This window comes from Culicoides brevitarsis, chromosome 3 (assembly GCF_036172545.1).
Source record: "Culicoides brevitarsis isolate CSIRO-B50_1 chromosome 3, AGI_CSIRO_Cbre_v1, whole genome shotgun sequence".
NCBI lineage: Eukaryota > Metazoa > Arthropoda > Insecta > Diptera > Ceratopogonidae > Culicoides > Culicoides brevitarsis.
Window position 1 is genome coordinate 20,215,915 of NC_087087.1, and position 64,742 is coordinate 20,280,656.

General features: G+C 31.3%; 17 protein-coding genes across 29 annotated transcripts; 7 read left to right on the top strand and 10 right to left on the bottom strand.

The window, feature by feature from the left end:
• Positions 1-403: 403 nt before the first annotated feature.
• LOC134833062 (inositol polyphosphate-5-phosphatase A) lies at positions 404-5,828 on the bottom strand. 3 transcript variants are annotated; one of them, XM_063847237.1, is made up of 9 exons: positions 5,459-5,828; positions 4,715-4,942; positions 4,115-4,282; positions 3,365-3,537; positions 3,202-3,289; positions 2,981-3,136; positions 2,672-2,920; positions 2,559-2,595; positions 404-749 (listed from the first exon to the last, which is right to left on the bottom strand). In XM_063847237.1, the coding sequence occupies exons 1-9, from the start codon at positions 5,519-5,521 to the stop codon at positions 526-528; spliced, it is 1,386 nt and encodes a 461-aa protein (XP_063703307.1). In that variant the 5' UTR covers positions 5,522-5,828; the 3' UTR covers positions 404-525. The 3 variants fall into 3 exon arrangements, with proteins under 3 accessions (XP_063703307.1, XP_063703305.1, XP_063703306.1); XM_063847235.1 differs by lacking the exon at positions 404-749 and having other exon boundaries at positions 1,078-2,595; XM_063847236.1 differs by lacking the exon at positions 404-749 and having other exon boundaries at positions 1,078-2,595; positions 4,715-4,956.
• A 509-nt stretch (positions 5,829-6,337) lies between these two features.
• Positions 6,338-11,034, top strand: LOC134836134 (glycerol-3-phosphate dehydrogenase [NAD(+)], cytoplasmic). Of its 3 annotated transcripts, XR_010162256.1 has the most exons (6): positions 6,338-6,476; positions 6,840-7,017; positions 8,141-8,874; positions 8,937-9,029; positions 10,521-10,855; positions 10,924-11,034. XR_010162256.1 is itself a non-coding variant. In XM_063851357.1 (5 exons), the coding sequence occupies exons 1-5, from the start codon at positions 6,436-6,438 to the stop codon at positions 10,934-10,936; spliced, it is 1,059 nt and encodes a 352-aa protein (XP_063707427.1). In that variant the 5' UTR covers positions 6,338-6,435; the 3' UTR covers positions 10,937-11,034. The 3 variants fall into 3 exon arrangements, 2 of the variants coding, with proteins under 2 accessions (XP_063707427.1, XP_063707426.1); XM_063851357.1 differs by lacking the exon at positions 10,521-10,855; XM_063851356.1 differs by lacking the exons at positions 10,521-10,855; positions 10,924-11,034 and adding an exon at positions 9,620-9,925.
• Positions 11,035-11,348: 314 nt separating this feature from the next.
• Positions 11,349-13,136, top strand: LOC134834138 (caspase-like). The gene is made up of 2 exons (XM_063848701.1): positions 11,349-11,604; positions 11,895-13,136. Exons 1-2 carry the CDS (start codon positions 11,501-11,503, stop codon positions 12,691-12,693), a joined length of 903 nt encoding a protein of 300 aa, XP_063704771.1. The 5' UTR covers positions 11,349-11,500; the 3' UTR covers positions 12,694-13,136.
• LOC134834137 (methionyl-tRNA formyltransferase, mitochondrial) lies at positions 13,024-14,354 on the bottom strand. Its single transcript, XM_063848700.1, has 3 exons — positions 14,152-14,354; positions 13,882-14,091; positions 13,024-13,815 (listed from the first exon to the last, which is right to left on the bottom strand). Exons 1-3 carry the CDS (start codon positions 14,328-14,330, stop codon positions 13,161-13,163), a joined length of 1,044 nt encoding a protein of 347 aa, XP_063704770.1. The 5' UTR covers positions 14,331-14,354; the 3' UTR covers positions 13,024-13,160.
• A 72-nt stretch (positions 14,355-14,426) lies between these two features.
• Positions 14,427-15,774, top strand: LOC134834502 (protein spindle-F). Its single transcript, XM_063849207.1, has 2 exons — positions 14,427-14,757; positions 14,821-15,774. The coding sequence occupies exons 1-2, from the start codon at positions 14,672-14,674 to the stop codon at positions 15,686-15,688; spliced, it is 954 nt and encodes a 317-aa protein (XP_063705277.1). The 5' UTR covers positions 14,427-14,671; the 3' UTR covers positions 15,689-15,774.
• Positions 15,715-16,539, bottom strand: LOC134834503 (large ribosomal subunit protein bL32m). Its single transcript, XM_063849208.1, has 2 exons — positions 16,380-16,539; positions 15,715-16,321 (listed from the first exon to the last, which is right to left on the bottom strand). The coding sequence occupies exons 1-2, from the start codon at positions 16,462-16,464 to the stop codon at positions 15,813-15,815; spliced, it is 594 nt and encodes a 197-aa protein (XP_063705278.1). The 5' UTR covers positions 16,465-16,539; the 3' UTR covers positions 15,715-15,812.
• A 169-nt stretch (positions 16,540-16,708) lies between these two features.
• LOC134834152 (J domain-containing protein CG6693-like) lies at positions 16,709-17,731 on the bottom strand. The gene has a single exon (XM_063848720.1). It carries the CDS (start codon positions 17,628-17,630, stop codon positions 16,806-16,808), a length of 825 nt encoding a protein of 274 aa, XP_063704790.1. The 5' UTR covers positions 17,631-17,731; the 3' UTR covers positions 16,709-16,805.
• A 296-nt stretch (positions 17,732-18,027) lies between these two features.
• LOC134833599 (protein aubergine-like) lies at positions 18,028-21,279 on the top strand. Of its 2 annotated transcripts, none has more exons than XM_063847965.1 (6): positions 18,028-18,143; positions 18,247-18,603; positions 18,681-19,165; positions 19,228-19,548; positions 19,620-21,026; positions 21,090-21,279. In XM_063847965.1, the coding sequence occupies exons 2-6, from the start codon at positions 18,276-18,278 to the stop codon at positions 21,231-21,233; spliced, it is 2,685 nt and encodes an 894-aa protein (XP_063704035.1). In that variant the 5' UTR covers positions 18,028-18,143; positions 18,247-18,275; the 3' UTR covers positions 21,234-21,279. The 2 variants fall into 2 exon arrangements, with proteins under 2 accessions (XP_063704035.1, XP_063704037.1); XM_063847967.1 differs by having other exon boundaries at positions 18,029-18,078.
• Positions 21,280-21,281: 2 nt separating this feature from the next.
• Positions 21,282-22,964, bottom strand: LOC134833601 (pre-mRNA-splicing factor SPF27). 3 transcript variants are annotated; one of them, XM_063847972.1, is made up of 5 exons: positions 22,868-22,964; positions 22,152-22,244; positions 21,962-22,091; positions 21,772-21,899; positions 21,282-21,712 (listed from the first exon to the last, which is right to left on the bottom strand). In XM_063847972.1, exons 2-5 carry the CDS (start codon positions 22,224-22,226, stop codon positions 21,329-21,331), a joined length of 717 nt encoding a protein of 238 aa, XP_063704042.1. In that variant the 5' UTR covers positions 22,227-22,244; positions 22,868-22,964; the 3' UTR covers positions 21,282-21,328. The 3 variants fall into 3 exon arrangements, with proteins under 3 accessions (XP_063704042.1, XP_063704043.1, XP_063704040.1); XM_063847973.1 differs by lacking the exon at positions 22,868-22,964 and adding an exon at positions 22,319-22,337; XM_063847970.1 differs by lacking the exon at positions 22,868-22,964 and having other exon boundaries at positions 22,152-22,305.
• LOC134833600 (glycerol-3-phosphate acyltransferase 1, mitochondrial) lies at positions 22,574-28,862 on the top strand. 2 transcript variants are annotated; one of them, XM_063847969.1, is made up of 5 exons: positions 22,574-22,714; positions 24,990-25,257; positions 25,956-27,557; positions 27,625-27,786; positions 27,855-28,861. In XM_063847969.1, the coding sequence occupies exons 2-5, from the start codon at positions 25,000-25,002 to the stop codon at positions 28,368-28,370; spliced, it is 2,538 nt and encodes an 845-aa protein (XP_063704039.1). In that variant the 5' UTR covers positions 22,574-22,714; positions 24,990-24,999; the 3' UTR covers positions 28,371-28,861. The 2 variants fall into 2 exon arrangements, with proteins under 2 accessions (XP_063704039.1, XP_063704038.1); XM_063847968.1 differs by lacking the exon at positions 22,574-22,714 and adding an exon at positions 23,080-23,607 and having other exon boundaries at positions 27,855-28,862.
• LOC134833598 (protein aubergine-like) lies at positions 28,827-32,174 on the bottom strand. Of its 2 annotated transcripts, none has more exons than XM_063847963.1 (6): positions 32,059-32,174; positions 31,599-31,955; positions 31,037-31,521; positions 30,654-30,974; positions 29,176-30,582; positions 28,827-29,112 (listed from the first exon to the last, which is right to left on the bottom strand). In XM_063847963.1, the coding sequence occupies exons 2-6, from the start codon at positions 31,924-31,926 to the stop codon at positions 28,969-28,971; spliced, it is 2,685 nt and encodes an 894-aa protein (XP_063704033.1). In that variant the 5' UTR covers positions 31,927-31,955; positions 32,059-32,174; the 3' UTR covers positions 28,827-28,968. The 2 variants fall into 2 exon arrangements, with proteins under 2 accessions (XP_063704033.1, XP_063704034.1); XM_063847964.1 differs by having other exon boundaries at positions 32,124-32,173.
• A 296-nt stretch (positions 32,175-32,470) lies between these two features.
• LOC134835888 (J domain-containing protein CG6693-like) lies at positions 32,471-33,508 on the top strand. Its single transcript, XM_063850885.1, has one exon. It carries the CDS (start codon positions 32,572-32,574, stop codon positions 33,394-33,396), a length of 825 nt encoding a protein of 274 aa, XP_063706955.1. The 5' UTR covers positions 32,471-32,571; the 3' UTR covers positions 33,397-33,508.
• LOC134835296 (probable cytochrome P450 304a1) lies at positions 33,418-40,684 on the bottom strand. Its single transcript, XM_063850167.1, has 12 exons — positions 40,339-40,684; positions 39,617-39,789; positions 39,432-39,556; positions 39,220-39,370; positions 39,052-39,166; positions 38,677-38,975; positions 37,694-38,041; positions 37,330-37,640; positions 37,003-37,274; positions 35,346-35,526; positions 33,917-34,035; positions 33,418-33,845 (listed from the first exon to the last, which is right to left on the bottom strand). The coding sequence occupies exons 1-12, from the start codon at positions 40,682-40,684 to the stop codon at positions 33,517-33,519; spliced, it is 2,769 nt and encodes a 922-aa protein (XP_063706237.1). The 3' UTR covers positions 33,418-33,516.
• Positions 35,647-36,804, bottom strand: LOC134835887 (ubiquitin carboxyl-terminal hydrolase isozyme L5). The gene is made up of 2 exons (XM_063850884.1): positions 36,656-36,804; positions 35,647-36,595 (listed from the first exon to the last, which is right to left on the bottom strand). The coding sequence occupies exons 1-2, from the start codon at positions 36,729-36,731 to the stop codon at positions 35,715-35,717; spliced, it is 957 nt and encodes a 318-aa protein (XP_063706954.1). The 5' UTR covers positions 36,732-36,804; the 3' UTR covers positions 35,647-35,714.
• LOC134835884 (uncharacterized) lies at positions 36,813-53,947 on the top strand. Of its 4 annotated transcripts, XM_063850878.1 has the most exons (8): positions 36,878-36,953; positions 37,857-37,960; positions 43,133-43,355; positions 43,433-44,344; positions 44,401-44,544; positions 44,596-45,030; positions 45,105-45,351; positions 52,960-53,051. In XM_063850878.1, the coding sequence occupies exons 3-6, from the start codon at positions 43,155-43,157 to the stop codon at positions 44,758-44,760; spliced, it is 1,422 nt and encodes a 473-aa protein (XP_063706948.1). In that variant the 5' UTR covers positions 36,878-36,953; positions 37,857-37,960; positions 43,133-43,154; the 3' UTR covers positions 44,761-45,030; positions 45,105-45,351; positions 52,960-53,051. The 4 variants fall into 4 exon arrangements, with proteins under 4 accessions (XP_063706949.1, XP_063706947.1, XP_063706948.1 ...); XM_063850877.1 differs by lacking the exon at positions 37,857-37,960 and having other exon boundaries at positions 36,816-36,953; XM_063850879.1 differs by lacking the exons at positions 37,857-37,960; positions 45,105-45,351; positions 52,960-53,051 and having other exon boundaries at positions 36,813-36,953; positions 44,615-44,753.
• On the bottom strand, positions 41,035-42,935 carry LOC134835297 (probable cytochrome P450 304a1). Its single transcript, XM_063850168.1, has 6 exons — positions 42,932-42,935; positions 42,508-42,708; positions 42,272-42,444; positions 42,060-42,184; positions 41,726-41,991; positions 41,035-41,663 (listed from the first exon to the last, which is right to left on the bottom strand). Exons 1-6 carry the CDS (start codon positions 42,933-42,935, stop codon positions 41,035-41,037), a joined length of 1,398 nt encoding a protein of 465 aa, XP_063706238.1.
• Positions 53,948-55,207: 1,260 nt separating the features above from the next.
• LOC134834108 (acireductone dioxygenase) lies at positions 55,208-56,068 on the bottom strand. The gene is made up of 2 exons (XM_063848657.1): positions 55,546-56,068; positions 55,208-55,482 (listed from the first exon to the last, which is right to left on the bottom strand). The coding sequence occupies exons 1-2, from the start codon at positions 55,955-55,957 to the stop codon at positions 55,340-55,342; spliced, it is 555 nt and encodes a 184-aa protein (XP_063704727.1). The 5' UTR covers positions 55,958-56,068; the 3' UTR covers positions 55,208-55,339.
• Between the last annotated feature and the right edge of the window lie 8,674 nt (positions 56,069-64,742).

Sequence of the window (64,742 nt, forward strand, 5' to 3'; positions counted from 1 at the left end):
AAATAACAAGATTACTTGAATATTTAAGCAACTGAAACAATTATAAAATATGTTTAAAGACATTTAATTTATAGCTAATCTTTGGGAGATGCTCGTGTTTTTTTTGTTTCAAAGACTTTATGTTATTGTAAGACAAATTGTATGCATATATTTTGACACTAGGTTATGAAATTAAATATCATTTATTTGCATTTATTTAAATTTCGGATTTAAAACATAACGATTTTTGTCATAACGGCAAGATTGTTTTAAATTTAACTATCAACAATGGATTAAACAAGAGGTAGTATCTTTAACTATTTTTATAAAATAGTTTTATATGCATGTTTAATACAAAATGGAATATCACAGAATAAAATTCAAACATAATTATGTAAAAAAATATTAAGGACGAAATTGCATCGATCCAATTTATAATATCTTAGTTATTAAAAAAAAAAATTATTTTAAATATAATAAATTATCTTGTAAAATTCCTGATTGAAACACAACAAAAAAATGTAACTGTTTAAAAAAAAATTTGTTTTATACTGTAGTTTCTCTAAACACTACGGGAGTATTGTCCTCAGCCTTGCAAGTATTTATTGCGTCAGATTCTGATGGTATCATTTGGACATAATGTGTTCTATTGTATCCTCCACTATGAACATCATCCTTAGCTTTACGTTGAATCCACAGTGTATTTTCATTCATTAATTTCTCGATGTTCTTAATAAGCTCGGGATCTGCTGACTCTTTTATCTCTGCACCTACCACATTTTAAACAATAGTTATTACTTACATGAAGAGAAATAAAAAAAACATGTAACGTGTCGAAATGTTTATTTTAAACTTCTTAGTGTGCTGCAAAACGTTGATTAGTCAAAAACGAAATAATAATTGACAGATATATGTATGTGTATTCGAAATATTTATTTAAGCCGAATTATTGCAACAAACAACAAATAAAAGATAAGTAATATACAATTAATCTTCAATTTTTCTTAAAATAATACTTAAAACAATGTAAATATACTAATTAGGATATTTAATATTATTTATTTAAAATAACAACAACAAAAAACTAAAATTCGAGGGTCAAACATATGTGCGAAATAGTTTATTTAATTATTATTATTATTATTGTAATAGTTAACATAAAAATATATAATTTAGTATACAGTGCGTAAAACTTATGCTTAAATGATTTTAACAAAAAAGGATTTAACATGCATTTAAATAAAACTAATAAAATTATACTATCAAAAAGAAAAACAATAACAACAACGTTAGCTGATGAGGCCATTAAATTTAATTATTTCACTTTATGTCGCATGAAGATTTTGATAAGTGGTTCGATAATATAGAATAGGATTACAGAAGTATTATAATATTTGTTAAGACTAGGATTGATTGTGGTTATAAATTCTTGAAAGTTCACAAAATACTACAATTTTTCCCCGTACAACAAGGCGTGTCAGTTATTTCTTTTTTTCTAATGTTTTTCTTCCTACAAATTTCATCATTAATAGTCAAGACATGGTCTAGCTTAGTCTTTGAGTCGGCATTGTTTATCAGATCTCCTGGCACTTTCCTTGTTTCATCTGAACATTCTGGAGAAAGTTGCTGTAGTTGTTCCAAGCGCGATTTTAACTGAGTCGGCGAAACACCTCCGCTTGTCCGACTCAGGTTACTGTTATTTAATAAATTATTAATATTACTCGATATTTTCACAGCCAAATTATTAGGATTTGATTCTGGATTTGTGTGTGTCTCACCGTCATTTATTTGTAATCTTTGTTCACCCGAGGAGTCATTATCACGATTTGTATCGCTAGAATCAGACTCTAGATATGGGGAGTCAAAGTCCGGTGACTCGGGCGTGTATGGATCTTGTTTGAGATTTATGCCAGAAAATGTATTGAGATAATGCGAGTCTATGCGGTTAACTATGATATCATTAGCTAGAAGAAGGCGTTTGGAAATTAGTGTTCGACGTTCAATGGGTTGTTTTTTTATTATATTACGACAAATAGGACATATGTTATTTGTCTCTTCAGTCTGTAAAGTTGATGCGGCATCTAAGAAATGGCTGAGACGATTTGGACTATCTTTGGCTCGTAATAAATTATCGTCAGAATTGTTTCGACTGTTGTACAGAGAACACATGCAAACACTCAAATTTTCTGCGTCGATAACGTGAATACTTATTGGGGATCGAACCGTGCTACTATTATTACTACATTTTATTTGGCCACTATTCGCATTAATTGCGGGACAGCGATTTGACTCTATATTGTTTTGGCGATAAAGGTGTGCAAGATTTTTCATGAATTGATGCCTGCACAAGATACACACACCGTTTTCATAAATAGGAGAAGATTGTTGTTGTTGTTGTTCTTTTACATCAACTACTGTACTAATATAATTGCTATGCAATTTTGCAATGGAAGGCATGTGATTATTATTTTTGTTGTTATCAAAAACTTTATTAATTAAATTATTATTACTAGCAACAAGTAGTGTATCGCTTGCATTTTTTACTGAATTTTCATGCTCACCATAACAACTAACTATACCTTGTTCTATTTTTATCCTTATGCTGAGGTAGACAGGCTAAGAAAACAATCAATATGCAACAACAGTCAAAATTAGTTCTAAAAATCTAGAGAATTCTGAAAAAGAATCTCACCTTGTGATCACCCATACAAATACTCTCCCCAATTATTCCATAAATTGGTGGGTCCTCTTCCTCATCAATAATAAGCTGCTTCGCTGCCGGACTAATTAAGACACGATCACACCACGAAGGACATCTCGTGGACATGTAATTATTCGGAAGCTCACTGTTTTCCTCGTATGGGTACGATGGAGCGAATGTGATTGGGTATTCATATAAGAAGTCTTTGATTGGTTCAAGTTCCAGGTCGAATTTCCTAAGCTAAAGTTATAGAATTTCCATGAGTTAAATAATGCCTTTCTTGATAAATCATCGACTTACCCATTCTTCTTTAAATTTAGTTTGATGCTCTGAATGACTAAATTCCTTTTTGCCTACTGTCAAAATGTTATCACCATCCGAATTACGATAATGTACTTTTGTATTATCGCTTTTTGCATTTTGCACTCTATGCATTGTTAAGTTCTCCGTCAATTCCTGAAACAAGAGTATAGTTGTAAATTATATTTACAAATTATAAATTATTATATTAAAGGACATACTTTGATGACACCTTCTGTATCGCAACGAAAATTAAAATCACCAAATATAAAGTAAGGAACAACGACATTCAAGTCATCTTGATGGAATCTTAAAAAAAAAATAATAGCAAACATTATCGGTGTAACATCTCACAATGTTATCAAAGAGAAAAGCTTCAAGTACCGTTCTAGTGTATGAAGGAGAGCTCGCCTTCGACTTTTACAATAAACAGATGGATACTCTTGGCAAGCCGCCAAATTTGATGCATCGTGAAATAAATGTATATTAACAAGGTCAAATATTGAACCGTTTACAGACCATCGCGTACGCAAAAATCCTTTTCTAGACCATTTGCACTGTAGAAAGTTTTTTAAAAAATTATTTAAAAAAAAATAAGGCCGCTCCAAACGAAAATCAAAAATAAAGTCCGATGCCCCATTTTAAAAGTCAAAAATCCAATGGGGCAAAATAAAAAAAAAAGTTAAAAATTTCATCAAAATTGATCGTTTTTTGTTGTATTTTCATAATTTTTCAAGACATTTTCAAAAAAATTTATAAAAAAATTTCAATTATTTTAATTTTTGTTTTGAAAATCATATTTAAACTTGAATTTTCTTCTCTAAAAAAAGTTTTTCATAAAATTACTGAATTTTTTTTCAAATTTTTTTGACAGTTTTTTTTTATGAAATTTTAATTTTTCAATTTTCAACTTAAAATGATCTTAAATCAATTTTTAATTTGAAAGTTTCAAAAAAGATTATTAACAAACAACAAACATCAACGATCAAAAATTGCTAAAATTTTGTCATTTTGTATGAAATAAGTATTTCAAAAATTTTTTTTTTATTTTTTATTTTATTTTTAAAAATTTTGGACTTTATTTTTGATTTTCATTTGGAGCGGCCTGATTGAATATTTTAATAGATGTATTACCTCCGGGAAAAAATTTTGCGGAAACTTGGATTTTTCTTTTGTCGGTACAGTTTCAATGTTACCCGTATGTATATTTTTTCCACTGACTGGCTCCCACTCATGCGTTAGAAAATTCCACGTTTTCAGAGACGTTATTGATTTAGATATAAAATAAAGATTTCCAAGAGCCTGTAATTATACGAGAAAAAAAAAATTGCATAAAAATGTATTTTAATTGTGCTTTGAAAAATATTTGAATGAACAAAAAAAAAACAAAGATAATGAAGACAACGATAAATCATAGTAAAAATTTACCGCAAAATTTACCTAATCAACATGAATACTTTACATTATACACATGTATGACACAAATCTAACTTTAGATGAAATGTCAGCGTAAGAATAATTATACTTTATATTACTACTACTATCTGTATGTATTCTATCCATCGCGTTTTGCCGAACATTTATATGAGTTGGTTCAAGGTTTCAATTTGCGTCACAAAAAAAAAAGAACAATAATAATAAAAGACATTCCTCTTCCTTCTTCATTACCTATATGTTTTCTTAAATCAAAACAGAAAAAAAATACCGATGGAAAAATGACTTTGGTGTACTTACCGTAAAATGCTCTGCCGAATTGTAATCCTCGTCAAGGAAAACTCGAATCCGATCAAATTCTTGGAAATCTTTTGCTTCACATAACATCTGTATGAATTTTTGCACATAGTCCATTGATTTTTCATAGGTCTTTCCACCGACCTCTTGCAAATGCAGTCCAATGAAATCGGGTTGCATCTTCTTTACGTGTGAAACAAACTCTTCGATCCATCTTTCCAGTAAGTTTGGCTAGAAAAGTGATTCTTATGAGAAAATATTTTTTTGCTCTTATTGGTCAACTGATGGAACGTATTCTAAAAAGTTAATCCTCTTCATACATAGTACCTATTTTTTATTGAAAAAATACACACGATATTTTTCAACTCATTCACACTATCGTATGTATGTAGTTTATTTATATTTTTATGTCTTGTTGCTTCGTAAATTGAACGCATGTAGATCTATATACCTAATATTTACACGCAAAATAGGTACATATTGAAACGTGTAATAAAAGTAGGGCACAGACTAAGGCGTCCAGACTTTTTGTATCCTTCGGTTGATCGTTTAACCGCAAAGTTGATTCCGTACTCTTGCTTAAATTTTCACTTCGAACACAGTGAAGTTTACTTCGAAAAAAAAAAAAAATATGTATCTCCAGTCATAGAGTGGTCGCCTTAGTTTGACCAGAAAGCTTATCAGACTTTAAATTTTACTTAGTGTGATTGGCAAGGGCCACAACTCTCGCCACATCGAAGGACTTACTTCTTCGAAAACACTTCCGCAGTTTGCCGTGACTAGAAGGGTTTTGACACAGTTTTCTTCCATGACTTTCTTCGTCCCGTCGTTCAGAAATATTGATAAATCACTTTTTTTTTCTTTTTCAACACTCTTGCTACATTTGCTAAATATGACACAGACACACACACAGAGACGTAAATTGAATTGAACTTTAATTGTTTTGATTCTAACTTGTTACTTTCATTATTCACACATAAATTGGAATCACTGTTGTACCAAACACCACGTCAAGAATTGGCACATTGATTTTGTGTATTTTTCCGCGGGTCATTCGAATTTTTACATGATTTTTTAGTTGATTTTTGATTTTTAAGTAAACATCAAATTCTTGTGATGAGCAGTGAACGAGGTGGAAATCACGAGGAAATCATGCGGAAATCCATAAAAGTGATAAAAGTCGCCATCTGCTAATTCAGTTTTGATACATTTGAGACGAATGAAAGTGAACTGTTCAATTTCAGCCGACTCAAAGTTACTCATGCCACTCACGGGTCACTCATGCCACTCACGGCACTCAACCCCACTTGCAAAAAATAATTTCCGACAAATCCCAGTGCAAAAAAAAAAGAAACATGCCCCAGGTGACAAACAACAACTTCTGACCGGCCCCAGGTGACAATCAAATGTCGGTACGTGACCCAGCTCACAGAAAATGGTTTTGTACATTTCCCAGCTCACAGAAAAAAATTCTGTACAAACACTATGCTCACATACGGGTTTCTGTAGAGACGTACAGACATCATCGTACCGTGTACGTGTATAGAAACAGACATCCAGCCTGGAATAATGGAAGCGATATTGGAATAATGGAAGCGATATTGGAAGTAATGGAAGACAGCTGGTGATGTTTTTAGTTTGTCAGTCAGTCTGTTCAGGACACTTGCCGAAATCAATCGCTTTTAGCCAGCAAGTCTGAAGTAACGTGTGAAATTACTGATAAAATGTCGAAAACTAAGGTCTGCATCGTCGGCAGTGGCAACTGGTAAGTCCTTGTGTTGTGGAAACCAAAATTTCTTTGGGCAAAATCACGGCAACCTTGAAAAGTGCAGTCCTTATGTAATCGATGCAATTGCATTTCAGAAAAATGCACTTGCGCGAAATTCATAGTTTCAAAATGTAAAATTCACATTTCCAAATGTTATTTGTTCTTTCGAATTTCGGTCTGAATTCCAAAGCCTACTAAATTTCACCTTGTTATGTGCAATGTTGCAGCAAATTATCTATTCAGACAATTATATAATTAAGAGGAATTAGGTACAAAGTAGTATTTGTAATTTTGTGTTGTGTTAAAGGTTTAACAACATGGTCAGATGACAGTAAATAATTAAGTATTATTTCGTTGCAGGGGATCAGCGATCGCCAAGATTGTCGGTGCTAATGCAAAACGCTTACCTCAATTCGAAGATCGGGTAACGATGTACGTGTATGAGGAAATGATCGATGGCAAGAAATTGACCGAAATCATTAATGAAACTCACGAGAATGTCAAGTACTTGAAGGGGCACAAGTTGCCCGAGAATGTGGTAAGTATGTATTTCATTTTCGCACCAAGTAGAAGTAGATGTCATAACAAAAGAAATAATTGAACGAGACTCAATATTATTATACATACATGCATATTTAGTACATATGTATATCTGTTTGACCAAGTGTGGCTTTGATGAACTTTGTATGGCTATAAACACACACATTTTGGCTTGCTAAATTTTTATAACTGTCTGATAACAAGATACATATTTGTACATATCAACCGGTTTGCTTTGGTTTTAAACATATTATCATCATCTTTGTTTCATTGCCGCTCTTTATTTAACACTTGGACTATTGTACTGTGATTAGGTTAGTCGGACCAAAGTGCATCAACGTCTTTGTTATCTCATTTTTTAACAGTTCCACTGAGAAACTGACTTATATAATATAACAATGAGTACATCGTAATTGTATTCAACTATACAAAAATATTATCAATTTGAACTTGCTTCTAAAGGTTATTTTTGAATAAAAATACCAGATTTGCTTTTGTTTCTGGTAATTGCTTAACAGAACAAAGACAAACAGACCAGCTTTGATTAGAAAGGTCTGACCTTTATGATTTCAAAAATGGAAAAATCGAGTTCTTTTTAGAAAGTTAAAATCAAAATATTTAAAAAGTGATTGCTACAAAAACCTAAACTACCCATATTCCTACTTAGAAAATATGTAGGTATATTTTTGTTTTTCAAAAACAATTTTAATTTTTTCTCATCATGAAACAAGTTTAAAAATAGAATTTGCGATTTTTATCTAACTTAAAAAAAAAAAATTGGCATTTATTTATCATCATTATCATTTTTGTCATTCTTGTATTTTTAATTATGTGTACACGTGTTGTTTGTTTTTCCTTCACATTGATATTTAATTTAAATGTACTATCTCGAAAATATCTAATAGATATAGCTATTAGGTAATTATGTGCATTTGTAAAGTACAAGGTCAAATAGCGTGTTTGCTATTTTTTCTTTATTTACAAATATTGTTGGATGCGCTCCACTAATAACCGTTACAGTAAAAAAAAATATTTACCTAAAAACCAACATGTAGATTTGTGCTTTTTAAATTGAAGATGGATTTGATAATCAAATTTTTGCTTTGTTTTTGTTACCGTAGGTTGCAGTTCCAGATGTTGGTGATGCCGCAGACGGAGCTGATATCCTCATTTTCGTAGTGCCACACGCTTTCATCAAAGGATTGAGCACTAGTCTTAAAGGCCGCATGAAGCCAACTGCTGTCGGCCTTTCTTTAATTAAAGGTTTTGACAAAGCCGAAGGAGGCGGTATCGCTCTAATTTCTCATTTAATTACTCAACATTTGGGAATACCTTGCAATGTCCTGATGGGCGCAAATTTGGCAAACGAAGTAGCGGAGGAACATTTCTGCGAGACTACAATTGGATTACGTGACATGAAAATGGCTGGAATTTTCCGTGACCTCTTCCAAACACCGAATTTCCGTGTTGTGATTGTCGATGATGTGGACACTGTCGAAATTTGCGGAGCGTTAAAGAACATTGTTGCCTGCGGTGCTGGCTTTGTCGATGGCATGAAACTCGGAGATAATACAAAAGCAGCTGTGATTCGTCTAGGTCTCATGGAGATGATTAAATTTGTCGATGTTTTTTATCCTGGCAGCAAACTCTCGACATTTTTTGAAAGTTGTGGTGTTGCAGATCTTATTACAACATGTTATGGTGGACGCAATCGAAAGGTTTCAGAAGCTTTTGTCACTTCTGGAAAAACTATCAAAGAGTTAGAGACAGAAATGTTGAATGGCATGAAATTGCAAGGTCCCGAGACTGCAGAGGAAGTTAACTATATGTTGAAAAATAAGAACATGGAAGACAAGTAAGCAGTTAAATACTCTTTATTATTTGTTATGTGATTTTCATGATTATTTGCAATTTTAGATTCCCGCTTTTTACGGCGATTCACAAAATTTGTACAAGTGTTATCAAGCCGACCGAGCTTATTGAATGCATTCGTAATCATCCAGAACACATGTAAGTTTTTTTTTCCTGGTGATGACGGTGAATGGAATTTAGATTTTCTCATAAATATGTACTTGAATTTATTATTCTTATTACCTATGTAAGACTACACCAACATTATAATGCTTCTCTTCCTGATCTCTTATGTTCTATTAACAATTCCCTATTTTCCCAAGTTTAAACACAATTATCATTCTACACACATTCCATGCTCATTTCAGTAATCATTGAAATTGGCAAAAAATTATTATTGTTTTTTTCGCTTTTTATTATTTTTTATTTTTTTTCCTGTAGTGCAAAATAGTAAACATAGATAAATTTAAGAATATATAGAAAATCCTAGGTGATGGTGATATGCATGTAAATATCTATAGTTTTTTTCTTATAAAATAATTCTTTATTTTCTAAAAACTTTTGAATTATATAAGCATGTCCTTATTTTCAATATTAATTTGCTTTAGCTAAAGTTTGAAATATTAGACTGACAATTATGGTGGTTGATTAAACCTTTTACTATCAAACTTATTTCGTTTTACAATTGGAATTTTTTATACGAAATCTAAATTCAAATGTTTTTTTTTAAATCATTACAATTATTACAGAAACACTTACGTTGGTCACCCTATGGAAATGAAATAATTATAAGCTAATACATAAATATCTGGCTTAATTTTTTTTTTTTATTAAATTTCACAACTGAATGTAGCAAAATTACAATGTTGTATCTAAAATTATTATTTGTTGTATTGTTTTATTAAGTATTTTGTTTTTGCCTAACAGAGAATATTAAATTAATAGAGTGCCTTAATTAAAGTAGCTGGTTTCAAGCCAATGAAAAGTTGTACCTAATCGACTATTTAATACGCTTCTTTTGTTTACACAAAATACATACGCTTTTTTAAGAAAAATATTAAATGCAATGCAATTTTTGTTTTTATAATTGAAAAAAAATATTTATATTTTTATAGCATTTTCATCTCATGAGTGTAACTAGACATTTTTTTCTTCTCATTGATACTATAGGAATATATCGTTTAAATTATAATTCAAAAGGCCAAAATTTAAGTGATACAAAAGAATTTATCAAATACGTACAAAATAGTTTTTAAAAAACTATAAGTATAGCACATAAGAATTAAAAAATTAATATTAATATATGTATGTACATTTTACAATATTGCGTTAAATTCCAAAGAATTGTTATAGCTATTTTATTATTGTAAAGTTTAAAATTGGTTTAAAATATGTATCTGTGTGCTGTACTAAGAAGCTGCTGAGAAAAAAAAACTAAACTAGGAGAAAATATATTGGAGGCGGTTATTACACATACAAATCATCCTCAGTTCATTTTTAGCTGAAGAACTACAGCGGAATTGGCAGAAAATTGGCTACATCGTATCATCATACAAAACAAAAATAAATTAATTCATATTGACACAAACGTTCATTTAAAAAGAGAAAACTAAATTTTTTTTTTTACAAATTGTCCTGTCATTTTTCTAGGTAATAAAAATACTGTTCTCATTTAGTCGTAATGTTGTCTTCATAAAAATTCGCAATTGTTACTTAAACGTTAAACTTTCTACACGCCCTTTATAAGAAAAAGTTATCACTTGCACCGATTCCTCCAAATATATAAAAAATATTGTAAGTAATTAACAACAAGAAAACTAAAAGACCGAGTGGAAGTACATTCAGAGTCGATCATTAACAATATGTGTAAAGTTTTATTTTAATATAAAAAGAAAATATTTTGTGAATAAATGAAAACAAAACATCTACTCCTCTGTTTATTCATATTGTACATTCGTCCATAATATTACCATAAATGTTTGACTGTAAGTACCTATTTAACAACGTATGTAAATGCTTAAAAAGATTCTGAGAACCCGTTTTTTCATTGCAGGCAAAAATTCTAAGACATCAAAGGACGTAATAGGAATCCGTATCATTTTTGGGATTCGTTAGTTTCTTAACAAGAAAAATATATCAATAAATATTTCTTTCAATTAACGTTCTTCATTTATTTTTATTTTTTATGTCTGAAGTTTTCAACGGTGCAATTTTTTTCGATTTTGTATTTCAAAACCAAGGATTATAAACGCTAAAGAACGACCAATGCCTTTTAAAGAATCATTTTGGGAGAAGTTGGGGAAAATTTCTTGATAAAATTACTCATATATTGCTTTACATATTTTTACCTGTTTGGATCCTCAAAAAACCCTTCAAAGGCGTTGTGCAGTTCATGTATAAATTTAACGAAGATATTTTTTAAAGAATGGTGTACCAGCGCACATAATTGATGCTTATGTCATTCCAACTACCCTGTTGATTACTTATAGTTAATGTTAATAAGGATCCTCTTTGTTTTGTTCAAAAGTTAAAATTATAAACATCGGGTGTTGTAAAATTCTTTAAGGTTTACAGCTTAACTAGAGTGTGATAAAAAAATACTTGGTAAAAGAAGACTGAAAACGAGAAATATGGAAGATCACAATAATGAGACAACTGTTGATGCACATGAAGCTCCAGAAAACAACAAAAAACAAAATGGAAATGATGTTGGTGACGCTTGGGGTACAGGAAGGTTAGTAATAGCGCGCATGAATGAAGCAAAGTAATTCGTTGTCACGAAGGATATCAAGGAAATCCTTGAGTTTCTTTGTTGCATATGATTTGAAATAGTGGCATGTTAAACAAAGAAAAGTCAAATGATGCATTGTGTTGCAGACAGTGCTTTACGTTCAGTAGTTTTTAAACGGATTATGGATACAACTACCGAATTCAATAATACTATAATAAATTCTAAGATATTCTTTAAGTTTGTAATCAACTAGAGAAAATTGTAAGAAATATCTTTATATTTTTCATTTATAGGACATCAAATAGTCACCAAATAGCAAGGATGCCTGTTGAAAGATTTGGGTCAGAGTACAATATGAATCACAAAAATCGCGGTTATGCTCTCATCTTCAATCATGAATATTTTGATGTACCATCATTGAAAGCCCGATCGGGTACGGCTGCCGATTGTGATAATCTGGTCAACACACTGCAAAACCTCCATTTTAATGTTCGAGTTTTTAAGGACTTGAAATACCGTGATATGCTCAAAGAAGTCGAGGCAGTTGCTGGAATGGACCATTCAGACAACGATTGTATATGTATTGCAATTTTGAGTCACGGAGAGCTGGGATATATTTACGCCAGAGAAGGACAATATAAGCTCGATAGTATATGGAGTTATTTTACCGCAAATCGATGTCCTTCACTCGCTGGCAAGCCGAAACTCTTTTTTGTTCAAGCATGCCAAGGTGACCAGTTGGATGGAGGAATAACAATGATGCCAGATCGCACTGAAACAGACAGTGGAAGTACTGGTCTCAGCTACAAAATTCCCATACATGCAGATTTCCTGATTGCGTACTCAACAATCCCCGGGTTTTATTCATGGCGAAATACAACCAAGGGATCTTGGTTTATGCAATCTTTGTGTTATGAGCTCAACCAGCATGGTAAGAAATATGACCTCTTGACTCTATTAACGTTTGTTTGCCGTCGTGTAGCTATTGACTTTGAGAGTAATACGCCAGACACTCCATCAATGCATCAACAAAAGCAAATTCCATGCATAACCACTATGATGACCCGACTATTGCGCTTCAATGACAAATAAAACAACAACTCATTTCAATTCATTCTCAAATTATTTTAGGCTGCTCCTGAAACTTTTTTTTTATTATTGCTCCACTCACTTTTATATTTAATTGGAGCGATTATTCGTTTTTTCTTTTGTATTCATTTTTATACTACTTACTCATAAAATCTTTTTATATGTAATTGTTCCGAAAAATACACAGTTGCATTTCGGAAACCGCGATTTTTTTTTTATTGTATGTTCACCGTGATTTTAGCAGTACTGCAAAATATTTCATATAGTGTAAAACGATTTGAACTTTATGTATATCATCATTATTGAAAAATTATCGAAAGCGACTTTAAAAAAATAAGATGAAACAATGTGAGTAAAATAACGTAAAGCTATAAATCTAAGAAACTAAATTTAAGTATCTGAAAGAGTTCCAGTAATAAATATTACCACAATTTATTATATGATCAAATAAAAAACATTTGTTTTTTTTTCTATGTAAATACCCTCTCTGATTCTGGTCGTTTACTTAAGAACCCATTGTTAAAATCAGCTGCACTCATTTTGTTTTTTCTATTGTTTCCTAAGATGTAAACATTTACGGCATTACCATCTGCACAAAAAACTTTCAAGCATTTTGATTTGTAAGAGTACTTTATAAATCCTGGTTTATTTTGTTCCGTTTGGGGTGTTACATCGAGAGAAATTTCTTTCAGCTTGATCAACTCATCTCTCCAATATGTTGTAATAAATTTAAACGAATAAACTGACCTATATAAGTTATACACATCTTTTGCAGTCATTGTATCCCATTTTACTTGTGTAAATGTTTCGTCAATTTTCGGTGCGTATGAAGCCTCCTTTTCATTCTGGATTTTGGCATTACGTAGACATTCTGAAAGATTATTCATGCATTCAATCAATAGCTTTGCGCCTTCTGATGCTAGATCATCGTGTATTTTAGGCATTAGATCAGTCTCACTGAGAGGAAACTCCCTTTGCAGTAATATTTCGCCAATGTCAAAGTGTTTCGGAGCAATTCGCATGATTGAGACACCCGTACTTTTGTCTCCATTTCGAATGGCATGCATTATTGGAGCTGCTCCACGATATTTAGGAAGCAGTGAACCATGTACATTTAACATTCCTCTAAAAAAATAGAAAAACTAATCAAGATGTCTAACAGAATTGATAACCCGGTACTCAGATATTTACAATGGAAACTTGCTAATCAGTTTCTCTGGTATCATATGTCCAAAGCTGACTACAAGACCTAAATGGTAGTCAAGAGAATCTTGATTTTTGATCTCTTTAAAGCTAAACAGCTTAAGTCCTTTTTCTTTTGCAAATTCTTTTACTGGATTATTTAGAGCACGAAAAGATGTTACTACGTCCAGAGTTCCGATATTTCTGCTAGTGTTCTTCCTATCAATGAAATAAGATACGTTTTCATCGAATATGTAAGACCGGTGTGTAAATAATTACCATTCTTCAAGTGATTTTAAAGAGGCAAGCGAGAATTTATCCGTCCCAAAAAAAAGTATTTTTAGTGATTTGTATTCAATTGACTTCGTTGATAAGGCAAATTTTCTTGCATATGTATTAAATCCTTTTGTTTTCGCCAGCCAAAAAGGTTTTGAAATTATTTCTAACAAAACTCGCATGTTCGATTGTTTATTTAAATGACATTAGCGTCACACACGAAAACAATTGGAACTAAATATTTAATAACAGCGTTTTCATTAACTTATCACATATTCGTATTTTAAATGTTTCTTTAATATTTTATATTTACTATTTATTTGTTTTTTTTTTTTTTTTGTTTTGAAAATCAATATTTTCATTCAGACATTAGATACCTTAGAAATTTTACGGTGAAAAGTATAAATGTACATATTTTTTGATCGGAGGACAGACAGACAGGCGATTATTGACGAATGAATAAAGAAAATAAACAAAGCAATTTTAGTTTATGAGTCTTGATAGTCAATAGAATTGATAGATTATGGAAGAGCAGCCAAAAGAAACTTATTACGCACTGCAAGTTGCATTAAAAACTTTAAGCGAGAGATGTGAGCAGATGCAATCCAGGTAAATATCAAACAGCATTTGACAAAAGTAGACCTGTTTTGATTTGTTGTTCATTTGTTTCAGAATTAAAGTACTCGAAGAGGAAAATCTAGAACTACGTACCAAATGTCTGAGTGCCACTTCACCCACACTTGATTCTATTCCAGATAGTATTCATTCTTTGCAATCCGAAGTAGTCCAACTAAGACAGAAAAACTTTGAATTAAATCAACAAAAAGAACAACTTGCAGCTCACGTCGAAATAGTGGCCACAGAAAACAAACAATTGTGGTCACGACTGTCAAATATTACAAAAAACCTGAACAGCAATGAAGATCAAGATGCTAAGGGACCAATGAGCCCAAGTTCACATCAAAACTTGATAAGATCTAAGACATTCACACAAAATAATCCAAATCCAAAACTTCGTGAAAAATTTAAACCAAACATGGAACCTGAGGATTTGATAATTGACGTTGCTACCTTTGCAATCCCGGACGATGCGACAAATGAAGAGTCATCTGACACTTTTAAAAAATTAAGAGAAACATTATTAGAACTGAAACAAGAGGCCTTAAAACAAAATAATATTTTACACGAAACCCGTACAAACTTACAAGAAGGTAAGGCCTTACAGGTATGTAAGAAGTGTGCATCAAGAAGTGCAATGTCCGAGATGTGCCAAAAAGAAACGGCAGATTTCGTTGATGTTGCTCTCAACACAACGGATCACATTGACTTTTTGGAGACTAAAAGGAAAGCAGACGCGATCAATTCAAACGACAGAATTTGTCCAATGTGTGGAAAATGCTATGCGAAAGATGGTGTTTTCGAAGAATTCATGGAACATGTTGAGACGCATTTTTTGGATATAGATGACAATATGTCGCTAGAAAGTCTAAACATAGACGAGCCATTTGGTTTTGGCTCAAATATAATCCATCAGTTTTAACTTCATTTTATTCAAACAATGTTCAATTATTATTATTATTATTTTTATTATTATTATTATTTTCTGCAAATAAATCTACTTTTAGCTAGTAATTTAAGTGTTATTTACTGCTATTGATTCTGTTTTAACATAATTCGTCGGGTTTTACAGCGGCAGTTGTAGCAGGTTTTTGAGTTGATTTCTGCATCAAATTTTTACTGAACCATTTTGGTCTCGGCTTTTCCATTTCAATGATTCTCTTTCCTCTCCAAAATTCATCAGGCTGTTCTGCCTTTTCTCCATCATACAGCACAACCACTTCATTTTCTACAGGACTCATCTTTAATTCTTGCTTTATTTTTTCCTGCATAATTTCTGTCTCCTTTCGAATATTTTCATAACATGTAGGGCACAAGACACCAACTTCGTAATGATTTCCGCAGCTATTACAAACTCTCAAATGTGTTTTTTCAGGAATCATTTTAGAGGAGAGACCAGGAGTGCCATATCTATTTTTCAAACGTTTTTCAATAGTTTTTCTATGCTTCGGAACTCCCCAGAGAATACCGTCACCAATAAAGTCTTTTACAGAAAACTGTTTCGATGGAACTGGGGCATGGTATCCCTCGAATGTCGCAAGACAACACATTTGATCTGAAATCAAAATACATACAAATAGTTAGTCTAAAGTCATAAGATGTAATAAATTTACCTGGAGGAGGGTGTCTACCGAGGATCATGGGAATAATATGATCAAGACGTTGAACAATATTTGTCAAACGATTAATAAGACCCATTTCCTAAAAATAATTAGATACTGCTAAACAATCGGCAAATATTCTCGTGGAAAAACACGGAGCGTGGGTTCAGCTCGGACGAAAACATCATCCTTCTGTATGCTTCGTGCACGCGTAACACCGTAAATTGGTATATCACGTACAGCCATGAGACGTACAACGTACCGAAAATCCGCAAATTTCTATCGAAATAATATCGATTTGTATTCAGAGGAAGTTCATATGAACAAAATATGTGTAGGATAATTTATTTTTAAGAATATTTTATTTAATTGTTCAATGTGTATTTACACAGGATTTACATATAATACTCATCTAACGTAAATGTGTTTTAAAGAAACTTAGACTTTCTTCTTTTTCGACTTTGTTGAATTATTATTAGGCTTACGTTTCTTCTGTTTCGGTTCTTCGTCATGGGGTTGAAAGTCCTCCGAGTCATCTTCTATTTCTCCATTTCCATATTTGCTTGTCAATCGATCCAAAAATGATTGAAAACCATTTTGACGCTCTGCTTGACGCTTCATCAACTGTTTCTCCAAACTAGACATTTGGCTTTTCATCTCTTCCGCTTCCTTTTCTTCAATTCTATATTTCTTGTGTCGTCGTGTTCGCTTCGCCTTCGGTTCATTAACAAATTGCTCGTATTCTGGCAGTTCACCTTTCTTGATCATCTCTTTTACTATTTCAATGATTCGTGGCTCACTCTTGATTGTCATGAAAGGAATGAACTCAAACATAAAGTTTATGCATCCTTTGCCATTCAAGTACGCCTTTTTTATGTCAGCCTTTTCTAGGTCAGAACCTATGTAGCCCTTTTCGTAGTTCGATATATCTTCATCTTTAATTGGCTTGAAAAAAAGACTCCAAGTCTCAAGCCAGCTGGAGCCGAAAGATTCATCGTCATCATCTCCGACAATTCCTTGCTCGTCATACAGTGCTCGCTTATCCTTGGTAGTTAAGGTGAGATGCAACTTTGTAAGTACTTTGAATTTCTCAGTCGCTACATCTTTTTCCTCTTCTGGTACACGATCTGGATGCACTTTTAACGCCAATTTATAGTACCCTTTTGTTATATCCTTCTCTAGGGCTGTTTTGTCAACTGAAAATAACTTGTACAAATCCTTCGTTCCGAAATATTCCTCACATTGTTGTAATATTGACGGCATTTTTACAGGTTTACAATTACTTAATTTGGTTGAAAAATATTTAATAAACAAGCCGGACAAGTAAAATAGAGAACATTTGTTTACAAAATTAAGTGCGCGAAACTTTTGACGTTTACACTTTCCTCCGATTGCAACGCATCCTAAGTGGTTTTAAAATCGCCGTTATTAAGAAAGGGCTTTTACTTATATTTTGTTTCTAGTCTAATTATAGTAATTTTTGTACAACAATAAAAAAAAAGTATTTGAATACTATTTACATGATCATTCTAATTTTTTTTTATTTTATACATAGGTAAATATTTGTTGAAAGTCAGAAAAGATGGTGTAAACCATACCAAGCTATTAGAGCGCCATTGCGGTAAAACGTGTAAGTACTGTTTCTCTATTTTTCATTTAAAAATTTGTTGGAAAGCAACTCACCATTTATCTCGAGATAAATCTCATAAAGGTACCAAATTAATTTCTGAAAATTGTTTAAAAGAGAAAATCAACTGTTGTTATACTTAAAATAATGTAAGTTTAGGATTAAAACTACTGATATGATCAAAAATATCAAAACAGGAAAAAGCACGTGCTCCGCCATATTGAATTTCACATTTTTTTGTTTCTATTTCAGATACATATTTGGTATATTAGTGGTTCAAGATGTCTGACCGTGATCCGCGAAATGAAGGTCGCGTATCTCGTAGCAGTGACGGCAGAGGTTCGCGCATTAGTTCGTATGGCCGTCGTTCGGATGAAGCAGGACAATTAGGACCCGATGCTATGAGAGCTTCCGGATCACGCCCTCAACGTGTAGGCCCTGGTGCAGTACCAGGTGTTGTGGCCCTTGATAGTTCTCGACCAGTGGTTCGTTATCCAATGTCTGCTGACACAGCAATTCAAGAAGATGCAGCAGGACGTGTACGATCTTTGGCAGATGATACCGGCGCACTTGGACGAGCAAAACCGACAGATATCGCACCAACTCCAAGTAAGTATCCAATAATTTATATCTTGTTCAATTTCTATAATATGTTCACAATTTTCTGGACCTCGTGGTATTTGCAGCTGCTGCAGTTCGCGGTAACATGCGAGGTCGTCGTGCTATGTACGATATGGAGGTGACTCGACCAGAGAGTGTGGCTGGTTCAAAGAAAGGATTAACTGGTCCTCTCCTTCAACTTAAAACAAACTACTTTAGAGTTCAACGCAAAAAGATTTGGGGCTTGTATCAATATCACATTGATTTTGCTCCTGAGGTCGACAGTACTGGTATCCGTAAGTCCTTGATGCGTCCCTTCAAGAATCAATTCAGCGGTTTCATCTTTGATGGATCTATGTTGTGGACCACAACAAAGTTGCAGAACGAAGTAACAAAATTAACTGCAGCCAAGGCTGATGGATCGCCCGTTATCATCACTGTCAAGCTTACAAAAGAAGTCCAGATGAATGAGAGTGCCTCTTTGCAGATTCTGAACGTTGTCTTGCGCAATGCAATAGAAAAATTAAAGCTTCAATTGGTTGGACGCAACTATTTTGATCCGATTGCCAAGGTAAGGCTTAATATAAAACAAATTTACCTATGCCAAATGAGTTACGATTTCGTCAATTTTAGATCGCCATTACGGATTTTCGTTTGGAGTTATGGCCCGGATACATAACCTCAATTCGACAACACGAAAATGACATTTTGATGTGCACTGAAATCTCATCAAAGATAATGCGTCAAGAGAACTTGCTTAACATCCTTCAGGACTGTGTCAAAAATCATCGGGAATACAAGGAAACGTTCTCTAAAATGGTCATTGGGAGTACTGTCTTAACTGATTACAACAACAAAACTTATCGCATTGATGACGTCGATTGGGATAGCTCTCCAAGCACTACTTTTGATACGCGTGATGGACCAAAATCTTTCATTGATTACTATCGCACTGTTAGTATATTACATTCACAAAATAGTTTTTTTTTAACATAATTTTATTATTACATATTTTGATTTCTCAGAGATACAATATTTCAATTAGAGATCATCGTCAACCATTGTTGATCTCTCGTTCAAAGGATCGTCAACGTCGACAAGGTCAAGACGAAAAAATATCTTTGATTCCAGAATTGTGCCGTGCAACTGGCTTTACTGATGATATGCGTAACAATTTCCGTCTTATGAAAGCAGTGGCTGAACATACGCGACTTGGTCCAGCACAGCGTGTTAGACGTCTGTTGGCCTTCAATCAACGACTCCAAAACACACCTGAAAGTGTAGAAGTATTTCGTGAATGGAACATGCGTTTATCACCAGACTTGGTCGACGTTACTGGTCGCGAGCTACCGCCTGAGAAAATTGTGTTCGCCAATCGAGATGCTAATGGAACTTTGGAAGCAGATTGGACCCGCGAATTCCGAAACTCGAAATTGTTTACGACTGTACCTCTAGATAACTGGCACGTGATTGCACCAAATCGGGCTAAACGCGAGACAACAGACTTCATAAAGATTCTTCAGGAAGCTGTTGCAGGAATGGGTTTCCGTATTGGACAACCACAATTACAAATGATTGAAAGTGATCGCAACGACGAGATCATGCATGCCATTGATAATTGTATCAAAGCAGACCCACAATTGATAATGATAGTCGTAACGAACAATAACAGCTCACGGTATGCCGCAATCAAAAAGAAATGTTGCGTTGATCGAGCTATTCCAACACAGGTTATGGTGTTGAAAACAATTACACCAAAAGGTGGAAACGTACGTGGATTGATGTCTGTGGGCACCAAAGTTGCCATTCAGTTAAACTGCAAGCTAGGCGCAGCACCGTGGTTTGTCAAGTTGCCATTGAACGGAACAATGATTGTGGGATTCGATGTATTTCATGATACCAAAAATCGAGCGTTGTCTTACGGTGCTTTAGTGGCATCTATGGATCTTCGAGAAAGTTGCAAATATTTCACTACAGTAACACCACATCGGAATGGCGAGGAGTTGGCCAACAATTTGACACTGAACTTTACAAAAGCTCTCAAGGAATACCGTTTGGAACATGGATCACTGCCTTCACGCATTATAATCTATCGTGACGGAGTAGGAGAAGGTCAACTTCATTACGTCGTCGAACATGAACTTGAAAGTTTCAAGAAAGAGATGAACAAACACTACCAGAATGCGGGTCAAGGCGAAGCTCGTGTTGCCTTTGTCATTGTGAATAAACGTTTGAATACTCGCATCTTCAATCAAGATCGGAATCCTAACCCTGGGACAATCGTGGACGATGTTATTACACTACCAGAGCGCTACGATTTCTACCTGGTTTCTCAGTCTGTTCGACAGGGAACCGTTTCGCCGACTGCCTACAATGTCATTTACGATACTTTGGGCTTGCCACCAGACAAACTACAAATCCTTACGTACAAGGTAATGTATTGACTTTCGATAATATGTAAATTATAAACCATTTAATGGTATCGCCTTTTGCAGATGTGCCATCTTTACTACAATTGGTCGGGAACGACACGCGTTCCTGCAGTTTGTCAATACGCACACAAGCTGGCTCAATTGGTGGGAGAGCACATTCACCAATCGCCCAGTCAAGCACTGAGTAAACAATTGTACTTTTTGTGATTAGATTTTCTGAAACTGACACTTCAATAAAAGTTATTATTACTTAAACTTATTTTTATATTTTTATTTTGGTCTTGAATTTTTACAAAAATCAATTACATAATTTCCTTTTGCTTTGCTATATTTTCATCATTTTGTGCCTTTTCTACGGGTAAGTCAGCATTTTCAAGAGCTTCATTCACCGTGTTTTCATCTCTTTTCGGTCGCTTTCTTTGAATTTCATTCTCTAGTTTTGCACAAGCTTGTTCAATCTCGTAGTTTTTTGAAACCAAATGAACCCAATGAGCTTCCAACTGTTTTAATTTTTCGCCTGCCTTCAATTGCTTATCCTTCCGTTCCCAGTTTATATCTTGGATCTCTTTCTTTAAAGTTTGACACCTATCTTGAGCTTTTGCTTGCATTGCTGCAAACATGTCTAAATTCGACTTCCACGCTTCACATCCGTATTCGAGCATTAAATCAAGGTTTATTCTTCGAACCTAAAAATATCATAACAAAAATCATGCGCAAACTCTACGAAAGACAATTAAAAATTTACATTTTGGTGTTCTAGTTGAGCCATGGAGTTCTCCACGCTTTCGTTCCAAGCAGACACTTCACCTACTTTTGTCGGAGGTGGCAATTCATACCGTTTCATGTTAAGAGTTTCCAATGGCAATCGTGAAGCTTTAAAATTGATGAATAATTTTTGTTTACAGGTTACATACAGATTAAATTTTAGTACTTACCTAAACGTTCAAACTCATTTTTCATCAAATCAGTTTCAAAAGCACATCCTGTGTTAAGTGCCGGTAAATATTCTAAGTAGTTCTTTGTTGGCCTATACCTTCTGCATTCTTCTTCTACCATGGCCATAGCCTATTAGAACGAGAATCATTAGATTTTTTTTTTGAAAAATATTAAGTAAATTTAATGTACCGCTTCTCTAACACCCGGATCTTCATATCCTTGGTCAATATATGGAAGGGCGTCTACTAATACTTCATTAGCCATTTTTCTAATAATGTCTGTCTGGTACAAAAAGATAAAAATTGGTAATTTTAAGAGTTAAGCGATACAAATATAAACAAAAATAATGTGATTACTTGTTTTATGACCTGGGTTGAAAAGGCCTATACACTTTTCATATATTTTTCATGTTCAACAATAAACTACATTTTATGTTGAAAAATTTGTTTTTCTAAATTTATAGACATTGTAAAAAAGAAAAAAATTTATTTACTTTTGATAAAAAAAAATTAGTACAGTTTGCACAGTTTTTATTTGTGTGAGTGTGCTTCGTCAAAACCTTAACCAAAAGCTGACTTGTGCTGACCTTTTTACCTTATTTACATTTTCATGATTTTGAGCAATATTTATTATAAGTTAATTTAAATAAATAATATAAAATAGAGTTATATACATAATTCTTTTAAAATCAAATTAAGGAATAATTTCCTTAAATACGGAAATACAACCTAATCAACGAAAGAAGGATAAAGGTTAGTAAATTCATAAGAAAATTATTCACATTCAACAAGGTGTATTTGCCGGTCGCATGCAATTTTTGTCGTTCATTTTCGACACATAAATTTATTAATTTTTACCAAATATTTCATCAAATTTAAACAACATAAAATATAAGTTATACATACAATTCTTTTCTATATTCTAGCTTTCTTTTTAATTTTGCAAGTTAGTTTTCACAAAAGATTTATTTAATACACTCCAATAAAACCTTATCCCACAATTAATCGTTCATGAATGAGTTTTAACAAATTCGTGTCGTCTTCTCTTCTTATCACATTGCCTATAAAGCTTTATTGATAGGGAAATATTTAATAGCGCAGTAAATAATCGCAAATATTAACGACAAAAGCAAATCACCAAACGTCGTCGCGGTTTAGTTGAGTTTGATTATTCGATTGACAAGTACAACGATTCCCATCGACTTTAATTTCTTTAAATATAAATAAAATAAATTAAAAATAAACACATACAAAAAAAAAATTGGCTGACATAAATACACATTCAAATATATATGTGATATAAAGATGGAAAATTAAGAAAAAGCAAAAGTTTCCATTATAAATAAAAAGCAGTGAAAAACTTAGAGCCTCGCGAAAAATTAATGAAAAATTTACCATCTCAAAGATTATTGAAAACTGTAGTGAAAAGTGGCGTGATTTCTTCAGTTTGTTTACAATCATTGATTTTTTAATACAATTTTATTATCAAAGTGAAGACAAGTTCATATTTTGTGTATATGGCGCGAAGTAGTTATTGATTCAATTATTTATAGCGTAAATTAGCCAGTTTAAAATAACAATATGTTGGGATTATTAGAATTTATCATCTTTATTGGAATCGTGTGCTATGTTTTTAACAAAAACAGGTACCTATATTTATTAATTTTCAATAACGGAAAACATTAAAGGCTAATGAACTTCGAAATGAATGTCGACATCGTATCATGTCTATAGAAAAGGATTTAAATATACATAATAAATATAATGTATAATTGGGTACTTACTCGCATTCGAGTAGTACATATGTATTGTCATGAAGTAAACCGTAAAAATGAGCAAAATATTTAATTAATGACAAAAAGGTCGCAAAACACAAGTGCAAAGTAGTATTTAAATACTTTACTTAAATAAATTTCGTATAAATAAACATTATCAATTGAAAACTTTGATGAGATTATTATCATAATGTGTGATACGAGGGTACAATATTCTACCGCGAGCTTACATTATCATATGATTGGCGGGTCAAGGTTTTTTAGAATATGTAGGTACTTGTGCAAAGTTTCTTTTTGGTCTTTTTTTTTGTTTTTTTTTATTTACACTCGGTTTATCAAAAGTTTTTTTTATATCTTTTACACAGGTAGTTTAACAGATAAGAGTTTTCGTTATTACAAATGAGTGGCTTTTGTGTTATTGAACAAAGTTCAACACTTTTATCTGATAAATACACTAAAAACATCTCAAAATCTCTTATCTCTCTTAAAAGATATGGATGATCTTTGGTCAACTGAACAAAAATAACTCTTTTAAAACATTTGATTACAAAAGGTATTTCATATCATATTATTATGATTATTTTCAATCAATATTGCTTCGATTGCTATCCAAAAGTGATAAAAATATGTCTTTTAAAAAAATAGAAAGAAATAAATTCGTTCATTGAACTTTATTAGGTACTTCCATTATTTTATTCAAGTTTAATTTTATTAAAGTTAAGTTTGATAAAGTGTAACGGCCATCGACTTATTACAAAATAGGGGATGTGAACTCTTAATTAGCAAAATTAATTCATTATTACACACTGTACTCTTCAAAGACACAAAAGTACTATAGCTAATTATGCATTATTTTATAAAGGTTATCATCAGAGGCACAAAATCACGTGTTTCAAGTACAAAATCATATATTCAAATGCTGATTAAGAATTTAGTTCTTTCTAATTATTTTGAAATCGACTGACCTGAAACTCACTTGATTTTTTTTACCGCATTTCGAAGAAAAAATGCGGTATTAAACTCGACTTGTCGTGTGTGTGTGTGTCACCTGTGCCCCAAAAAATTTTTTTAGTAATTCTTTGTAATTTTTTTAGTTTATTTCTGTCTGTAGGAAAAATTTAATATAAATGTACCTAAAGTTAAGAATAAGATAGGTATACTACATATGATGCCTTAATTTTACGCACATTCAAAACGTTTTGTTCCAATATTCAAATTTTGTTCCATTATTGATTATTTTGTTTACCTTTCAGCACAACCAAAATGCTTGATGCACTTCAAGCTCGCGCCAATGAACTATGGCGTACCGAGCCTAGAAACCCAGGAGACATGTTTTCGTCTAATAACTCTCGAACCGCTCATGAGCAAATACGGAAAGAGTTAGCTCAGAAGAAAGATCGCCAAAAGAAGATGCTTGAATCTGAGCTGTTTAATATTAAAGAGAAACCAGTCTCTTTCATCACACCTCCATCAAAGTACTTAACCGGGCTGTCGTGTAAATTCTGTGCACCAGGGAATAGTGTAAGTATATTCCGTCAATCGTAACACATACATATGAAGGTCTAAAATTAAATAAACGTATTTTATTTATTTATCACTATGGCTGTTACTTTGTGATAAGCAACAAACGCAATCGTTTTTGTTCAATCAGATAAACTATTCGAGTGCATGTATTTTTTTATTAAGTACAGACTAAAATTAACCAAAACACTGAGAGATTCTTTAAGAGAGATACAAAATGTGTAATTGCCTGTATTTCATTAGTTTGAACATCTGCATGAATTTATAAATATTTAAAAAATCATCAAAGAATAGTTATCTTCTTACAGTTATACCTATAGTTTTATAGAACGTAGCGATCACCTGTTAAAATTGCAACAGTATGCGTTTTTTCAATAGAGAGAAAACATTCAATTTTCCGAAGAGACTTTTCGTAACGGAACAATTAGCTCTCACATTGTTTTTATACAAAATTTTCTCACGTCTTTTAATTGTACAAAAGCCGTCATTTATGTTTTTGTAAATTAGCAAAATGTAAAATAAACTGCACAAAAAATGAATTACAGTAATGATCAATTGAAAATATTCGCAAAACGAGTGAATTTCCACGAAAACGTTCCTGTAAGACAGTGGAATGTGAATGAGAATGATATAAATGTAAACCATTGAACTACCTTGAACTTATAAACTAAAGTAAAATTTATGTTCTCTTCTGATAGGAAAGTCAATTAGATCCGTCACAAAAGCGCAGAGATGTCATCGATATTTTAAAAGTCACAAAACATGCTGGATGGAGACCAAATGCATCTAAATACGATTGGGGAACCTGGTGCCCACATATGGCTCAAAGTTTACGTTTAAAGAGCTATAATTACCCTCAAGTGTCACAGTCCGTAATGCAAGATGAACGGATGCGCACAGCTATTCGGCAAGCAGCAAAGGACGCTTTAGAAGAGAAGAAACAAAAATTAAGTGAATGCCACACCGAAAACGACGATGATTTTGATGAGACAGAATATTATGACAATATGCTAAATTTCAATGAAAATCGTGCAAAAAAATTGTTGGCTGAGCTTCGTTCTGCTGTTTCTGAGGCATTATTACGCACCACATCGTGGGTACTTTACAAATTATTACCAATGTTTCTATCCGGTGTAGCAGCTCATCCTGCTCATATTGAGATGCTAAAGGCAGCAAGCAATAAAATGCCAAATGTACCAATGATTTTTCTGCCACTCCATAGAAGTCATTTGGACTACATTCTCGTCACTTTTATTTTGTGTAATAATGACATGAGAGCTCCTTTAGTTGCGGCTGGGAACAACCTTAACATAACATTTTTTGGTCGGCTTTTACGCGGTCTTGGTGCATTTTTCATAAAGCGTAAAATTGATCCTGTAGCTGGCAAGAAGGATGTTGTATATCGCGGACTTCTTCACACGTACATGCAAAAAGCCTTAGTAGCTGGACATGATATAGAGTTCTTTATTGAAGGTGGCAGGACACGCACCGGCAAACCATGCATGCCTAAGAGTGGTGTTTTATCAGTAATCATAGATGCCTGTATGGATCACACCATTCCAGACGCATTACTCGTGCCTGTTTCTATTAACTATGAAAAACTGGTCGACGGAAATTTTGTATACGAACAGCTTGGACAGAAGAAAAAACCAGAAACATTTAAATCGGCAATAAGCGCGATCTGGAAAACACTAAACTCACAATATGGACTAATGCGTATTGATTTTAATGAACCTTTTTCTCTACGGGAGCTTGTAAATTCCTTCAGTAAAACTAACGAAATTGGATCACGAACTGGAAATCGCCATTTGCTTCAACATAATCTGTCAACATCGTCATTATATGGAACGGATGTCGTTCAGGAAGAACATCGTGTTCTTGTTGACCGTATTGCTCGTCATGTGGTCTATGATTGTGCAAGTGCAACGTCAATTATGACAACGAATGCCCTTGCTTTCTTGCTTCTTACCCAATTCAGGGATGGAGCACCTCTTTCCGTCTTAGTTGAAGCTATGAATTGTTTAAGGGACGATGTTTCTAGAGGAAATCGAGATATTGGATTCACTGGCACTTCCGAAGATGTGATACTATATGCAGCTAATTTATTGGGACCAAGTACAGTAACGATAGAAAAATGGGGTGGACAAACTTTTATTCGTCCAGTTACGATTATTCCAAATGTTATCGAACTATATTACTATGCAAATACTGTTGTGCCTTTTTACGCATTGGATTCCGTAATTGTTACAGTAGCAAATAATTTGGCAAAATTACGTCAAAATAATGGATCTTTGTTAGAAGTAAGTTAAACTCTCATTGACCATAATTGTATTTTAATCATTTTTTTCATACAAATCTATTTTGCAGGACGTAGGTGTATCTGAAGATGAAATATGTGAGATAAGCAAACAATTTTGTGATATTTTTCGGTACGAGTTTATATTTTGTAAGCCTTGTCAAAACTTCAATACTGTGTTATTGGATGCTATATCGACTCTGAGCGACAAAAACATTGTGCGGAAACCTATGGTAATGTATTTTAAAATAAGGTAAAAGCGTAAATGAAATAAATATGTATTTCTTTAACTCCTCCTTAGATTGAAGTCACCGAGGAAGAGACTCGAGCAAATCGTATAGCTAAGTTTTTAGAAAATGATAATCAAATTGATTTGTCCGATAACAGTCTTAGTGACGATGAAAACGCAAATGTATGGAAAAGATCCTTATGTGAAAAACAAAATATTTTTTTGCCAGCTGAAAAACACTGTGACCGTATTGTTTTAATGACGGTTCTCGCCCCAATAACACACACATATCTGTCAGTGGCTAAAACTTTACACCATCTTGTTGGCTGTAATTCAATAATTGAAAATGAATTTATTTCAAAGTGTGTTCAAGAGATCACATACCGCTTAAAAGATGGAAATTGCAAATTTGGGGAGAGTATTTCTACAGATTCTATTCGAAATTGCATCAAGTTGTTTGAAAAATGGAATATTGTGGACATCTCAACAAGTACTGGGGCTCGACTGTTATCATTGAATCCAATTTACAACTCAGTGGCTGGTGTGCGACAAACTGTTGATAGAATTAATAGATTTATTCCTTTATGAATAGTAAATTCAATAAACATCTTCATTGATTTGAAGACTCCCTGTAGGTTCAAGGCAACAAAAATGGAACAGTTAGGCGATTTTCACTTTGTCAAAGATTTTTTTTTCTTTCTTAACGTTTAAAGTTGATTACTAATGCTCAAATTTATATTAATTTTATATTATAAAACAATAAAATTAAAAATCGTTTTGATGATTAAAAATCAGACCAAATTAAGAATCATGATAAAACATGATAAGAAAAAAATAAAATCAATTTTGCCCGTACTTTAGTTTAAAATAAAAAAAATTACGTAATATTGAAAGGAATGTCAACTCCTGAAATAATAAAAATACCTTGCCTTAGCTGTCATTACTTAAGCTTAGTTAATATTTATAGAAATTTGAATACTGAATTGGTTTTGTTTAATTGTTACAATTAAAATTAAACTGACATCAGAAAATATTATACACCTAGGTTAACTACATATTTCTTTTTTTTGTACTATGCGTATGTATCCTTATCTTGATGCTCAATACAATATAAAAAAAATCTGTGTTTTCATAAATATTTATCATTTAAATTCATGTTTAATTAATGGCATAAAAAATAAGTACATCACAAAAAGTACAATTGTTTACTCAGTGCTTGACTGGGCGATTGGTGAATGTGCTCTCCCACCAATTGAGCCAGCTTGTGTGCGTATTGACAAACTGCAGGAACGCGTGTCGTTCCCGACCAATTGTAGTAAAGATGGCACATCTGCAAAAGGCGATACCATTAAATGGTTTATAATTTACATATTATCGAAAGTCAATACATTACCTTGTACGTAAGGATTTGTAGTTTGTCTGGTGGCAAGCCCAAAGTATCGTAAATGACATTGTAGGCAGTCGGCGAAACGGTTCCCTGTCGAACAGACTGAGAAACCAGGTAGAAATCGTAGCGCTCTGGTAGTGTAATAACATCGTCCACGATTGTCCCAGGGTTAGGATTCCGATCTTGATTGAAGATGCGAGTATTCAAACGTTTATTCACAATGACAAAGGCAACACGAGCTTCGCCTTGACCCGCATTCTGGTAGTGTTTGTTCATCTCTTTCTTGAAACTTTCAAGTTCATGTTCGACGACGTAATGAAGTTGACCTTCTCCTACTCCGTCACGATAGATTATAATGCGTGAAGGCAGTGATCCATGTTCCAAACGGTATTCCTTGAGAGCTTTTGTAAAGTTCAGTGTCAAATTGTTGGCCAACTCCTCGCCATTCCGATGTGGTGTTACTGTAGTGAAATATTTGCAACTTTCTCGAAGATCCATAGATGCCACTAAAGCACCGTAAGACAACGCTCGATTTTTGGTATCATGAAATACATCGAATCCCACAATCATTGTTCCGTTCAATGGCAACTTGACAAACCACGGTGCTGCGCCTAGCTTGCAGTTTAACTGAATGGCAACTTTGGTGCCCACAGACATCAATCCACGTACGTTTCCACCTTTTGGTGTAATTGTTTTCAACACCATAACCTGTGTTGGAATAGCTCGATCAACGCAACATTTCTTTTTGATTGCGGCATACCGTGAGCTGTTATTGTTCGTTACGACTATCATTATCAATTGTGGGTCTGCTTTGATACAATTATCAATGGCATGCATGATCTCGTCGTTGCGATCACTTTCAATCATTTGTAATTGTGGTTGTCCAATACGGAAACCCATTCCTGCAACAGCTTCCTGAAGAATCTTTATGAAGTCTGTTGTCTCGCGTTTAGCCCGATTTGGTGCAATCACGTGCCAGTTATCTAGAGGTACAGTCGTAAACAATTTCGAGTTTCGGAATTCGCGGGTCCAATCTGCTTCCAAAGTTCCATTAGCATCTCGATTGGCGAACACAATTTTCTCAGGCGGTAGCTCGCGACCAGTAACGTCGACCAAGTCTGGTGATAAACGCATGTTCCATTCACGAAATACTTCTACACTTTCAGGTGTGTTTTGGAGTCGTTGATTGAAGGCCAACAGACGTCTAACACGCTGTGCTGGACCAAGTCGCGTATGTTCAGCCACTGCTTTCATAAGACGGAAATTGTTACGCATATCATCAGTAAAGCCAGTTGCACGGCACAATTCTGGAATCAAAGATATTTTTTCGTCTTGACCTTGTCGACGTTGACGATCCTTTGAACGAGAGATCAACAATGGTTGACGATGATCTCTAATTGAAATATTGTATCTCTGAGAAATCAAAATATGTAATAATAAAATTATGTTAAAAAAAAACTATTTTGTGAATGTAATATACTAACAGTGCGATAGTAATCAATGAAAGATTTTGGTCCATCACGCGTATCAAAAGTAGTGCTTGGAGAGCTATCCCAATCGACGTCATCAATGCGATAAGTTTTGTTGTTGTAATCAGTTAAGACAGTACTCCCAATGACCATTTTAGAGAACGTTTCCTTGTATTCCCGATGATTTTTGACACAGTCCTGAAGGATGTTAAGCAAGTTCTCTTGACGCATTATCTTTGATGAGATTTCAGTGCACATCAAAATGTCATTTTCGTGTTGTCGAATTGAGGTTATGTATCCGGGCCATAACTCCAAACGAAAATCCGTAATGGCGATCTAAAATTGACGAAATCGTAACTCATTTGGCATAGGTAAATTTGTTTTATATTAAGCCTTACCTTGGCAATCGGATCAAAATAGTTGCGTCCAACCAATTGAAGCTTTAATTTTTCTATTGCATTGCGCAAGACAACGTTCAGAATCTGCAAAGAGGCACTCTCATTCATCTGGACTTCTTTTGTAAGCTTGACAGTGATGATAACGGGCGATCCATCAGCCTTGGCTGCAGTTAATTTTGTTACTTCGTTCTGCAACTTTGTTGTGGTCCACAACATAGATCCATCAAAGATGAAACCGCTGAATTGATTCTTGAAGGGACGCATCAAGGACTTACGGATACCAGTACTGTCGACCTCAGGAGCAAAATCAATGTGATATTGATACAAGCCCCAAATCTTTTTGCGTTGAACTCTAAAGTAGTTTGTTTTAAGTTGAAGGAGAGGACCAGTTAATCCTTTCTTTGAACCAGCCACACTCTCTGGTCGAGTCACCTCCATATCGTACATAGCACGACGACCTCGCATGTTACCGCGAACTGCAGCAGCTGCAAATACCACGAGGTCCAGAAAATTGTGAACATATTATAGAAATTGAACAAGATATAAATTATTGGATACTTACTTGGAGTTGGTGCGATATCTGTCGGTTTTGCTCGTCCAAGTGCGCCGGTATCATCTGCCAAAGATCGTACACGTCCTGCTGCATCTTCTTGAATTGCTGTGTCAGCAGACATTGGATAACGAACCACTGGTCGAGAACTATCAAGGGCCACAACACCTGGTACTGCACCAGGGCCTACACGTTGAGGGCGTGATCCGGAAGCTCTCATAGCATCGGGTCCTAATTGTCCTGCTTCATCCGAACGACGGCCATACGAACTAATGCGCGAACCTCTGCCGTCACTGCTACGAGATACGCGACCTTCATTTCGCGGATCACGGTCAGACATCTTGAACCACTAATATACCAAATATGTATCTGAAATAGAAACAAAAAAATGTGAAATTCAATATGGCGGAGCACGTGCTTTTTCCTGTTTTGATATTTTTGATCATATCAGTAGTTTTAATCCTAAACTTACATTATTTTAAGTATAACAACAGTTGATTTTCTCTTTTAAACAATTTTCAGAAATTAATTTGGTACCTTTATGAGATTTATCTCGAGATAAATGGTGAGTTGCTTTCCAACAAATTTTTAAATGAAAAATAGAGAAACAGTACTTACACGTTTTACCGCAATGGCGCTCTAATAGCTTGGTATGGTTTACACCATCTTTTCTGACTTTCAACAAATATTTACCTATGTATAAAATAAAAAAAAATTAGAATGATCATGTAAATAGTATTCAAATACTTTTTTTTTATTGTTGTACAAAAATTACTATAATTAGACTAGAAACAAAATATAAGTAAAAGCCCTTTCTTAATAACGGCGATTTTAAAACCACTTAGGATGCGTTGCAATCGGAGGAAAGTGTAAACGTCAAAAGTTTCGCGCACTTAATTTTGTAAACAAATGTTCTCTATTTTACTTGTCCGGCTTGTTTATTAAATATTTTTCAACCAAATTAAGTAATTGTAAACCTGTAAAAATGCCGTCAATATTACAACAATGTGAGGAATATTTCGGAACGAAGGATTTGTACAAGTTATTTTCAGTTGACAAAACAGCCCTAGAGAAGGATATAACAAAAGGGTACTATAAATTGGCGTTAAAAGTGCATCCAGATCGTGTACCAGAAGAGGAAAAAGATGTAGCGACTGAGAAATTCAAAGTACTTACAAAGTTGCATCTCACCTTAACTACCAAGGATAAGCGAGCACTGTATGACGAGCAAGGAATTGTCGGAGATGATGACGATGAATCTTTCGGCTCCAGCTGGCTTGAGACTTGGAGTCTTTTTTTCAAGCCAATTAAAGATGAAGATATATCGAACTACGAAAAGGGCTACATAGGTTCTGACCTAGAAAAGGCTGACATAAAAAAGGCGTACTTGAATGGCAAAGGATGCATAAACTTTATGTTTGAGTTCATTCCTTTCATGACAATCAAGAGTGAGCCACGAATCATTGAAATAGTAAAAGAGATGATCAAGAAAGGTGAACTACCAGAATACGAGCAATTTGTTAATGAACCGAAGGCGAAGCGAACACGACGACACAAGAAATATAGAATTGAAGAAAAGGAAGCGGAAGAGATGAAAAGCCAAATGTCTAGTTTGGAGAAACAGTTGATGAAGCGTCAAGCAGAGCGTCAAAATGGTTTTCAATCATTTTTGGATCGATTGACAAGCAAATATGGAAATGGAGAAATAGAAGATGACTCGGAGGACTTTCAACCCCATGACGAAGAACCGAAACAGAAGAAACGTAAGCCTAATAATAATTCAACAAAGTCGAAAAAGAAGAAAGTCTAAGTTTCTTTAAAACACAAAACGTAATTACCTACGGATCATATCACCAAAATATTTATTTCATGTTATAAGATCAAGTCATACACTTCATAAAAAACACATCATAAAAATTGCTATTTTTTTTTATCTTGGTTCAAATTTTATCCAAAAATCTGTTGTGGTAGTGATCAGTCCTACTGATTTTCCTTTCAAAAGCTTGTTAATGTTTTCATAGGGTGGCAATTTGATGGTGAAATTTTGATACATAGCTGTGACGAACAAGAATGTAAGATTGCGAGAAAATGTTTCACCTGCGCAAAGTCTCTTTCCAGCACCAAAAGGCAATGATTTATCCTTTTTTAGATCGACCTTTCCTTCTGCATCTAAAAATCGTTCCGGTCGAAAAACTTCAGGATCACCCCATATTTCTTTATCCATAGCAATAGCATAGTGACCAAGTATTATAAAACTTCCTGCAAAAACGTAAAATGTTATAAAATTTCATTAAATTTAACTGCCTCTTAAATCTAATCTGATTCGATACCTGCTGGAAGGGTGTAATTAGCCAATGTAGTATCAGTTAGGACTTTATGAGGAATTCCACTTGGAAGCGGCGTATCATATCTCATACTTTCTCTTAAACATGCCTCTGTATAATGCATACTGTAGAAAAAATAAATACATATAGTATGAACATTACCTTTCTTTAACGGAATAGAAGTAAATAAATACTTAAGGCCGCTCCAACATTTTAAAATTTTGAAATTTTTCAAGATTTTCCGATTTTCCATGAAAGTCGAAAATTTTCATCATTTTTCAATGGGGCAACATTTTAAAATTTTGAAAAAAGTTGAAAATATCGAAAGTTTTCATCAAACTTTTTGCCCGTTTTTAAAATTTTGAAATTTTTCAAGTCCGATTTTTGAATTTTCCATAGAAAATTTTCATCATTTTTCACTTTCCAAGACTCCCCTGAACATTTTAAAATTTTGAAAATTTTCAAGATTTTCCGATTTTCCATGAATTTTCCGAGTTTTCCCGAAAATTTTCATCATTTTTCACTTTCCATGTTACTCGCGAGACTCCCCTGAACATTTTAAAATTTTGACATTTTTCAAGATTTTTCGATTTTCCATGAATTTTCCGAGTTTTCCCGAAAATTTTCATCAATTTTCACTTTCCATGTTACTCGCGAGACTCCCCTGAACATTTTAAAATTTTGAAATTTTTCAAGATTTTCCGATTTTCCATGAATTTTCCGAGTTTTCCCGAAGTTTTCCACTAATTTTCATCGACAACATTTTCCAACGGATGAACACTCATTTAAATTTCCAACGGATAATTTTTTTAAATATGCTGTCAAATCTGTCAATTGAAAAGAATTCGCCAAACCTGCTAATTCAAACAAAGTTAAAGTGGCACACCACACAGACGGACGGACGGACGGACGGACGGACGGACGGACGGACGACATCACGAGCACAATACCGCATTTTTTTCAAAAAAATTGAAATGCGGTAAAAATAAATACATATAGTATGAACATTACCTTTCTTTAACGGAATAGAAGTAAATAAATTCTTTTTTCATAGTTTTTCAAGAATTTTTCAAAATTTTTTTTAAAATTTTTAATATTTAAGAATTTTTGTATTGAAAAACGAAATAAAACATGAATTTTCTTCTCTAAAATTTTTTTCAAAAAAATTATGTTTCAAAATTTTTGACAGTTTTTTTATGAAATATTTTTTTGTTGAAATTTTTAACTTGGAATACTCTTATTCCAATTTTAAATTATTATATCTCAATATAGACCATTGAAACAACTAAAATATTCATTAATGTTTAAAAATTGTTTGAATTTTTCATTTTTTTGCCCGAAGATATTTATCCCCATTTTGAAAAAAAGTTTTTGGGACAAAAAGTTCGAAAAAAATTTGGAGCGGCCTAACTATACTAAAATAATTAAAACTTACTTAACTCGATCATCTAGAGTTGGAAGTCGACCATGTCCAACTACTTGGTCTATTTCTGCTTGGATTTTCATTGCTATTTCTGGTTGAACTATCCCAACTTGAAATAAAAGTGCAATTTGAGCCGCAATTGCAGTTAATGCAGGAATGAAGAAATCCATCATAGCAAAAATCAATTGATCATCTGCAAATATATTTTTATTTTTCCCTCTGACAAAATCGAAGTGGAAACAAATTGGGGGAAAAAATCTCCTCAATAATTAAAAATCCATTCTTAAAAAAATAACACAAATTAATAATTTATTTTTCCCAGTAAAAATTTTATTTATTTATACTTCAAATATTAAATGCAGTTGTCGTGAAACCAAAATTTCATTTAGTTTTAGTTTCACGTCCGATAGCACGTTGCTTCGCTTTTTCGTACAAAGGCAAAAGCTCTCCATTTTGCGCAAGAATTTTCAACAACTCCACAATCAAGGGCAAATAGTTATGTTTTCTACGAATGTTCTCAATCTTATATCTCTTGCGTTTTGCAACCTCATCTTCTATCAACATTCGCAATCGTGCAATCTCATTTTGCTTTGTATCAGTATCCATATCGTCTTCAGTTGACTGCAACAATTGGTCTATCTGCCTTTGATAAATCATTTGTCGATCGGAACAAATTGCCATCAAATTAAAGTGAATTTCTCCTTCATTATACTTTTGCATGCGATTTTCGATAATTGGACGAACAACGTCGAGCCATGACTGACCACTTTCAACTTTCCCTAAATCTATTGGTCCATCTTTCAATCCATCTAGTTCATATAGGCGTCCATTTATTGGAATGTAACCAATAAAGTGAAATACATCATCATCCTTTCCAGCATTTTTGTTGTCCAGCTCAAACAATGTTTGGCGTGAAAACGAGTTATGAACTGTTCGTATTTGAGCTGCATTAGACAGAGCCAATCCTTTATTATAGGAATCAAATGAGTTAACAAAATCTTTGAACTCTGTTAAAATAGGACCCAGCGTGACATCGGGATGCGAGGCATTCAACAAAATGCTTAAAATGGCTTGCGTTGCACAAGCGTTGTTTATAACTTGTTTGGCAAAGAAAATATTTTCATTGTCAAGGCTCAAAACTCCAACAGGATTCTCGTCCTTCACGTACTTAAAAAGAAATATGAGCCCGTGAATTGGCTCTATATTTTTGAACTGCTCTGAATCTAAACTCCACAGTTCCTCCACCTGAACGCCTTCGCAACCTATAATTGAAAAAAACATTTCCGGATTTGCACATTTTGCGTAAATTATAAGAATCTTACCGAATTCTCGAATCAATTCACTAAATACACCTGGGTCTGATTCGATAAGACACCAATTTCCTGCACTATCTGCCATTTTATGTTACTTTTTTTTATTTAATAAAAGAAAAAAAATTTAACAATTATATTCGCAAGTCACCGGTTTTGACAATCATCTGTTAAGTTTGACGTTTATTTTTGTTTATTCGACTCGAAAAAAAAAATTAATTGCATATTTGATATATTTTGAATTAATAAGAGTTTATAGCTGATTCCGCAATAATAAACAAAAAAGAGAGCAGTAATTAATTAAATAATGGTAAGCGTGTACAACGTACCTAATTACTTTTTAATTAATTGGTACTTACAAGAAAAACCACCACTGAAATCGTTAATATTTTCCGATTTGCGAATTTCCGCTATGTACATATCCACAAAGTGTCTTTGATGACTTTCATTGTACGTTTCAATTTGCGTGTCTATAAATTTTTTCATAAAATTGTAGAGCCCTTGGTTAGCTTTCAGTAAACTCCTATATCCACTTTTTTCTGGAAATATATGACGAATCCAGGGAATAACGCTCAAAAGCTTCGCATAACTGTCGCTGCCTCTCTGAAACGCTAACGAGTGTTTTGCAACCCTAAATAAAACGAAAATTCCTTATTTTTCTTTTTAAAGTTATTCTGAAAGCTTACTCGAACAAAGACGCTTGTTCTTCCCTCGGAATTCTCTCTGAAATTACTATTTGAAAGAAACAGTTTATTAAACATGCAACCATGCCTTTTGGGACGTTTACAATTGAATTTTTTCTAAAGTACTCGTGTTCATGTTCGTACATTGGGCCATTGCGTATTTGTTGGACAAAACTCATAATCTCGTCTCTGATATGACATTCTAGAACTTCGTGTCGTCTTCCAAAACCGAAATCTCGCATGTATCTCAGCATAAACCAACGTTGTGCTTTCCAAACGGGGCCCTCAAGAAAGAAGATTCCTTTAAATAATAGCTGTAACTTTGATTTTTTTTTTAAGGAAAATATATATTTTGCTGACCTCTTACTTGCTCTTCCGGGTGTCTCATTAATACCGTATAAGTTACTGGCTTTCCATCAAATTCAGTTCTGTAAAATGATTCTCTGACACCTTTGTAGTCATTAATTACTGTTATCAGGGAACTTCCCCACCAGAAACCAATGTATTTACTTTTATACCATTTACTCAAGGTCAAGGAAGCCAAATGCAGTCGATCTTTATTCAACAAGAGAAAAAATATATAGCCCCCTAAATATGGAATTCTAGGAGGACCTGGAGGAAATCCTATCGGTTTGTAAGTACTCCATTTGTAAAACCGATAAAAAAGAAGTACGATAATAAGGAAAAATAAGATAGGAGATATCATTGATATATTGATTTAACGATAGTTAAAACAAAACTGACTTGTTATTTTAAATTTATCATTCGATTTGCAATCAATTTATCAGCAACTTTATCATTATAGTATATTATATTTAATGGGAATACAAACAGCTAAATACTTAAATAGGATGACATTCACTTATTACCTATGAAATGCAATACATGCATGATGTTGTCAAACATCTTATTATAATCATCAGTAATTGCATTCAGAATGTTGATTTTTTGGTGTTTTTAACTTAACGGGATATAAATTTTAACCAAAAATCTGGGGTCGACGATATAAAACCAACTGTGCTAGTACGAATAAGTTTATCCACACAAGTTCCTTTCTCCAATTCAAAGTCAAAATTTTGAAAAATAGCAGTTAAAAATAAGAACATTGTGTTCCTGGCAAAGGTTTCTCCAGCACAAATTCGTTTTCCTGCACCAAATGGCAATGATTTGTCCTTCTTTAATGATAGCTGGCCATCGTCACCCAGAAATCTCTCAGGTAGAAATTTATGAGGGTCATTCCACACATTTTCATCAAAATGCAATGCGTATAAACTTGGAATCATCAAGCAATCCTTAAAAATTCATACATTTTCTAAACATTTTAGAATAAGGATATTTAAGAGTATTCACCTTCGGAACAGTATATCCTTGAAATGTCGTGGCATACAATGCCTTATGAGGTAAGCTGGAAGGTGCAAGTGTTTCATATCGCATCAGTTCTCGTAAACATGCTTCTGTATATGGCATATTTTTACGATCATCTAAATGTGGCAAACGTCCTTGCCCTACTACTGTTGCAATTTCCTTTTGAATCCTCATTTTAATTTCTGGATTTTTGATACAAATTTCAAACAAAAACGTAGACTGTGCCCCTATTGCTGTCAACGCGGGGAAAAACATGTCCAAACATGCCAAAATTAATTGTTCATCTTAAAATATTTATTTAAAAAATAACAATATTTAAAAAAAAAATAATAATGTTTTGTAAAATCTCAAAAATCTTACAATAAAATCCTCTTTCTTCGCAATTGTTCATAGTTTTCATCTCTCTAAAGTAAATATCAAGAAAATTTCTGTTTTCTTGTGATGAAAACGTTGATAGTTGCTTATCAACCAATTTCTGAAATGGAGAAAAAACAGTTAGCTCAAATTGAAAATAGTGTATGTCATTACTTTCATGAAATGATATAGTCCACGGTTAGCATGTTTAAATTTATTAAAACCGCATCTGTCAGGAAACAAGTACCGTATCCAAGGAATTACGCTTAATAATCTTCCATAGTCAGAACCAGTTCGTTGAAATAGTATTCCCAATTCACCGATCCTACAAATCAAATGAAATCAACACTGTGTTTGTGTTTTCTTTATCAATGTAATTTATTTACTCTGCTAATATATCTTGTTCGTGACGTCTAAAACGTTCACCAAATAGAACTTGTAACGCACAATTCCCCAGGCACATGAAAAAAGCCTTTGGACAGTGTACGAGACCTCCAGCTTTAAACAAAACCTATTTTTCTCAAATTTATTACATGTCTATTAAATGTAAAGTCCACACTAGGATACAAACTTGTTCATGCTTGTACTTTGGTCCATCTTTGATGAGATTCAAAAAACACATTATCTCATCTTTAATTTCATTTTCGAGACTTTCGAATCTTCTACCAAAACCATAATCTCGTAGGTGCCTCAACGTAAAACGACGTTGCTCTTTCCATAATGTTCCGTCTACAAAAAATATTCCTATGAGGAAACAGAAAGAAATTAAATAACCTACATCAAAGTAGAAGTGAGTTTCCGGAAATGTTAAACTGATAAGAGGTCGCTCAACTTTGCAATACTAAGAATGATTCAAAACTGGTTTAGCAAATTCAATAAAAATAATTTCTTTGATTAAATTTATTTATTTGAACATGTTTTCACGAAAAAATTTCAGGGACAAATTCAAAATGGAAGCTTTTTGAAATCATTTTGTATTTTCCATAGGAAAACCCTAAAAATTTTAGTTTACATTGATATCATACAAAAAATCAAATTAAGCTTGCTTTAATAAGACATCCATATTAAGATGGAAAAAATAATGTTACATGTTTAATTTCTATTTAGGAAAAATTAAGTTCAATTTTTTGAAAATAACTTAAAAATAAAATAAACTAAAATTAATTACACCTAAAGAGTCATAATTTAACACCAAAAAATTTGTTTTTTCTCTTTCCTTTTTCTTATTAATTCGTATGGGGCGAAAATCGAAAGTATTAAATATACGTATATGTCTTAATAAGCTTTACTTACCTCGAGTTTCATAGTTTGGATCTCGCATTTTTGCAACAAATATATCAGGTCTTCCATCAAAAGCTTGGTTAAATAAAATTCCTCTTACACTTTCGTAATCATTTGCAACAATTGTTGGAGTATCGCCAATGTAAAAACCGAGAACTTTTGTATTATACCATTTGCACAGCTTAAGAATAGCCAAGTGTACTTTTTGACTATTTACTAGTAACAAAAACAAGTAGCTACCAACCAGAGGTATTCTTGGTGGTCCTGGTGGAAAATTTGGTGGACGATATGTGCAATAATTGTACAAAATATAACAAAAAATGACAATATATATTCCAAATAACCAAAGGGAAAGCATTTTTGCAACAAACTAATTATTAAGTAATATTTTATAAGTTGTTCTTCTTTTGATAGAAAAGAATTAACTGAGTAAATTAAATTGAAACTAACGACAAAAGTTACAAAACAGCACTAAAGTATTGTTGTATTGTATTGTAAATATATGTAATAATTAAAGTGAAATGGAACACTTTTACATGTCTGATTTGATACTTTATCTACGTTGTTTTGTTACATTAGTACCAGTTTTACAAAAATCAAATATTACCATTTTAATCATCTTCTATATACTTACTTATAAGATAAAATAAAACATCAGGATTTATATCATGAAAAAATATTTTTTTATTTAAAAAAAAAAATGAAATTTTATCTGCCAATAAATTTCAACCAAAAATCAGGTGTGGTAGTAATGAGACCAGTCTCATTTTTCCTCATGATATCCTCAACATCTAGGCCTTCTTCTAGTTCAAAATCAAAGTTTTGAAATAAAGCAGTAATGAAGAGGAAAAGGATATTTCTGGCAAATGTTTCTCCAGCGCATAATCTTTTGCCAGCACCAAATGGGAGTGAAATATCTTTTTTGAGTGACAATTGGCCTCTGCTGTCTAAAAATCGCTCAGGCATAAATGTATGTGGCTCGATCCACTTTTTCTCATCAAAGTGCATCGCGTACAAGCTTGGCACCATAAAACATCCTTTTGGAACAAAAAACCCTTGATAGACAACGTCGAACATTGCCTTATGAGGAATACTAGACGGTACCAGAGTTTGGAACCGCAATAGTTCTCTAATGCAAGCTTCGGTGTAATGCATATGAACACGATCGTCTAGATTGGGCAGCCGCCCCTGTCCAACTACATCGTCTATCTCTTGCTGAATATTTTGTTTGATTTTTGGATTTTTCAAGCAAAACTCAAACAAAAAACTAGTTTGTGCACCAATTGCAGTCAATGCAGGAAAGAAAAAATCAATGCACGCTAGTATCAATTGTTTATCTGAGATTCACAGAAAATCATTGATGAAATATTTGATGTTATTAAGTAGGTAAAATACTTACAGTAAAAACCTTCTTCTTTGTCGTTTGTTATTCCTTTCATTTCTTTAAAATACAAATCAAGGAAATGGCGTTCAGCATTTATATCAAAAGATTTCAGTTGCTTGTCAATTATATTTTTCATGAATTTATATAGACCCTTGTTTGCCAGTTTAAATTTGTTGTAACCACTTGCATTCGGGAAAATATATCGTATCCAAGGAATAACACTGAGTAATTTCCCATAGTCATCTCCTGTTCTTTGAAACAAAATTCCCAAAATACCAGCTCTAAAAATCAATTAATTGTATGTGAATATGTATGTAGCCAAACACATCAGTTTTATCGGTCCTATTACCTGGCAATTGTATGTTGTTCTTTACGTGGAATACGTTCTCCTACCAGAACTTGTAAAAAACAGTTTCCTAAACACATGAAAAATGCAGATGGACAATTTACATAACCATCACTACGGAAAAATTGCTGTAAATAAATATTTAAACATATTTATGACGAAAAAAAATATGTAATCTAATTATGTATGTAAATATGTATGTAAAAGGTTTCAACCTTTTCGTGTTCATATCTTGGTCCTCCTTTTATAATATTGATCAACTCTGTTAATTCATCTCTGATTTCGCTCTCTAATGTCTCAAATCTGCGACCAAATCCATAATCACGTAAGTGTCGTAATGTAAAGCGCCGTTGTTCCTTCCATTGTGGACCATCCGTGAAAAAAATTCCTTTTAGAATAAAAAAAAAAAAAAAATTAATGATATAAAAGTAGGACAGGCAGTTCAAAGTACCTCGTTTTTCGTGATCTGGATCGCGTAACCGCGCAACATAAATATCTGGTCTACCATCGTACGCCTGATTAAATAAAATTTCTCTTACACTTTCGTAATCATTTGCAACAATTGTTGGAGTATCCCCAATGTAGAAACCAAGTATTTTTGTGTTATACCACTTGCAAAGTTTCAAAACTGCTAAATGCAAGTTTTTCCTATCTAAGAGTAATAGGAATAAATATGAACCAAAAATAGGAATTCTGGGTGGTCCTGGAGGGAAATTGGGTGGTCGATAAGTGCAATATTTATAGATGTAAAGTAAAAATATTGCTAAATAAATTGCAAATAACCACAGAGTAACCATGTCTGTGCACCACGATTAATCTTTCACAAATAAAACCAGTTTGAATAAGTACCGAAACGCTAAGATTTAAATTCGTACTCATATTCGGCTTTCGCTACTTGTTCGTTTTAAATCCTTGATAATTATTTTTATGTATATTTTCCTTCAAATTGTGGAAGTATTATTAGGTTTCACGGATGTTTTTTTGTACTTATCAAAATTTTTGAGTGATTACTTATCAATAAGACAATATGTTTTAATAAATTATAGGTCGTTTTAATAAAATTTAATTATTTCTAGAGATTTTTAATCGAAGACAAGAATGAATACAATTGAAAGGGCTACAAAAATTGCTGGATCATGTATCCTTCCTTCCTTGAAAGTCAAACTTGGAGAGCAATTTATCGACGAAACAGTTTTTTTAGAATTTAAACCGATACTGCAAACTAATCTACACATCTTACTTGATATTTTTCATTCTAATCAACATGAGTTGTTGACCATCGACATAAATACTTTGCAGGTAAGAGATCAGAACATTAAAAGTTGAAAATATTTATTCATTTGTTATGTTTAAATGATTTTACCGAAAATTTACAGTTTAGAAAAAACTTCATAATCGTATTGTGCGAACAATCAACTCAATACAACATCGTTTTTCAAGACAAAGATACAGATATAGAATACACGATCAATAATCTCTTTCGCAATCATGTAAATAAGTTATGCAATGAAGACGAAAAACTCTTGCAAAAAATATTTGAATACTATCAGAGCACGTTAAAGAAGGAAAACTGGAAATATAATATTGGTGCATTGAATAGTTTTCCCATATTTGTGAATGAGTTGTACGGAACAAAATCAAAAGTGATTCTTGACTTTGAGATAGCCAATTTCATATTAGCATCAGGACTGAACTTTATTGACCATTTTGAGCCCAAAATTCAAATAGTCGGAATAAAATTGTTTAACATATTATTACTTCAACAAAATGCCGCCAAATTATCGAAGTATAATATCCATGAAGTAATTTTGGAAAATGCAGAGAAACTAATACATAAATTTAAAGAAGTCGATTTCGAGGTGGAATTATGGCAATGTTTACTATCTTGTTTCTTATTTCGTATGGAAAAACAAACTCCAGAAATATGGAGCAAATTCGACGATATTTTTGAACAATTGCTTCAAAAACTGGCTATCGAAAGTGATAAAAGTCTATCAATACTTTACATTCATTTTATAATCCATTTTAGCCTGATAGGAGACTCAGAACTCCATAAAATCAATGACTCACTCGAAATAAATTCTGGAAAAGATTTGATAAAATACGTTAAATTAGAAAATATTGCAAACAAGCAAAAGAAACTCTTAGAAATTATCAATACATGCAAGCAAGAATGCCCATCTACGAATTTTCGAATTTTACGCTGGTTAAAGAAAATGTTATGTATCTTTCAAAATGAAACACTGAAATTCGGAGGCTGTGGTACAGCAGTATCAATTCATGTAAATGTAAGTTAAACTATTATTCTCCTTAATAAATATAATTATTTATATTTCTTTCATAGGAGCTTCATTTGTTATACTGCATAAGCATCTTTACTGTACCAGCTCAAATTCTAGGTATAAATTTTGCGACCAAATGTCGTAAACTAATCGGTACACTTTTAGAAGCCTATCACCTTTTTAAACTTGAACCATTTATTTGTCAGGTAAATATATTTGAATATTCCGCATTTTTTTTATGTGACTACATTTTACAGAGTATACGGGAGTTTTTAGGCACAATAGAAGCACATTTGAGTCGTAATACAAATTCAATAGATCCTAAAATTAGCACAATAGTTCAAAAAATATCCAGAAAAAATTCAGAGGATGTGAAGGAATGCCAAAAAGCCTTAAAATTCTTGTTGAATCAATTGCAGTGAATATACATAATTCAAATAGTTACTACAAAAGTAATGATATTTATACTTATACACGTAACGAATGTTTGTTCAACCTTTTCAAACTTAATAAATGTCAAAATTTCGACGATCGAAAAAATTTTGATATGTCTGAATCTAAACCAAAATGTAAATAAACAAAAATAATTACTAACTCACATGTTTGAATTCAAATGGAACAGAATGAATAATATAAGTTATGTGCAGAGAGTCTTATTTTCTTGTTCTTCATTAGATCAGATAAATTTTGAGGTATGTATTAAATAAACACATATGAAAAATAGATGTAAGGTTTAAGAAGTGCTTAGCGGTATTTTTATTTTTAGGAAATATGTAAAAATCTATCGTGGGACGAACAAAAATTGTTTTTTGATGATACCGCTATCCACCCATTATTACAAAGATATCCCATAAAACGTAGCTATTTAATAAATTTTGTAAAACGTTTGATCGATGGAATTGCAAAACACACCAGCGAAGTCCATGACGATATTTATAATTTTCTGTGCGATTTAAAAGGAGCAAAATATGATGAAGAATTTGTGTTTAAACACTTCATTTATGATGACCAAGGTAACAGTGTAACACTAAAAGAAGCTTCCTCACTTATTTCTAACGGCACTACAGGACTGTGTACGTGGGAGGCTGCAATAAAGTTAGCAGAATGGGCGATTGCACATAAAAAGGATTTGAAAGGAAAATTTTTACTGGAATTAGGATCAGGCACTGGGTTTGCTTCGATATGCATAGCAAAAGCCTGCAAGCCGGATATGATCTATTTGAGTGATTGTCACGAGAAAGTTTTAGATTTATTGAGACAAAATATAATTTTGAATAACCTGGGAGACAATGTACGCGTTTTAAACTTTGGATGGGGTAGTCCCCTTACAGAAGTGAAAAAAACTCCAGATTACCTAATTGCTTCAGATATAATATACGATGATACTTTATTTCCAGAATTACTTCAAACCGTGAATGATGTTTTTGAAAAGAACTCAAATTGCACATTTATACTAGCATGCACACTTCGAAACGAGGAAACCTTAAATAAATTTATAAATTTATTGGCGCTAAACGATAAGAAATACAAAATAACAATCGAGCCATCATGTGAAAGCAGTTCATTTAAAACAATCAGTCCAAATCCTCGCTCAATTGTAAAAATATATAAAATCGTTGTATAAAAAATAAATATGCATTTCTTTTATTTCACTGATTTACTGACATACCTATAGAAGCTATCATGAAATCACAAAACTGGGCTGAAAAATAATGAAAAACGAGAATGAATTGCATTCGTTTATAAAATGAATGACTTGAATGCATTTCAATGTGTTCAGTTCCATGATTTCTATAAATTTTTCGAGTTTTCCCGAGGTTTTCCACTAATTTTCATCTAATTTCCAAAATTACGAAAAATGAGACATTTTCTGCATATTCTTCTATTTTTGTGTTGGTAGCATGTTTAGTTCCATGTTTAGTCGTCGTCTTTTCCGGTATTTACTAGCATTTTGAATAGCTTTACACATGTTCAAAATTGTATTTTCGTTCATATTCATTTGTTTCAATTTTTTAGTTGAAAATTCGCCGAGTTTGCGAAGTGCCAGCATGAATTCTTCAAAATTTTTCTAATTTTCCAGTTTTATGGCACTTGATTTTTTAGTTCTTCTGTCAGCGGATTTCAGTTTTGAGCATTTTGGCAGACATTATAGTTTTTCTTACTGTTAATTTTTCTAGTTCCATTTTGGTGTGAAAACATTTATATTTGAAAAAAAAAACAAAAAAAAAATATTATTTACTTTTAACTTGATCATCAAATACCATTTAATTTACTGCTAGACGATTTTGCTCCAATTGTGGTGCGGTCTTCCAAAAAAAATCATTTGTCTGAATGTACCCTATAGCACACATTAAACCTGAAAAAAAGATTTTTTTTTATATTTTTGAAAATTTCAGTCAAATTCCTAAGTTTTACCTATATGAACTTTTTTTTCCATCAAACGGACTTTAAGCTACAGCCAATTGAAAAAATTGTAATTTTTCAAGTATTTTCTATGCAAAAATTTCGAAATTCGCCAAAATGTATGAATGTCTGAATGTGCCCCGTTTCGGATTTGAGTACATTTTGGTCCGTGGAGTCTTTATGGTTCAACTTAATTTAAAATCTCTACATGGAATAAGTAGACAAGGGTCCATACTTATGATCCCCATTCACAATTATTTTTTCTTCGAAACTTTTATATTTTTCCGGGCCGTTTTAGTAAAAAATCGAAAATTTACAAAACACCCTTGAAAACACATTTTTCTAATTTTCTCAAAATTTGACAAAATTGTTTCATATATGAAAATAAATGATTTCTCAAAGTTTTCTAAAAAAACAAAAATTTCTTATACAAAGGAGAGATAGATTTGTGTAAATTTCGATGTTTACAATTAAAAAGTTGCGGATTCGGACATTTTAAGTGATTGTTAACAATTTGGTAAGAATAAGCAGTTATCCTATATTTTTTTTTCTCAGAAAAAAATAGAGGTATTGATGTCAATACATTCACATATTTATTATGATATTGATTTAAGAAGTTTTAAGACACACACAAAAATTCTAAATTTTTTCTTCTAATCATCTTTAAGAAAAATTTCCATTTTCAAACTTATGGAATTGTAAATAAAGATTTAAATTAAACATATGAATATATTATATTGAATTTCAAAATCATATAAAAAAACGGTTAATAATTAGTTTTATTTATAATTTATTTTTTCGAAATTTTTTTTATCTTAAATAATTAACGACAATAAACATAGCGTAGAACTAGCTAGAATAATACCGGTCTTTACTTCCGTTATTTTTGTCACGTGTGTCCGAAGCAGGTGTGTTGTAGCGAAATAGAGAACTCCTACAAAAAAGTTTATTATATGTACTTCCTATCTTTTTTACCTGTGAATATTAATAAAATCAAAACCGCAAAAATTATTCCTGTCTGAAAATAACCGTCTTGCATGTACATAAATAAAGTAAACCTTGGAACATACTGTTTTTACTTCTTTTATGATAAATAAAACTTACTTAAAAGTAAAACAAAACAAACATGACACAAGATTCACTTAATGTACTTCCTAATAGAAACAAATAAAAGCATACACGAAATTGTGTACATTGGTAAATGAACAGCTATTTAAAAAAAAAGATTTGAAATTGCTATACATCATTACTGTTCATGACCGTCCTTGAACCTTAAAGACTTATTCATGCAATATTTCACGTCGCATAAAAATCCTTTGATATAACTGTGTCTCAACAAAAGCAAAACAAAATCACAATTACATTTCAAAATACAATATACTCTGCTTCCTAGAGTGAACGTGAAAATAATGACTATCCATAGGAATTTGAAGAGAGCGTATCAGGTGGATATTCTTTCCCTTATGCCGCACAGAAAATAACCTTGATCAGTTCCTATTTTAAATTCAACTGACCGGATGGATATTTTTTTTATCACGTTTCAACATTCATTTCTTGAAATGCAACTATTACCTACTGCTTTATGTCACGTAACTACGATAGAACAATTTATAATCACAGAACTTAAATCACATTGATTTAATTTACCTATTAAAATAATCAAGATATGACCTTGGTATTGAATTTTAGTTAAGAGCTATTCAAACTTTTTTAGTTAGTCATTTAATAGCTAAGAAGCATTTAAAATATGTGTTTGTACGCAATCATAAGCTCAAACGATTAAAATGAAAATTAATGCATGGTTGACGACAAACTAACTGAACACGGAACCGGTATTGGGATAAATTTAGTTTTGAAAATTGAAAAAATAATATTAAGTATATTTACCTAAACTGACCTTAAATGTCTTCTTACAGTTCATTTTGTTGATGACAATGTTTTATGTCAATTTAAAATTTTGAACAGGAAAAGAATAAGCATTTATAAAATTATAAAATGCTATATTTTTTCTATTGTTCTCAAAAACTATTTAAGCAACGCAATTTTAAAACCTTGCAAGTCATATTTAATAAAAATTCTAAAATTTCTTTATACCTGGCTGAACCTGCTATAATAGGAGTATAGGAACATATTTCAGTTTTACAATGAAATATGTTCAGCATTCAGGATTATCCTTAAAATTTGAACAAATTAAGTCAACTCTTAGGTCTGATTCAATTCCAACAATTCTAAGAGTATTGGAAAATTTTGATATGGATCAAATAATAATAAATTTTAAGTCCTGTTAAACTTGTAAGAATAATCCTTGACTCAACCTACTTGCTTGAGATAGAATATTGTAAAACTTATCCTTCATTATACAATTTATATTACGACAAAGTGAAATACATTTACTTGATCTACCATACTAAGCTAACAAGTGATCGTTTTGTTTCTATACAATCGTTGATTCGCCCATATTTCTTACGCAGCAAGATACAACCAATCGTACATAGTTTTGCTCAAGTTGCTGTATATAAGTCGAGGTAGTAAAGGAAAATTATGATCATTAAGTTTTCGTTAGCCATCACGTAAACAATATCGAAAAACCATAAGCAAGCTCTAATATTGGAATAAAATTAAAGTGATAAAAAATAGTCAAAATGAAATTCGTAAGTTGTGTTTAATTATTGAGCAAATAAAAAAAAAACAAAAATAAAATTAAAATGTTTGAACTATTAGTGAAAAAAGAAGGAAAACTATAATACAGTTATTGTATTTGAAAATGAGGAAGAATAATAAAAAAAAAAATAACCTAAGTGTCAAACTTGTACAAACACATTTCAAAAAATGCTTATGAAAAATGAGATTTTCACAAAATAGTAAATAATATGTTGATAATGTGTCAAAACACTTATGCTTGGTTAAACCGAAAAAATAATTCACATGTAAAAAATCATATGGAAGATATAAAATTGGTGGTTGTATTTAGTAATTTATTACAAGCATGAGTAAAGAAAAACAATCGTTGCATAATCTGTTACATTTCTTTATTATTTTTACCCTGTTTTTCTTTAACGAGAAATAAATGATCTTTCATGTAAATGTTTCTTTGCATTTGACTCGGTAGTCTGGAAATCGTTAAACTTTGTGGAATAAAGAAAGTAAAATTCGTATCATTGTATTAATATCTCTCTTACAAAATCCCTACAAACATATACTATACGTTCCATTTAAAAAATATTAATTAGATATAATACAAAAACTAAATTAATCGTTTTGATGATTATTTTTATATACCTAGTGAATTTGAAGATTAATAAATTATTAAAAACGGAAGAGGTTTGTGATAAAAATTCCAACTTCCCTAAAAAAGTCAAACTTCCGCTAATTACCCTTGAAAACGCACATTCAACCTATAATGTTACTAGTTTTTGCCTAATCATTGAATACAGCAACAAGTTTTTCATACAAATAAGAAAAACAGGTATTTAATCTATATAAGGTAATATATGTTTGTGAGAGTACACCAATATGGTAAAACAGCTGATTTAAAACACTTTTACTTTTTTGACAATTTTCAATGTTCTATTTTTTCACAGAAAATGAAATTTTAATTATATCTTTCTTTTAAATTAATTTTTTTTTTCATAAGACGTTGAAGACATGGCTTTTTACAGTTATTAACCTAAAAATTTGACTTATAAATAGTCTATTATTGCGAATTAGGTATCGTAAAAGATACAATCTATATACAAACTACAGTGAATGTTATGCAATAAGCATATTAAAAAGACCAAATGCTCATTCATGGTACTATCATGCGACAAGACTTTACATTGTTTTAATAATGTAGATACATGTTTCGGTTTGCATAGAAAATAAGGTCAAGTTGAATGCATTTAATTCCATGCATGGTATAGTAGATGCACTTGACTATAACCATAAATGAGCTAAATGAAGAATAAATAAATAAAACTTTCAATTTTCAACACTTTTAATGTATTACTTGGTCTACCTTACTGATTCAAATATTATTACAACTTAATATATAAATATATATTCATAAAAATTAGTTTGCTTGGAAAATTTATTTCCTTTTCCGCGATAAGCTCAATCATAGTCAAACTTCAATACTTCTAGTGTAAATGAAAAAATATTTATTTTTATTAAAAGAAAGGAAAACAATTTAAATTATTATGTAATGCTTAAAATTGAAAGAATTAATAAAATTGTAAAATTTATTGAGCTTTCTATTGAGCTACGCAAACAAAAAGAAAAAAAAACTTTTAAATTAAAAAAATATATATGACCAAACGACACAATAATGAAGTAATAAAATAAATCCGTTAACGTTTAATACATAATAATAATAACATTCTTTGTACATTTTTTTAAAATTATTATTATTATTATTTACCTGCAATATATTTGTTCGACATCAATTTAAATTAAACAAAAATATCACGGAATTTCTGTATTTTAACCCACTTTATTAAAATTTAAGTCAGTCAAGTTTTGCATGAGCTTAAACGACCTCCAAGGTCGTCATTATTTCTGCAAAGAATTTATTAACTCAACATGCATATTAATAAAATACAGTTGCAACATTTTTGATTAATGTGTAGGTTTTTTTCAAAATTACGTTTCAAACGTTTAGCAAATCTACGGATTTTTGATTGATTTTGAATAAAAAATTGATCATTTACATAATTGTATGTTTATTTAAACTTAACTATATTAATTAATTGGATCATTTGAATTACGGTTAATCACTGTTAAGTTTTCATCTTAATTAAGGTCCTAATAAAAAAAAAAAACAATTTTTTTTTCTTTATTTTTTTTCTATGCTGCTTTCATAATATATCTTTTAGTTAAAAGTAACTCTAATTAATAAAAAAATTACTGAAGCATCATGTGTATATGTAATTGTTGTATTTAAAATTTATGATACAATATTGGTAACACATTCAATTAATTAGTAATTATCAAAGAAAAATATTTGTAAAAGGTGTGAACAGCTTGACTTCTGATTATGCATTGCTTTTTGACATATTGAAACTTTAATGTCAAAATTAAAAAAACACAAATAACTATTGTTTAATCTGCAAGCAAGTTGAGTTTTTATAATATCAATTTGATTTTATTCAAACTGTATTTAAATTCATGTCAATACAATCAATACAAATAATTAAAAAATATAACTGTATCAGTAGTAAAAAGTTTTCAAGTTTATTTTTTTTTCTTTAAAGTAACAGCTGATTACTTGTTTCTGCATTTATTACTTTAAGTAGACTTGTGTATGTAAAAATAGATTAGTATGAAAAGGTTAATCAACCAATGATGAATTCGTTAGTGATTTTGGTGTAATTTTCACAGTAATTAAATAACAGACCGTTACATTTGTTAAAGCATATATTAAAATCATATAATTATGCCTAACATTGACATTGACAGTGATTCTTGCCATCATAATTCAACATAGTACGTAAAATATTAATATTGAAATGTAGTAATAATAAATAGAAAAATTTGTCTAGTAGAAACCAATAAGAAAAATAAGAAAAAATAGAAACTTTGATGATGGTAGTGAAAACGTCTTATTTTTATCAAGATCGTCAAGCAAACTTGCCAAACTAGTATTATCAAAGCTAGTGTACCAAACAACATTTAGTGTAGTGTTGTTATTTAAATTGTCAGGTTTTAGCCCATATTTTATTTGAAAAAACAGATTTTCAATTTCAGATATTTTTAAACGTAACAATATATCAAACAAGGTTCGTTTTTTCTGTTTTAAACAATATCAATTGAGTAATCGGAAATCAACACATAACAGTTTAAAGCTATTTATTTAAGTAATGAGGCAGAACTGAAAAAGTGCATTTTAAAATAAAGAAAGTGAATCGATTATTTAACACAATGTCAGTCGTTGGTAATAAATATAATGTATAATGCAATTTACTTTAGCTAATTGTATTTAGAAGGAATGAATTTTTTAGATGTACCCACAAAATAGAAAATTGCTACACATAACGTTGCGTAAGCAAATGGTTAAACTAATACAAAATAATATTATTTTACTAAAGAATACTGAATATAATTAAATATATGACATATTTCCTATTATTCTCAAAATTGATTCTTATTTTATGACATGGTTAATTAGATGTCATTGCAAATTAATTAACTTTGTGCATTTTCGAAAGATTATTTTTTTCAAATATTATTGCATATTACAGACAAATTCAACTTTAGTTTGTTTAGTAATAAGCTTGTGCTTTGCTTTGACATCGGCACAATTTTTCGGCGGATTTCCAAGATCTTCTAGCAGTTTGACGCAACTGACAGGTGATTTTGGTGGGCCAACAGCATTTTCGGGATTTCCATCAGCCGGTGGTGGTCGTGACCCACGACAAAATAGAGGTAAATATGATCTCAAAATATTTTTGCTTAAGGTTAGCCATGATCATGAAAATCAAAATGATTGCTTTAATTATTCGTGAAATTCTTAAAAAAATCAATTCAAATTTGTAATGCCTAATATGCGTACATATTGAAGGGTATCTGCATGTCATTGTATTAATGTAAAGTTTCGCAATTATAATACCTCGATAAATAAAAAAATATTGAACTTTACAATATTATTATAAAATTATTGAACTTTCACATTTCATCATTATTAGGTCCAGTGGTTTTTCCTCCGAGTCCAGCAGACGCTGTTGATGAGTCAAGTGGTGTTATTGTTGGTGCTTCAGGTTTTGGTTTTGTACCCCCACAATCACAGAGTAAGAAATAAATGAAAGTCTAACTCATTATTATGATAAAAATACGTAGTTATAATGTAAATATTATATATTTGTAAGCTTCTTAGTTTTTGTTAACTGCGGTTACTCATAATAATAGTTTTTTAAATTTAATTTTGGTTTATTTATATTTATTGATTTTTAAAAACTATTTACACTTGCTATACACTTGTATTTACACGGCTCTTTACGAAATATTATTAAGAAATTTATGTATTATAAAATCCAGAAGATACACATGTAAAAAGTAGAAAATGCATACTTTCCTTAAGAGTTATTAATAGAAATGCCAATACCCAAATCATCTTTCATGTTTGATCATGTTTCGTTTAGCATCCCTTACCCTACGAAATACTTGTAGTTTTTTTTTCATTTTTACAAAGATCTTGTTATAAACAACGAAATATATGTATAAATTGTATTAATAGCGTAATTGAGTATTAATGTATATAAATATAAATAAAATGTATATATTAATATTTTTGTTTTATTATTGTTACACTACACTTCTGCTTTGCACAATGTAGTATGTAGTTTGAATGCTTGTTATGATTATTTGAGTTTTATATGTATAGTTTTTTTTTTTATTTTTGAGACAACAAAAAAAATGCACGAATAAAACTGCACATATTAGTGGGAAAATATTCGATTAAAAAAAACGAAAAAATAAAAAACAAATTTTTCTTGCAGATGATTTTGATTTTTACAGGAGCAATTCACAATTTAACTCTAGATTCGGAAGGACCTATCCATATTCCAGATACTTTTAATTATTTTAACTTTATTACACTGTTTTGCTTGTATATTTCACCCATGTATTTTCTACCATCAAATAAATTATTTTTCAACTATTCCACATTTACTGTATGTATATTTATTTAAAATGTATACACTTTTGTAATATAAGTTTTTTAAGAATGGTGAATGTATGAATGATATGATTGAAATTGTAGTTATTAAGAAAATTTGAAAATAAAGTAAATGAAGCATGTTTTGTTTTTCCTTTCTTTTTTTATTAATCAAAATACGCATCCACAGCATCGAAAAAGAGTATAAAAAAACTCGATTTCTAAAGGTCAAAATAATTTGCTGTATATAAATATTCAGATTGATTTTTGTTATTCAATGTATATAAAATCTTTGGTCTTTTTAAATTAATAATATGAACAATATAGAATATATTTTAATACTCTATTCAGGACATCACTACTATTTGAAACAAAAATATAAAGCATACTCTGCCTTGCTGGCAACCCAGAAGAAAAAAATACCAAAGTATGTTTTAGTTAAAGGTTTGAAGCCTAGGCCTGGATACAAATTTGTGGCAGTTTACCCAAATAGTGTAAGTCGCAGAGTGTAAGGAAGACAATTTTATGGGTATCAAAACTCAGTTACCAAATTCTTTGTACAAAAGTTTTAGATTAAGCCTAAATATTTATGAGAACCAATGCCAAAAATAAACCAGAACTGAAATTATTTTTTAACGATTTGTTTGAATAGAAATTTCTTCAATTTGCTACTCCTCTTCTGTATGGCCTATATAATGAATACAGCCTGTACGTAGGCTCGTGACGACTTTCAGAGGAAATCCACGGCACCAACCTCAGATGCACACTTTTTTGGATTTCCACCCGTTACTATCCACACATGATTAAATAAAACATTCAAACAACTTTATTGTTATGTTTTTATGAGAATTTTTTGATTTTCTGTTTTAAACTATCAAAAGTATCATTCAAATAATTTGACAAAACAACAACAGTATAAATGAAATTATAACTGTGATAAATATGAGTTTAATTGTTGGTTGTTTGTGTTATCCACTTTTGAACCCATCAGAGAGTTTTTTCAAGTATATTTTTCTACAGGACATATCATCTGCGGGTCTGTTATAAGGAAGCCAAACGGGCTCTCCTACAAAATACCGCTTGGCTTTAATATAATTCTTCATGTCAAGTGCTAAAAGTATTTTTTTTTTTAAATGTAATTTCAAATTAACAAATATTTTTCACGATTACTTACTGAATCTGTGGTAAATGCCACTTGGAATAACAATCAAATCTCCAGCGACAACTTCTATGCGAATCCATTTGTCGTCTTCCTTATCACTTCGCACATCAAAGTAACCAGATCCATCCAAAACCAATCGTATTTCCTCGTCAGTATGTAGATGTTCAGTAAAGAAGCTTTTTAATTTTTCTTCATAATCTGCAAGGCATTCTTTTGAACACGTAATTTCATCCTCATAGGAGTAACCTCGAGATTTACGCAATGCTTGAAGTTTTGCGTCGTCTGCAAAAGCATTTGCATTGATCGAAAAATATTCCACACCTGTTCTTTCGAATAACTGGTTTTCATCTAGGAATTGTGGTGGAATCGTCATGTGAGGCTCTCGCTGGTCAGTCAAAAGTTCGTCCATATACCAAGCTCGCATTTTTATTATTTTACTTTTTTACAATCAATGACAAAATATGAACTCGAAATTCTTACAATACAAAACTAAATAAATTTATTCGTATTGTTCAAATATGTATGAAGATTAGTTAAAGTGAATAAATATGTATGTGTTTAAAAACTTTAATATAAACACATACAAATAAAGCAATACGTAGGAACAGTGGAATCAAATTATGAAGATAATTCAATTATCTACGAAAATCGGATTTGATCATTCACAGCTCTTTGGTCAGAAACTTCTCAAAACATTTTTGACATTATTTAGTCACGCTACTCAAATACGTCACTTCTTCCTGTTTTTTGTTCCAAAATTTCACCCTCTATATAGTTTTACTATGGAAAAATCATATTTTTTAGACGTGCACTAAAAGTTATAAAAATATTTTGTAAGTATCATAAAATAAGAAAGCAAAAGTATCAATATCTTTTATTATAATGTAGAGAAGAATAAATGAAAAAAGAGATGTTACCGAACTTCTTTAAGTATGACCAAAGGCGTGGAAGCCAAAAATTTTTGGGGGGCATTCAGAACGAATAACATTTTTCAGCCCCAAATTTTAAAAATTTCCTTTATATTCCATCGTTTTCCCATAATTTTGAAGTATTCGTACGGCCCCCCTCAGCACCCTTTGATGCAACGTGCCCTAATATGAAGTTTCCGATATGAAGATATACTTCTGTTTCTGACTTTGATGATCATTATTAAGTAATAAGTAACGTTGAATAGATTTTTGCATGACGGTGTTGCATATATTTTATATTAAATCTTCAAGTTTGAAATTTTCGAGGGCAGACAATAAAATAAATGATTGAAATAATAGTTAATGTGTGATTTTGGCCACAAAATATTTTTGTAAAAAAAAAAAAATAAAAAAAAATGAATTTGTAGAAATTATTGCCATCATTAATCTTTGAAATGTGTATGTCATAAAAATTAACATATAATTTATGAAAAAGTTACAATTTTAACAAGTACTTCATTAGTCAAAATCCAGCGAATTTGTCATAATTTTGTTCACTTACTTATGTTTATCATGATGCTTATGAGTAGCAAAAGGGGAAACTTGACACCGTTCAACAAGAGATGTGAGACATTTCAAAAATAAATGACATGTATTATTGCTATTATTTGTTTTAATAAATATAAAGCGGGAAACAAATAAGATTTTTTGTTTCCACTAGATGTAACCTGTTTATCCCTAAAGTTTGACACGAAATAGAATTTGATTGTTAATGTTTGTCTTATGTATGAAAAATGATTCTATCAATAGCAAGAGAGAGTATGAATTAAGAATTTATGATGTTTATCAATGATTTGTGGCAAAGCATCAACAATTTTAAACGCCCTTTCGATTTGCACTAATGGGACTATGGAAATGTACTTTACTTTTTGGAATTTCATATTTAATTGAATATTAAATATAAAAGGATTTCTTAAAAGAGACTTTAATTGTGTCACACAATTGTGTTTTCGTATATTGCTCATCCCTTATTCTTAGGGTGATTGACAGCGCAAATGATCAGGAACAGAAGAAAAATTCTCTTCCGGTTATTTTATCATAAAAAATGTCAAGTTAATTAAGCCGTATTCGAGTCTACTTTTTCTTTTCGGCTGAATTTTTGTTTATCACATTTCAAAATCATTTTGAATAAATGCATGTCTGTCTGTCCGTGTGAAATGATTGATAGGTGATTTTTTTAAACTTTTTGTGAATACCTACTTCCAGAATATCTGCTTCAAAATTCTCTATTACTGTTAATCATGAAAAATTACATTTTTATCAAACAAAAATAAAATAAAATATAAAAAATTAAAAAAATAACTCAAGGCGAAGTAATTAGATCAAATAATTTTAGTGAGACTTTGCGCGCTGATCTTGAATGATAATAATTTTTTAATCATTGAGGCAATAAAATTAATGTACGACACAAATTTCTTTTTTTTACAGTTTAAATTTAGGGGTGAGAAAATAATAATAATTATCAATATGAAGAAAATACTGTAGCGGAAATCAAAAGGCCTTTCTTTCGTGATATTTTTTTTTTTTTAATTTAGAATCAAAATCAGAACAAATTCTCTCCTTAGGGAAAATTTTCGAAAAATACGTAGGCCATTCCGAGCGATAGGTGTGTCTTCTAGTCATTAGTTAAGTTAGGATAAGTTTTTTTTACTCTAATTTAAAGTAGACGATACAAATCCCAACCAATGTCCCTAAATGTTCCTTCAAAAACTATTATTTATTGTAATTATGTATTGATTGTATAAAAAAATCCGAATATTCAAAATTTATAATTTTATAAATGTATATTTAAACTGCCTGTATTGTTTTTAAAATAATTGTTTTAAAGTTGACGACCCTTCGTCCATAGGGTTTTCGAATTGGCATATTAGTATCATATTACAAGTACATCTTTTGCAGCAAATGTGGTTTTTAATCTTTTTCAGGACGATAAATGGTTTTAAAATAATATCAGAATGGGTTGTCAATCATAAGTGGAACCAAATCCAATATACCCCTACCATTTATTTATGTGGAAAATGGAAATCGATATGCTTTTATTGTCCGATTCGTTGATATTACGAGTGCATAATGTTTTCCCTAGTGACTTAAAATATTATGTGACGACAAGACGTAAAATGTTTTTGAGATATCGAAGGCTCTCAGTTTTGTTTTCCACATCATGTTTCATAATTTCCTTTTTAAGAAAGCTAGGCAGAAAACCCCTTTTTACGAAAGGCACGTTTTATCCCGAGGCCAGTTTCATCAAATGTCATACGATATTAATCAGTTGACTACTTCAAAAGTGTTAAAGAGGAAAACATAGTTGAATAAATTAGTCATTTACATTCAATGTATCAGGATTTGATAGAATGTTTGATAAGGGAGTTGTGGGACGATACACGGCAATAAAATATAATTATTATTTTAAAAGTTGTCCAATTATTCCACTTAACTGAATTAGTTCAAAAGGCATATGTGATGCATACTTAATAAACCAAGATAGTTTTAGGTTATTTTATCTTTTCTTGTCTGAAAACTATGACGGTGTTTGTTTATCTACCTATATCTTAGTAATAATACGATCTTCTATTATCAAAGAAATATGATGATGAAGACGTGTTTGGGATAAGAAATTTCATGTATGCAAATCATAAAACATTTATTATTCTAATTGCTAAAATGTATTTTGAGTGTTTCAATAATGTGCTAAATAATAGTAACACGGAGTGTGGTATAACTAGAAAAGTAATCAAAGAGACCAAAAATTGTTCATAAATGTTTAATAAAATATCATGTAAAAATCTTGACAGGATACACGATTTATTCTGAAAAACTCCAGTTGAATCTTCGATACGATAATTCCTCAATACGTTATAAATAAAGTGTATAGATTTATGATCTATCTAAAAGTGTTCTTTGCATTTATTTAATATATAGTCACAGGGTGATAAAAGTACTTAATACAATATACACTGCGACTTATTTTCAAAACAAGGTGGTTGACTCTTAGCTATTAAAGTGCATTATGCTAAAATTAAAGCATTGTGTATACACTGCAAACACGACATTAATATATGTAATTTCAGGTAAGCTATCAAATTTTATTTCTTAAAGCATAAATGTATTGCAAAATTTTAGGTAGTAAAAAACAGGATTATCTTAGGGTGATTTAATGGAAGGTACATGTAAAAATAAAACAAAATTTTTGCACAATGAAAACAGTGTGCTTATTAGAATGCGTCTATTTATATTTTTAGGTCAAGACGCAATAAGCATGAAATACGTTCTATTTCGTATTCTTGATTTTTGTTTTGGTAACTACGAAGTAAATTCTTTTGCACATTATGATTTTCATTGCGAATATAGATTTTTGACACAACCCTTTGTATAATTTTTAAATTACCATATTACGTGAAATATTGATTTAAAAGCATCTTTATGACGACATCCACATGTGAAAACATCAGTTATCCTCTTTTCTATCTACATAAATGCCATCAATCATAGGGTGCAAACATATATGACTCATGCCATTTTTTTATTGAAGGGGTAAAATCTGTTAGCGACAAAAGAGTGATACAATGAGATTTAAATCCATTCGTAAAGTTTTCAATTCGTTCGAGTTTTGAATCCATCCAGCTATATTGCATTTAAAATACTACATATTTTCACAATTTTCTCGGGTCATCAATTTATCAATTCGAGATTTTAAAATCTTAAAGTTATTCCGATTTTCACAAAAGATTCGTGGTGTATCTTATTAGAAAAATTTATTAATAATTACAAACAGACGGACGACATAAAAATCGAAATTGTTGCACATCAATGCTCACAGTCTAAAATCAGTGTAGGTAGGTAAAAAGAAATCCAACTGCGCTCTTTTTTCGCCCATATTGTAAATTCATAGTAAAAATTGAAGTTTCAATTCTTTTAATTTGATCATTCCCAGTAAACCAAATATTTATTTGTATGTACTCATCATGTATTAATGTATTGCACTTTCGACAAAACATTTTATGTTTTTAAAAGCAAAAAATTCGACTGATTGAAGGTAATTGGATTTATTCCTCTTTGTTATTTTTGAAAACATGATAATATTAAAATGTTTTGTGGGCATTTTCCAGATGTTGATGACGCTTTTTTTTTAAATTTTATGTTTGGATAAGAGACCACGATGGAATAAAAAATGACACATTCTATCATAATAATAAATATTGTCGACATAAAAACCAAAAATACTATTTATATTAAAAGACAAAAAATATCAATTGTAAAATATATATGTACAAGTTTAGTGATTTTAATAAGATTTTAGATATTTATTTTTATAATACAAAATTAAAATTGGAGAAACATTTTGAATGTATCACAAATACGAAACCTGTAACACAGTTTTAAAAATATTGCAATAGTATCACATATGTACTTATATGGAAAAGACATTTTTTGTTCTTTTCGATAAATATACATTAAACGTTATTTTATGATGCCCTCTGGGTGATATTTGGTAAAAGAACAAAAATATCAACGAGGGTTAACAAGTGGTTTGTAAAAAAAGCAATACAAGTCCATCAACATAAACATTGTTTTTTATTGTTTTGTTTTTAATAATATAAATATATTTGATATAATTAAATGTGTGAAACATCGAAAATAAACTTTACAATAGATGTATCAATTTTTTTAAACTAATAAAAAAAAATTAAGAAAAAAAATCATATTTCTGCTTGAAGTATACATTATATTGGAAATTTGAAATTATCTTCTATCAATTTTATCAACGAATTCCCTAAAATACATTAAATTAAATTATAAACATTTTCCATTATTTGTCCAATGTTTTTTGCAAGGTTTATGTGCTTCCTAATATTGTTTACGAGACATATGGGCACAAATGAATGTGTTAAGGGTATTGTAGAAAAACTTGTTTGAAAATTGGGGAGAGAAAAAAATTGAAATGGTTTATCAATGTTTTGTGCATCCAAAGAGTTTACTAACAAGAAAAATCATTCATACGGACATCTATATTACATTTTCAGTATTTACGCAAATAAATTTAATCTCTATAACTAAAGAGAACGGTAACTACTGTGCAGAATATTTGTAAACCACTTGTAAAAAAAGCAACAATTTTTACACCGAAAATAATTAATGAAAATCGCACAACTCTTGATTGAATTTCAAATTGTTTCAAAATGTAAATAGTTTCTTTATTTGAAAAAAAATTGACCAAGGATAAAAGATATATGTATTATATTATGTTTCAAAACATATCACAATAAGAAAAAAAAAATAATCGTAGTACTTAATATTTTCTAAAAAAACATCACAAAAGCTGCAAAAATTAGTTTTCCTTTTATTCAATTAGTTTCTTCTATGTTAGGAATATATTAATCGAAAGGCATCCTTATAATTACTTGTGCCCCATATGTGGACAGAGATAAAGAAGGGATTTGTCATGACAACTTCAAACATGCCCTGGAAATATTTAACATTAATCCTTTGCTTTATGTATAAATTTGTTGCGCATCGACCGTTACTTTGACTTCGCAAATAAGAAGAAGTGAAAATAGATCAAATATAAAATTTATATGGTTTCATAATTGGTCGAACAATAGTTTTTCATATGTATGTACGTCTCCCCAAAACTTCATATAAAAGAGAGAAAATACAAATGTAAACAAAATTGAAGTTGTGTAACGCTCATGGCTATTGTTGTCGAAAAATTTCTAATTACCTTGAACAAGTCAATATGCGTTAAAAGAACTTGTGGTGAGGGACATGGAGCAAATTGAATTTACAAGACAAAAGATCAAAGGAAAATTATATGTTGGTCGTTTTTAAATTAAAGTATCCATTCTTTCCTTTGTACAAAAATACACTAGTACTTTCATGGCTAGTTAGAAATAAGAATTTTGATTTTTGGAAGAAAATTTTGGCTTTCTTTTCAAACGGTGGATCTGTTTTGTCCACCGTCCACTGCTCTTTTTATAAATTAACAATAAAAGACATTGTCGCATTAAGTTCTCTTTTAACTTTTAACAACTGGTGTTACTAGGACTTTGTTGTTTATAAAATAAAACTGGGGTGTCAAAAATTCTTTTGGGGGAAATATTCCTAAAGATTCTAAACTTGTTTATTTTGTGTCAACACATTTAACGGTTTGTTGTGAATGATTGAATTTAACACAATAACAAGTGTTTGATCTAAATGAGTGTAAATCAGGTCAGTAAATTTTTGACAATAGTCCATTCATGTTAATGGTCAGTGATAGAACTCCTTTGAAGTTTTTTTTTTTTTTTTAAATTGGATCATCATTAATGCGTTGCAAGCAAGTCTCAAATTTCCCTTTTTTAAAATGAATCATTGTAATATTTTCATTTCAAACAAAGAAAAATTGTAATTGTGAAAAAATTGGTAATCTAGAAGAATCTTTTTATTTATATAATAAAATAATAAATACACACGTGTACATACAACAAAAAAAGAACACATTTTCCTTTTTAAATTACACTAAAAAAATTAAGTCTCCGTATTAACAAGAGATCCCTCATGATTTCTTTCATTTTCAATTTAAAATGATTTTTCTTGAGATCACGCAATGAATCATTAATATTTTAACTTTTCCAACCACCTCTAAGCATCTTTGGGTTTTTGTTTTCACCTTTCATAAATATGTTTCTGCCTTAGAGATGTTTTTTATTATTTCTGTTTTTACTTCTCATGAATCATTGATGTAATTTCGAATATCAACAAAAAAAATTGTAAAAAAGTACTTTTTGTGTAATAATATCTTATACACACTAAATTTACTTTGTAAATATAAATTATTTAAACAAAAAAAGGAATAAAAAGTACGCGTTAATATTATTCGCCAAGGATATAGAGGGAGAATTTCGTTTTTCAATCATAAACTTAATCTAACAAAATTCTTTTTTATTTTTGCATGAACCTTACCTCACGTCTAATTTTTATGTGTTTGCAAGAAATACCCAGTCGTAATAATGATAATACCCACAAAGCATAAATGAATTAGAGGGGGAGTTTTAAAGCGGTAGCGTCCTTTCCAAAGGAAAAAAATTAAATTGTTTGTTTTAGATTAATAATTCACAATAACATGGAAAATTAAAAAATTGAAGACAACACTACTGTAATTTCTCATCATGTAGTGAGCTTTGTTGCCAGTTGGAAGTCAGTGAGTTTCTAAATTAAAATAAATTTTTATGATGAGTGATTTAATATAATCAGGTTGGAAACATAATTAAGCGTATTTTCAACTTTTCTTACACTTTGTTATTCAAAAACGAAGAACGTTAATTTATTTTTGGGAATTACATGCTTCAAAAAATGGGGTAATTAAAAGAAATTCTAAGTACATTAATGTCGACTCCTGTGTAGATAAATGCAGTTCTTGCCGTTTTATTGCCCAAGTGTTCTAAGTGGATTACATAATTTTAATTACTTGTTGTCTTGTAATAATTTCTTTTTTTTCAAATCAAATTATAAATGCTCTTACTTTCTTACCTTTTTATTTTGTTTGAGTGAAAAGGAAATTAAAATTGCTTGGATTTTCGTAGGGGACCTCTTTGGTTAATGTTTTAGATAAATCTCAACTTTATCATTGCTCTTTTTTGTGATACTTTTCATACATCTTTTAAAGGGGACTGATGTTGCATATCAACACCTCGGAAAATTATATCAAACACGGAGATCGCATACAACTCTCGTGACGACTATTTTATGAAAATAAAAGTATAAAATAAATTTTCATACATATTGATGTAACAGATTTTAGTTAAATGAAAGGTAAATATTTTTAGCCACAACAAGGCAATGATAATAATCATAATCATTACACCAATAATGGATGCTTAGAGGTGCTATAATAATGTTAATAAATGTTTGTAATTAAGAGTTTTATGTAAATTCGTATTATTTTGTTTTTCTTTTTTATATTTAAAGATGTGTTGTAATTCATGAATTACGGTCGAAAACTTTTTTTTTATGAAATTATCTAAACAAAAATCTATGAGATCCTTCAAGGCAGATTGGAATTTGTAATTATATATATGGAAAATTATAATGAATTTATTTTATATTGCATGCAATAATAATAATATCAAATAGCCATTTTGCTTTGTAAAGCATATTGTCATTCATGCGTGAACTTATGGCACATGCATATGATTTTCAGAGTAAAATTCAGCAAATAATTGTCTAATGACACGTAATTGCCTTGATATGACTAAGTAAACGTTC

What these genes read in the sequence shown, in the direction of transcription:
- LOC134835888 (XM_063850885.1), top strand. Translation starts at nt 32,572, where the DNA reads ATGCCGTCAATATTACAACAATGTGAGGAATATTTCGGAACGAAGGAT.
- LOC134835296 (XM_063850167.1), bottom strand. Translation starts at nt 40,684, where the DNA reads ATGCTTTCCCTTTGGTTATTTGGAATATATATTGTCATTTTTTGTTAT. An exon ending in GAACAAGATATATTAGCAGA is followed by an intron (nt 39,371 to 39,431) that starts GTAAATAAATTA and finishes TTTGATTTGTAG; the next exon opens with GATCGGTGAATTGGGAATAC. An exon ending in AAGGATATACTGTTCCGAAG is followed by an intron (nt 38,042 to 38,676) that starts GTGAATACTCTT and finishes TATCGTTAAATC; the next exon opens with AATATATCAATGATATCTCC.
- LOC134834503 (XM_063849208.1), bottom strand. Translation starts at nt 16,464, where the DNA reads ATGGGTCTTATTAATCGTTTGACAAATATTGTTCAACGTCTTGATCAT. An exon ending in CGGTAGACACCCTCCTCCAG is followed by an intron (nt 16,322 to 16,379) that starts GTAAATTTATTA and finishes TTTTGATTTCAG; the next exon opens with ATCAAATGTGTTGTCTTGCG.
- LOC134834108 (XM_063848657.1), bottom strand. Translation starts at nt 55,957, where the DNA reads ATGCGAGCTTGGTATATGGACGAACTTTTGACTGACCAGCGAGAGCCT. An exon ending in TGGCATTTACCACAGATTCA is followed by an intron (nt 55,483 to 55,545) that starts GTAAGTAATCGT and finishes AAATACTTTTAG; the next exon opens with CACTTGACATGAAGAATTAT.
- LOC134833062 (XM_063847235.1), bottom strand. Translation starts at nt 5,521, where the DNA reads ATGGAAGAAAACTGTGTCAAAACCCTTCTAGTCACGGCAAACTGCGGA. An exon ending in GCGGAAGTGTTTTCGAAGAA is followed by an intron (nt 4,943 to 5,458) that starts GTAAGTCCTTCG and finishes TCACTTTTCTAG; the next exon opens with CCAAACTTACTGGAAAGATG. An exon ending in CTAAATTTAAAGAAGAATGG is followed by an intron (nt 2,921 to 2,980) that starts GTAAGTCGATGA and finishes CTATAACTTTAG; the next exon opens with CTTAGGAAATTCGACCTGGA.
- LOC134834138 (XM_063848701.1), top strand. Translation starts at nt 11,501, where the DNA reads ATGGAAGATCACAATAATGAGACAACTGTTGATGCACATGAAGCTCCA. An exon ending in GACGCTTGGGGTACAGGAAG is followed by an intron (nt 11,605 to 11,894) that starts GTTAGTAATAGC and finishes TTTCATTTATAG; the next exon opens with GACATCAAATAGTCACCAAA.
- LOC134835884 (XM_063850877.1), top strand. Translation starts at nt 43,155, where the DNA reads ATGAATACAATTGAAAGGGCTACAAAAATTGCTGGATCATGTATCCTT. An exon ending in TCGACATAAATACTTTGCAG is followed by an intron (nt 43,356 to 43,432) that starts GTAAGAGATCAG and finishes GAAAATTTACAG; the next exon opens with TTTAGAAAAAACTTCATAAT. An exon ending in TTGAACCATTTATTTGTCAG is followed by an intron (nt 44,545 to 44,595) that starts GTAAATATATTT and finishes TACATTTTACAG; the next exon opens with AGTATACGGGAGTTTTTAGG.
- LOC134834152 (XM_063848720.1), bottom strand. Translation starts at nt 17,630, where the DNA reads ATGCCGTCAATATTACAACAATGTGAGGAATATTTCGGAACGAAGGAT.
- LOC134835887 (XM_063850884.1), bottom strand. Translation starts at nt 36,731, where the DNA reads ATGGCAGATAGTGCAGGAAATTGGTGTCTTATCGAATCAGACCCAGGT. An exon ending in TGAATTGATTCGAGAATTCG is followed by an intron (nt 36,596 to 36,655) that starts GTAAGATTCTTA and finishes TTTCAATTATAG; the next exon opens with GTTGCGAAGGCGTTCAGGTG.
- LOC134834137 (XM_063848700.1), bottom strand. Translation starts at nt 14,330, where the DNA reads ATGCGAGTTTTGTTAGAAATAATTTCAAAACCTTTTTGGCTGGCGAAA. An exon ending in TTAAAATCACTTGAAGAATG is followed by an intron (nt 14,092 to 14,151) that starts GTAATTATTTAC and finishes TTTCATTGATAG; the next exon opens with GAAGAACACTAGCAGAAATA. An exon ending in CTGATTAGCAAGTTTCCATT is followed by an intron (nt 13,816 to 13,881) that starts GTAAATATCTGA and finishes CTATTTTTTTAG; the next exon opens with AGGAATGTTAAATGTACATG.
- LOC134833600 (XM_063847968.1), top strand. Translation starts at nt 23,543, where the DNA reads ATGTTGGGATTATTAGAATTTATCATCTTTATTGGAATCGTGTGCTAT. An exon ending in TATGTTTTTAACAAAAACAG is followed by an intron (nt 23,608 to 24,989) that starts GTACCTATATTT and finishes TTTACCTTTCAG; the next exon opens with CACAACCAAAATGCTTGATG. An exon ending in ATAATGGATCTTTGTTAGAA is followed by an intron (nt 27,558 to 27,624) that starts GTAAGTTAAACT and finishes TCTATTTTGCAG; the next exon opens with GACGTAGGTGTATCTGAAGA.
- LOC134834502 (XM_063849207.1), top strand. Translation starts at nt 14,672, where the DNA reads ATGGAAGAGCAGCCAAAAGAAACTTATTACGCACTGCAAGTTGCATTA. An exon ending in TGTGAGCAGATGCAATCCAG is followed by an intron (nt 14,758 to 14,820) that starts GTAAATATCAAA and finishes CATTTGTTTCAG; the next exon opens with AATTAAAGTACTCGAAGAGG.
- LOC134836134 (XM_063851356.1), top strand. Translation starts at nt 6,436, where the DNA reads ATGTCGAAAACTAAGGTCTGCATCGTCGGCAGTGGCAACTG. An exon ending in ATCGTCGGCAGTGGCAACTG is followed by an intron (nt 6,477 to 6,839) that starts GTAAGTCCTTGT and finishes ATTTCGTTGCAG; the next exon opens with GGGATCAGCGATCGCCAAGA. An exon ending in ACAAGTTGCCCGAGAATGTG is followed by an intron (nt 7,018 to 8,140) that starts GTAAGTATGTAT and finishes TTGTTACCGTAG; the next exon opens with GTTGCAGTTCCAGATGTTGG.
- LOC134833598 (XM_063847963.1), bottom strand. Translation starts at nt 31,926, where the DNA reads ATGTCTGACCGTGATCCGCGAAATGAAGGTCGCGTATCTCGTAGCAGT. An exon ending in AGATATCGCACCAACTCCAA is followed by an intron (nt 31,522 to 31,598) that starts GTAAGTATCCAA and finishes TGGTATTTGCAG; the next exon opens with CTGCTGCAGTTCGCGGTAAC. An exon ending in TACAAATCCTTACGTACAAG is followed by an intron (nt 29,113 to 29,175) that starts GTAATGTATTGA and finishes CGCCTTTTGCAG; the next exon opens with ATGTGCCATCTTTACTACAA.
- LOC134833601 (XM_063847972.1), bottom strand. Translation starts at nt 22,226, where the DNA reads ATGGCTAATGAAGTATTAGTAGACGCCCTTCCATATATTGACCAAGGA. An exon ending in AAATGAGTTTGAACGTTTAG is followed by an intron (nt 21,900 to 21,961) that starts GTAAGTACTAAA and finishes TCAATTTTAAAG; the next exon opens with CTTCACGATTGCCATTGGAA. An exon ending in CTCAACTAGAACACCAAAAT is followed by an intron (nt 21,713 to 21,771) that starts GTAAATTTTTAA and finishes TGATATTTTTAG; the next exon opens with GTTCGAAGAATAAACCTTGA.
- LOC134835297 (XM_063850168.1), bottom strand. An exon ending in GAACAACATACAATTGCCAG is followed by an intron (nt 41,992 to 42,059) that starts GTAATAGGACCG and finishes ATTGATTTTTAG; the next exon opens with AGCTGGTATTTTGGGAATTT. An exon ending in CAAAGAAGAAGGTTTTTACT is followed by an intron (nt 41,664 to 41,725) that starts GTAAGTATTTTA and finishes TGTGAATCTCAG; the next exon opens with ATAAACAATTGATACTAGCG.
- LOC134833599 (XM_063847965.1), top strand. Translation starts at nt 18,276, where the DNA reads ATGTCTGACCGTGATCCGCGAAATGAAGGTCGCGTATCTCGTAGCAGT. An exon ending in ATTTTGATCCGATTGCCAAG is followed by an intron (nt 19,166 to 19,227) that starts GTAAGGCTTAAT and finishes CGTCAATTTTAG; the next exon opens with ATCGCCATTACGGATTTTCG. An exon ending in TCATTGATTACTATCGCACT is followed by an intron (nt 19,549 to 19,619) that starts GTTAGTATATTA and finishes TTGATTTCTCAG; the next exon opens with AGATACAATATTTCAATTAG.